The sequence below is a fragment of the Lolium rigidum genome, chromosome 2, assembly GCF_022539505.1.
Source record: "Lolium rigidum isolate FL_2022 chromosome 2, APGP_CSIRO_Lrig_0.1, whole genome shotgun sequence".
Classification (NCBI taxonomy): domain Eukaryota; kingdom Viridiplantae; phylum Streptophyta; class Magnoliopsida; order Poales; family Poaceae; genus Lolium; species Lolium rigidum.
Window position 1 is genome coordinate 143,359,647 of NC_061509.1, and position 72,089 is coordinate 143,431,735.

Here is a 72,089-nt window from a genome sequence, read left to right on the forward strand (position 1 = left end):
TATTTTCCCCATTTCGAAAAAATACAACGAAGGTACTATAAAAAATACCTTATACTACCTCCGATTCAAAGAATAAGGCGCCCTCGTTTTACGTGTTTTCGTTTGACTAAGAATTACTTCAAATATCTAAACATTGTTTGTATCAAATTAACATCATTAGAAAGTGTTTTTCAATACGAATCCAATGATACTAATTACATATAATATAACAAAGATTTTGTTGCTCAATTTTTATGTTTAAAGTTCGCCTTGGAATACGTGTGCGCCTTATTCCTTGGGACGGAGGTAGTATAATTCTTAACTGAGTAGAAATGTACTAACATTATAATTAGCATGGCAATAAAGAAGCTATACAGTTCACAGTTTAACCACAAATACTCAAATTATGAAATTACTTCTTGGACACTGGAAAAGAAATACATATATTAGCAATCCAAAATTTCTGGAAAAAAGGCGAATAAATGAGAGTATAATCATCGAGAACACTATTCACTTATTCTGATTTGAATGCTGAACACAATACATCAAAAGTAACAGGTTTTTAATTTAGTTTCTCAACCTGCATTCCTTGTTTGTATGTTCTATAGATTAGGTACGTAAGAAAAATGCAATCTGCAGAGTAGGTATATTCATTTAATTAGTGAAGACGTAAAAATGGTAAACTTGATTTATTGGCTCAAGTGTTGCAACACATACAGGTTAAGACGGGCAAAATTATTGTATCAGCTTCGTAATACTTTTATGCTGACGAAATTTTGTGCTGGGACTAATCTTCAAAACCCTAAATTTCAATAGTATAACAATGACTTTGATCCCTTAATAAGAAACCATAAGTCCATATGATTAGGTTGAATAGATGTAGAAATTCTATACCTGATCGAAGAAAGGAATAGTAAGTATAATAATGCTTAGAGTAACATCCATAGCTGAAGATTTAGAAAAAACTGAAGCTCACATGAACGTCACCAGAGAAATCAATTTCTTGCATTCCAATATCTGCAGAATAAATCTTACATTACGTAAACTCTAGGCACCAATATATTTGCATGCAATCCAATGAAGGCAAAGAATCATCAACCAAACCAGAACGGCTAGAGGAACATGAAACAGAAGGCAGTATGCAGTCTGATACATCTGCAGCTGGTGGAGTGGTGTCACTTACAGGAATTAAGAGAAGAAACGTCTCAATGGTCAATGGGATAACACATCAGGCCCAAACCTGACAGTCGACGCGGTAAGATGACTATGCATGAAATGCGGAAGACCAGGCACGCTAGAAAACTCAAATCCTTATAAATGGATGCGATAGCTGCTCCATGCCGGACTTTGCTTGCTGGTCGTCGGGGCGGCCTCACCAGTCACCAGGGGCGTTTGAGATTCCAATCAGCAGCTTGGCGCAGGAACACAGCCACTCAGCTGCAGCGGAAACGATGGGAATGGAGCTGCTCCACTGTTGCTTAAAGGCGAGAAAGCTACTATGTAAAGTCTTCAGCGATTAATCATGCTTGCTGAAGACGAACAAATATAACAAAATCATCAATGCAATTGTTATGGTGTGCTAGTGCTAGGAGGAGATGAAAAGAAAGGGCAGGAATGGAGGAGGTGAAGAGTTCCATGGAGAAGAAAATTTGGGACAATACGAACAGAAATCAAGAGACAAACGATCCCTCGCTTCAGTTACCATATGCGACATTAGAATGATAACGTGGCTTCACCAAGAAATGAAGTGATAACATTAAAGATGATGTGGATGACATGGCAAGTTGCAAGTGACGTGGCATGCATGGATTGCTCAAGATACTTGGTGAGGTGTATAGCTTGCATGTTGAGAGAATTACCATTAGTGGGTTGCTCCAATTTAGATATTATAGATTCCTCCTACCTTAGAAGCAAACACTTGTGTCAACTTTGCATTGATTCTTACATACTTGCATATTTGCATTCATCATATTACTTTGTGTTGACAATTATCCATGAGATATACATGTTGAAAGGTGAAAGCAACCGCTGAAACTTATATCTTCCTTTGTGTTGCTTCGATGCCTTTACTTTGAATCTATTGCTTTATGAGTTAACTCTTGTGCAATCTTTTGATGCTTGTCTTGAAAGTACTATTCATGAAAAGTTTTGCTATATGTTATCTATTTGTTAGCAACTATAGATCATTGCCTTGAGTCACTTCATTCATTTCATATGCTTTGTAATATTATGATCAAGGTTATGTAAGTAGCATGTCACTACAGAAATTATTCTTTTTATCGTTTACCTGCTCGGGACGAGCAGGAACTAAGCTTGGGGATGCTGATACGTCCCCGACGTATCCATAATTTCTGTCGTTCCATGCTTGTTTTATGACAATACTTACATGTTTTGCTTGCACTTTATGATGATTTCATGCATTTTTCGGAACTAACCTATTAACAAGATGCCACAGTGCCGCTTCTCGTTTTCTCGCTGTTTTTGGTTCCGTAAAGGCTGTTCGGGCAATATTCTCGGAATTGGACGAAATCAACGCCAAACCTCCTATTTTTCCCGGAAGGCTCCAGAACACCGAAGAAGAGTCGGAGAGGGGCCAGGGGGCCACCACACCACATGGCGGCGCGGGCCAGACCCTGGCCGCGCCGGCCTAGGTGTGGCGCCCCCGAGTGCCCCCCGCGCCGCCTCTTCGCCTATAAAATCCCTTTCGACCTAAAAACGCAGTACCAATTGACGAAACTCCAGTAAAGACTCCGTGGGCGCCGCCACCGTCGCGAAACTCCACTCCGGGGACAGAACTCGTCCCGGCACCTCGCCGGACGGGGAAGTGCCCCCGGAAGCCGTCTCCATCAACGCCATCGCCTCCATCATGCTCCGTGAGTAGTTCCCCCATGGACTACGGGTTCTAGCTGTAGCTATGTCGGTATACTCTCCCCCATGTACTTCAATACAATGGTCTCATGAGCTGCCTTACATGATTGAGATTCATCTGATGTAATCGGTGTTGTGTTTGTTGGGATCCGATGGATGATACATTATGATTAGTCTATCTATAAAGTTTGTGAAGTTATTGTTGCTGCAATCTTGTTATGCTTAATGCTTGTCACTAGGGCCCGAGTGGCATGATCTCAGATTTAAGCTCTATAATTGTTGCTTAGATTGTATCTACAAGTTGTATGCACATGTCACTGTCCAGAACCAATGGCCCCGAAGTGAGAAGAATCGGGACAACCGGAGGGGATGGTAGTGATGTGAGGATCACATGTTTTCACGGTGTGTTAATGCTTTGCTCCGGTACTCTATTAAAAGGAGTACCTTAATATCCAAGTAGTTTCCTTGAGGCCCCGGCTGCCACCGGCTGGTAGGACAAAAGATGTTGTGCAAGTTTCTCATTGCGAGCACGTACGACTATAATTGGAAAACATGCCTACATAATTAATAAGCCTGATGTTCTATCTTAATGCTTTGATTCCTATCAATTGCCCAACTGTAATTTGTTCACCCAACACTTGTCACTTATTGGAGAGTTGCCACTAGTGAAGATCGCTGGGAACCCCGGTCCATCTCTTATCATTATATACTCGTTCTACATGTCATTGGAAGTAGTATCAACTATCTTCTGGTGCTATCGCTCTCATATTGCTATTACTGCTGCTGTGTTACTGTTACTATTGCTTTCATATTACTGCTACTTTCACATCACCCCTGTTGCTAGTGCTTTTCCAGGTGCAGCTGAATTGACAACTCAGTTGTTAAGGCTTATAAGTATTCTTTACCTCCCCTTGTGTCGAATCAATAAATTTGGGTTTTACTTCCCTCGAAGACTGTTGCGATTCCCTATACTTGTGGGTTATCAAGACTATTTTCTGACGCCCTTGTCGGGGAGGCATAGCTCTACTCATAAGTTCACCTGGGGAGTACACTCTACCTCTCTCTCTCTGTTTTATTTTATTTTGTTTTGCTTAGTTTACTTTTATCTAGTTTATTTGTGCTTAGTTTATTTCTCTCTAGTATTAGTTTGCGTAGTTTACTTTTGCTTAGTTTATTTTTGTCTTGTTTTATTTGTCTCATATACCCAAAAATCCATAAAAATTTGAAAAACCGAAAAATTAAAAACTCGTTGTTATGGGAGAACCAACAACCTACTTGGAGCTTATGGAATGTTATAATTGTTATAGAGAATCAAGAACTGGTAAAATAATGAGTGCTATGATAGAAAAATTGAATACAATGGCTAGAATCTTGCTTAGACGCCATGACATAAACTGTTGCTCTCAACAGGATACTAAACATCTTAAATTTCAATGTGGCTTTAGTGAGGAATATTTTATTAAGAGCTATAATCGGAATTGCTATATTCATTATGGGTTCGAAGAGGTAGAACAATTTGTCTTATTTATGGGAGCCTCCGAGATAGAATCCTTCATGGTTGAGAATTATGAAACTTGTGCTATTTGTAAGGACCTTAAAGATTATGTCTCTACTATCCTTAATTCTTGCATAGAATGCTACAGTAGGGAATCCTTATATCCTTGATTATAAAGAGAGACACATTAATGCACAAGAATGCACTCGCAATTTGCAGGAACCGGTGGAAGAAGAAACTCGATGAACCCGAAAGCTCATTGGATGAAAAAGAGGAGGAAATTGATGAACCCGAAAGCTCATTGGATGAAAAAGAAGAGGAGAGCGACGAACAAAAGGAGGAAGAATGGATTAGCTACCCATGCCAACCTTCTAATGAGAGTAACTCTTTATCTCTTACATTATTTGATTGTCCTCCATGCTTACCGAAAGAGGTTGAATGTTATGTTCCCGTGGATTCTCTTGAAATAGTACCTATGAGTAATACTTGTGAGAATAATTATGCTACTGTTATATATGATAATCCATGCTACTTTGATAAATCTTATGATAATGCTTTGTTTGTGCCTCGATGTCGAAATGCATGGTACTAAAGAATTTTGCTTAGCAAATGTTTATGATAAATCTCTAGATGATGGTCCTATGTTACTTGATAATATTAATTGTACTACTAATGAAAATGGGATTAGAGAGTTCTTTACTTTATCTATGAGTCCCATATCTCTTGAGATTGATCAATCATCTTGTCATATTATTGATAAAAGTGAGTTTGAAAGTTTTAATTCCGCTATTCTTGAACTTGATAAAAATTATGTGTTTGGAAATCATGAAATATGCTGCATGTGATAGTTATATTGTTGAGTTTATTCATGAAGCTACTGAAAATTATTATGAGAGAGGAAAATATGGTTGTAGGAATTTTCATGGTACTAATACACCTCTCTATATGCTTAAAATTTTGAAGTTATACTTATTCTATCTTCCTATGCTTGTTACTTTGCTTTTCATGAACTTGTTTATTTACAAGATTCCTTTGCATAGGAAGCATGTTAGGCTTAAATGTGTTTTGAATTTGTCTCTTGATGCTCTCTTTTGCTTCAAATACTATTTCTTGCAAGTGCATCATCGAAACTGCTGAGCCCATCTTAATGGCTATAAAGAAAGCAACTTCTTGGGAGATAACCCATGTGTTATTTTGCTACAGTACTTTATTTTATATTTGTGTCTTGGAAGTTGTTTACTACTGTAGCAACCTCTCCTTATCTTAGTTTTGTGTTTTGTTGTGCCAAGTGAAGCCTCTAATCGAAGGTTGATACTAGATTTGGATTTCTGCACGTAAACAGATTTCTATCTCGTCACGAATCTGGTTCTAATTCTCTCGTAGGAAACTCAGAAAATTATGCCAATTTACGTGCGTGTTCCTCAGATATGTACGCAACTTTCATTAGTTTTGAGTTTTCTTATTTGAGCAACGGAAGTATTTTATTAAAATTCGTCTTTACTCGGCTGTTCTGTTTTGGCAGATTCTGTCTCTGTTTTTTGCATTGTCTCTTGTGGACTTTAAGCGAGCTTTTCTAGACATAGAGAGCTGTAGCTAATATTTTATTGAGTTCTTGCAATGTGCCACTACAGGACCAAGGTGGATTCAAATTTTTTAAGTACTAACCCCTCTAATGAAGTTTATGAGAAGTTTGTTGTGAAGGAAGTTTTCAAGGGTCAAGAGAGGAGGATGATATATGATCAAGAAGAGTGAAAAGTCTAAGCTTGGGGATGCCCCGTGGTTCATCCCTGCATATTTTAAGAAGATTCAAGCTTTAAGCTTGGGGATGCCCAAGGCATCCCCTTCTTCATCAACTTATCAGGTTCCTCCCCTGAAACTATATTTTTATTCGGTCACATCATATGTGCTTTACTTGGAGCGTCTGTGTGTTTATTTTCGTTTTGTTTGTGTTTGAATAAATTCGGATCCTAGCAATCCTTGTTTGGGAGAGAGACACGCTCCGCTTTTTCATATGAACACTTGTTCTTCGTTTTACTTTTAATGTTCAATGATAAAAGTTGGAAGCTACAATACTTATCTTTATTTGGTTGGAAAAGGAAAATGCCTCATATGTCTTGGATAATTTGACACTTGGCAATTGTTTTGAGCTCTCAAGTAGATCATAAGTTCTTTTTCATGTAGTTTAAACCTATTAGTGGAGAACTACCGTAAAGCTTGTTAAAATTGGTTTGCATAATTGATCTCTCTTAAGGTCTAGATATTTTCTGGTAAAGTGTTTGAGCAACAAGGAAGACAGTGTAGAGTATTATAATGCTTGCGATATGTTCTTATGTAAGTTTTGTTGTACCGGTTCATACTTGTGTTTGCTTCAAACAACCTTGCTAGCCTAAGCCTTGTATCGAGAGGGAATACTTCTCATGCATCCAAAATCCTTGAGCCAACCACTATGCCAATTGTGTCCACCATACCTACCTACTATGTGGTATTTCCCGCCATTCCAAAGTAAATTGCTTGAGTGCTACCTTTAAACAATTCAAAATGCTTCTCAATTTGTGTTTATGTTTCATAGCTCATGAGGAAGTATGTGGTGTTTAGCTTTCAACCTTGTCATTTACTTTTGACGGACTCTCACATGGACTAGTGGCACATCCGCTTATCCAATAATTTTGCAAAAAGAGCTGGCAATGGGATTCCCAGTCCCAAATTAATTAACTTAAATAGACGCTCCTCCATGGTTTGTGATTGTTGGACTGGCACCCGAAGGATTCGGTTAGCCATGGCTTGAGAAAGCAAAGGTGGGGAGGAGTGTCATCATAATAAAACTAAAATAAAAAGGCGCTCCTTCATGGTATGAGATTGTCGGCAGGCACCCGAGGATTCGGTTAGCCATGGTTTGTGTAAGAAAGGTTGGAAGGAGTGCCACATAAATATGCAAATAATTCATGGGAGCCGCTCTTGAAAGTCCGGCTGGCGAGGTAGTTAGTGTACCCATTACCATTCGTTGACAACAACAAACACCTCTCAAAACTTTACTTTTATGCTCTCTATATGTTTTCAAAACCAAAGCTCTAGCACAAATATAGCAATCGATGCTTCCCTCTGCGAAGGGCCATTCTTTTACTTTTATGTTGAGTCAGTTACCTAATTCCTCCCACCTTAGAAGCAAACACTTGTGTCAACTTTGCATTGATTCTTACATACTTGTATATTTGCATTCATCATATTACTTTGTGTTGACAATTATCCATGAGATATACATGTTGAAAGGTGAAAGCAACCGCTGAAACTTATATCTTCCTTTGTGTTGCTTCGATGCCTTTACTTTGAATCTATTGCTTTATGAGTTAACTCTTGTGCAATCTTTTGATGCTTGTCTTGAAAGTACTATTCATGAAAAGTTTTGCTATATGTTATCTATTTGTTAGCAACTATAGATCATTGCCTTGAGTCACTTCATTCATTTCATATGCTTTGTAATATTATGATCAAGGTTATGTAAGTAGCATGTCACTACAGTAAATTATTCTTTTTATCGTTTACCTCGCTCGGGACGAGCAGAACTAAGCTTGGGGATGCCGATACGTCCCCGACGTATCCATAATTTCTGTCGTTCCATGCTTGTTTTATGACAATACTTACATGTTTTGCTTGCACTTTATGATGATTTCATGCATTTTCCGGAACTAACCTATTAACAAGATGCCACAGGTGCTGTCCTCGTTTTCTCGCCGTTTTTGGTTCCGTAAAGGCTGTTCGGGCAATATTCTCGAATTGGACGAAATCAACGCCAAACCTCCTATTTTTCCCGGAAGGCTCCGAACACCGAAGAAGAGTCGGAGAGGGGCCGGGGGCCACCACACCACATGGCGGCGCGGGCCGGACCCCGGCCGCGCCGGCCTAGGGTGTGGCGCCCCTGTGTGCCCCCTCGCGCCGCCTCTTCGCCTATAAAATCCCTTTCGACCTAAAAAACGCAGTACCAATTGACGAAACTCGCAGAAAGACTCCGGGGCGCCGCCACCGTCGCGAAACTCCAACTCGGGGGACGAACTTCGTCCCGGCACCTCGCCGGGACGGGGAAGTGCCCCGGAAGCCGTCTCCATCAATGCCATCGCCTCCATCATGCTCCGTGAGTAGTTCCCCCATGGACTACGGGTTCTAGCTGTAGCTATGTCGGTATACTCTCCCCCATGTACTTCAATACAATGGTCTCATGAGCTGCCTTACATGATTGAGATTCATCTGATGTAATCGGTGTTGTGTTTGTTGGGATCCGATGGATGATACATTATGATTAGTCTATCTATAAAGTTTGTGAAGTTATTGTTGCTGCAATCTTGTTATGCTTAATGCTTGTCACTAGGGCCCGAGTGGCATGATCTCAGATTTAAGCTCTATAATTGTTGCTTAGATTGTATCTACAAGTTGTATGCACATGTCACTGTCCAGAACCAATGGCCCCGAAGTGAGAAGAATCGGGACAACCGGAGGGGATGGTAGTGATGTGAGGATCACATGTTTTCACGGTGTGTTAATGCTTTGCTCCGGTACTCTATTAAAAGGAGTACCTTAATATCCAGAGAGTTTCCCTTGAGGCCCGGCTGCCACCGGCTGGTAGGACAAAAGATGTTGTGCAAGTTTCTCATTGCGAGCACGTACGACTATAATTGGAAAACATGCCTACATAATTAATAAGCCTGATGTTCTATCTTAATGCTTTGATTCCTATCAATTGCCCAACTGTAATTTGTTCACCCAACACTTGTCACTTATTGGAGAGTTGCCACTAGTGAAGATCGCTGGGAACCCCGGTCCATCTCTCATCATTATATACTCGTTCTACATGTCATTGGAAGTAGTATCAACTATCTTCTGGTGCCATCGCTCTCATATTGCTATTACTGCTGCTGTGTTACTCGTTACTATTGCTTTCATATTACTCGCTACTTTCACATCACCCCTGTTGCTAGTGCTTTTCCAGGTGCAGCTGAATTGACAACTCAGTTGTTAAGGCTTATAAGTATTCTTTACCTCCCCTTGTGTCGAATCAATAAATTTGGGTTTTACTTCCCTCGAAGACTGTTGCGATTCCCTATACTTGTGGGTCATCAGTAGCCTTCCCAAGAACATCAGCCAGCTTATTCTTCAGAGAATCAGAGGATTTGTTGTCAGTTCTCTTCACAGAATCATCATCTTGACTACTGATGTTAACGACATCAGCTTCAGGGACAAAGGTCTGAGTCTGGGTATCGAAAAGACAGAAATTCTCTTCATCAAGATCAGGAGATTCACCTGCAACAAAAGTCAGTTGTAAACTTTTAAAAAATGTATCTGACACTTATTAAAAATTAACTTTGCATAATGCAAAAAAAGAAGAAAATATAGGAAGTACAGGAAAATACTGTAAAGATAGGAAGTACAAGAAGATTAAACAAGAAGTACAATAGACATATATTAGAAGTACAGAAGGTAGAAAAGGGAAGTATATGCAGGAACCCTACATGAAAAAAGAAACGAACAGGTGAAGAACATGATATGCAAAAAAAGTACTAACCTGGATGATACCCAAACAAACCCACGAGATCCACATCAAAAATTCCACACGTCGACCAGCTAAAAAGCATGGTTTTCTTTACGTTAGGAATGTCCTTGCATGTAAATTCTGTAAGCGACCTACCATTCCAAGACCCAACAGTATGTAACATGAAGAAACCACAGTCCCGACTGCGAAAAAACAAGATACATCATGACAAAAGAAAAGGACAGATAAATGATGTGCAAAAATTATAGATTAAAATAACACATGTCTCACCCATTGTCCTGTTGCGGTGTACACATGTACTCTGTCTTTAAGTCATCAATAGTAAGTGGACTAAGAGGGTCTTGCATATCATGGGAAGCATCTGCCCAAAGCTGTTTTATATTCTTCGTCATCTTGTTAAACATCAACCATCCAGTAGGATCTTTGCATGTAAACAAAGAATCAATATACTGGAAAGATCTATCCCTCAGATTCAGCGTAACCACAGCATAATGTCCAACCTCGTCTCTCGCTTTCGGAGGATCAAAAGTTGGAAAAAACAACCTGTAAAAATGGACAATTGATATATAAGAAAGGCATCAGGCGGTAAAATTTATATATAGAGAGGGCAGAAAAATTTATACAAACAAATTTAAAGTTTTACTCACAATATCATGCCTGTCCATACGCTCAAGTCCAGTTTCAGTAAACCAAGACCTCACATTTTTTTCAAAGGATCCATTCCATATCTTACGCTGAAATGTAAGTAACAAACTTCAAATACTAGGGGAAAAAAGATAGGTAAGTAACAAAACTACATCATAAATGTCTGCAACTTACACAAACCCAGAAAGGAACAATAAGCTTGGTGGTGCCCTTGTATTTCTCCCTCATTAGGTGAATACCAATTTTGGCTACAGTACTTGATAGCATCCCACGCAGGTTAAAGGATTCTGAAACATCCTTAACAGTAGCTTCGCAAAATTTATTATGAAACATCACCTTATTCTTGAAAAAATAATAATAAAATAATATTTAATTAAAAATGTCAATATGAGAAAGAGTTGCCATAAGAATTGTTGCATAAAAAAATAATAGCAACTTACGCTACTTCATCTCTGCTTTTTTACTTTTGTAACAGTATAGAAAAACTTGTCAATACTTTCTCAAAGTTTTGCAGAATAATTGCGGTACTGAGAGGCTGCAGAAACAAAAGAAATTAAAACATCACGACCTTAAAAGAATAAACATAAAAAATGATATGATTCAAAGATTATAAAAAAAATACAGGTTGAAGTGCACAGACTAGAGAAGTACAGGACTACACAGCAAAGAAGTGCAGGTCCATGTGCAAAGAAGTACATGCTGAAAAAATCAGAACTAAGTGTACTCAACTACCTAAGTTGTGGGAAGTACAAACACAATTGCCGGGGAAGTACAAGAGCAGAAAATTCATGACTATATAGCTGCAAAGCTGCACTCTTCTTCGTGCAAAAGGATGTACATGTAAGGAAGTACAAGCAAGGTAAACAAAAAAGTACATGTAACGTCAAGGTAAAAACAGAAGGTGAAACAGGAAGTACAAGCAAATCTGCACACTTCTTTTCTATGTTTCCAGAACACAAACTTAATAGAAAAAGAAACTGAATTTTTTTTTACAACCCAGGTCCGAGAACAAGAACATACATAATCTAACGATATTTTGTTCAAGGCAGTTTACATTTCCCACATCCCCAACACTTCCAAAGCACACCACACAAAAGCAACAAACAAGCAAATCAAACTACCAAAGCATGAACTTTACGAGGTCTTGCCTAAATCTTGAGATGTCGGAGCTGGCTCCTCAGTTTGTTCAGCAACATTATCCTCCTGCCTAGAAGGGGCAAGAAGAAATAAAGTACTTGCTGGCACAAGTTGCGAAACCAAAGGTGAAGGCTCTCGGTCAGGAGCAACAGCAGAAGGGGGCGCGTCAACTTTATAAATATTTGCTTCAGCATTCAGAGTAGCAGTGACAACATCACTCTTGGTAACTTCAGGAATAACAGGAGCAATGGTAACATCAGCTGTAGCAGGAACATGGACAGAACCACTCTTAAGACCTTCACCAGTATGAGGAGACTTAACACCATCAGGAGCTTCCTGCTCATCAAAAGTTTCAGCACCGTCCTTGCCAGACCAGAGATCATCCATGGCATCCACAAAATTGTCCTTGTCATCCTGACGTACATCCGTAACAGTATTCTCAGTCTCCAAATCATCACATGGAGAAGTATCAGCAGCAGGCAAATCTTCATTAGTAGTAGCCTGCATAAAAATAAAATAGAATAAAGTCATTACAAAAAAATTGAAAAAAGAAAGCATAAGACAAACATAAAGAAAAGAAGTTCAGCTTTGCATCTAAAAAGAAGATCAAAATAAAAATACAGAAAATCTCACATCTCCAAGAGATGAACCGGAAGCATCGGCAACAGTAGGAGTACGGGGATGCACAGCAGCACAATTAGGCACAGGGGCAAAACCAGCTGCAGCTACAGCGGAAGAAGCAGCTGTAGCAGCTGAATCAGCATCATTCATGGCCTTCAAATATGCCTCAGCTTTTTCCTCATATGGTTTGCAACGAGCATCCTGGGATGCCTTGAACGAGCACAAACTCTGGCGCATGTGAACAATGCTAGTCTGAAAGTGCACAATATTTGCAGCCTCCAAATCAAGGGTATCCTTTGCTGCAACTTCATTAAAACAAAGTTCAGGAGGCAAGAAGCCAGCGGCGTAGCTCAGTCGCTTAGCAGTTGTAGGTATTTGAAGAGACATATCATATGCCTTTGAAAGGAAAGCTTCGATATCCCCACAAACATTAACAGTCAAAGACTCAGCTGGAGCACATTGCGCATCCAGAGCAGATCCACTGCTACTACCTGCCAAAAAAGGTCTAGACAACTGAAAAGCTGCAAGAGAAGAGCTACTCCTCTTCGAAGGAGTCAAACGCCCACCAATCATTCTAGATACATCATCAAAGAACACAATATCACCACGTTATTTCCACTGCAAACACACATGAAGATAAAAACAATGTTAAAATCAAAAGTTACATGAACAAAAATAAAAAAAACACGAATAAAGAAGAAAGTGGACTCACCGGTAACTTGCCATAAATCCAGGAAGAAGGCTTCCAGTCACCTTCCTGAATACAGTCAAGATCATAAAGCTTCAAAAGATTCGAAGGATTCATGAAAAGTGCAAGAGGTGTGCGTTTATCCCTAGGATTTAGCTTCCTGTGGTCAATGCAGTCAAGATACATGAGAAGAGGAGCAATGGCACAGCCAGGAATAGCATCCAATCTGATTTTGATGCCTGCCAGTCCAAAACAGCTTTCCTAAGCTCATCAACTACAAGCTGGCACAAGTTAAAATCCTTAAGCTTGAGGATATCAAAATCTTCAACCATTGCGGCTTCCCTTGAAACACGAGTAGCATAGCCAGGGCAGATAAATTTGTTACAAAGAACTAGACCGAAAACCTTCAAAGCCAAAGCATCATTAGCTGGGTCTTTCACAAGATTAGCAAGCAACCTCCTAAGATCCTTCGTCTCAATTTGCTTATTCCTGGCATAACCTAACTCAGCCTTTAACTTCACCAAAGCATCATCATGGATACTATCTGAAGGCCTAGGAGGTGAATTCTCGCCAAAAGGAAGCGCAAACAACTTGTGAATTGCATCAGCATTGATCTGAATAATCTTGGTACCATCTCCAAGATCCAAATTCATCGTGACAGGATCGATATTGTACATCAGAAAGGACATAAGACATCGATTGATGTTTGTTCTTATCTTGAAATCCTCAATATGTCCCAATCCAGCTTCACGAACCAACAGCTTGTGTCTTTCCTCAAGCAAACCAAAGCACAAAGTTAATTCCTTCAAAGAGCACCTGGCAACAGTATTAAAGCGCTCCTTTTCATCATCAACCACAGCCGAAGGTTCTGCCTGCCCTCTCCTCCTCTTAACAACCTTATACAAAAATTAAAAGAACATTACATATTAACACAGCAAAAAAAATCATATATGTAAGCATGGAACTAATAAATTTTCGTACAGGATAAGTACAAAAAAAAATGACAATAAACAAATGCAAGCAAATACATGCATGAGATAGAAGCACAAACAGATAATTACAAACAGTACACTAAAAAAGGGAAGTACAAGATAAGGAACACTTGAAGTACAAGTAATATAAATGAGGAAGTACTAGAACAAAAAAAAGAAACAACATACATATAAACTACTAGAGAAGGCATATAATAAAAATGAAAAGAAAGGGAAGTACAAGAGAAGGAACACTTGAAGTACAAGTAATATAAATGAGGAAGTACTAGAACAAAAAAAAGAAACAACATACATATAAACTACTAGAGAAGGCATAAAATAAAAATGAAAAAAAGGGAAGTACAAAAGAAGGAACACTTGAAGTACAAGTAATATAAATGAGGAAGTACTAGAACAAAAAAAAACAACTAGAGAAGGCATATAATAAATATGAAAAGAACAGGAGATAACCTTAGGAATGTCATCATCAGAAACCTGATGATCCTCAGCCACAAAATCCGCATCTTCTTTTAAAAAAACAGTCTTCTTTCTCTTAGGAGTAGATTTTTTCACCGTCTTAGGATTCACCTTCGGCTTATCGACAACACTCTTACCACCAGTCACAGCAGCAGGCTTTTTCTTCTTAGAAGCAGAAAGCTACAGATACAAAATTATCAATTAATTAGAAAGATAAAGAGATATCAGGTAAGTTGATAAAACTTAAAATGAAGTGAGATGAGCCTGCTTCCACCTTAGATTTAGCTTGCTTTCCCTTAGCAATAACACCAAGAGGGCTAGCTTTCTGCATATTTAGAATACGTGGGCTTTGCCGTGGGCTACCATCAACACTAGACACAGCAGAGACACGTGGACTTCTGCGGGGGCTACCAGGTTTACCAGCATCAGTCATCCTCTTCTTTCGGACAACAACCCTTTCCCTGTGCGTGATAACAGGACTGCTAGAAACAGCAATGGACAAATTAATATCAGACGCAGGAACAACATCTGCATTATCATCATGAGACGCCCCATCAGCATCTACATCAGACGCAGGAACAACATCTGCATTATCATCATGAGACGCCCCATCAGCATCTGCATCAGACGCAGGAGCAGCCTCGGTACCAACGTGAGCCGCCACACTATCATCAAGAGTCGCATCGCTATCATCAGGAGTAACCTCGCTATCATCATGAGCCACCTTGCTCCTCCGTTTCGTACGACTTGCTTTGGGAACAACAGCATATGCTTATGCGTCATTAGCCGCCTTGCTCCTCCGTTCCCTACGATGGTAAGCTATGGGACCAACATTAGATGCTCCTGCATCATGAATCTCCTTGCTCTTTCGTTCCCTAACAGGCAGAATTTTATGTGCAACCCTTTCATCCTCAGCAGCAAGCTGGGCTGGAACATCTTCTATCTGAGTCACTGGCTCAGTGCCGTCAACATCCTGAGTAGGAGTTAACGACAACTCCAAAGAACCTATATCACCTTCACCTTGCTCAGAACCTTCATGAGCAGACATTCGATCTCCATCTCCATAAGTCTCTTCTACAGAAGCAAGTACATCAGTGATATCCTTGTCAGTAGTTTCAGTTTGCAAATCTACATTAAAGAAAAAGAAACTAATTAATTACAACAGCAATGAAAAAAAATATTTAATTTCCTTAAATGGTAAAATAAAAGGTAAGGAAGTCCAACAATACATATCAGATAAGTGCAATGCTATTAACTGCATTATTTGCAACTAAAAACAAGGGAAGTACAACTGCTACAAAAAAAGACAATAAGCACAAAAACAGGGATCATATTAAAAATGATTACCAGATGTAGAAGAGCTTTTCTTAGCCTCAGCCTTAGTTCTAATCGACACAGTAACATCAGGGAAAACAATAGGAATACCGGCAACGAGACTTAGTTTGCCATCGGCGGCAAACAATTTCGCTCTCTTAACAACTGTAACTTCACCTAAAAAATGAAATGGTTTCATACATAGTAAAATGAACAATGAAAGATGATAAGTAGAATACAAACAATCATAACAAGAAAAATGCAAACAAAAGTAGGAGAGAGCAGTACTAAAAATAAAGAAGTACAAAGAAGAACATACACATGAATCTGGAAAGAAGTACATGTACCAACATCAGATGAGTACATGTACATGTAGAAATAAAAACAAAAAAAATAGGAGAATTTCCATTGTCAAAATAACACAAAACAAAAGAAAGTAAAAATAAACTGCAGTATTTGCAACTAAACAAGGGAAGTGCAACTGGTACAAATAAATAAGTACATGTAACAACAGCACATGACCGAATCTACATGTAGAAAACAAAACCAAAACAATTAGAATAATTTATGTTGTCAAATAACACACATCCATGAGCAAAAAAATAACTGCAGTATATGAAATTAAACAAGGGAAGTACAACTTGTAACAACGAGTAAGTACATATATGAATACCAGATAAGTATATTTCTATGGAGAAACAACAACAATTAGGAGAATTTTTTTGTTAGATTAGAAGTCAAATTCGAGCAAAAAACATGAACCTACTATAAACAAACAATGAACAGAGTAAAGAACACATATATTGTATCTTCAAGCAGTTGAAAAAAAATAACTGCACAAGCAACGCAAGAATTAACATTGTATAAACTAGTTCGAGATCTAATGGAAGCACAACAAGCATGAGGAACCCAAAAAATAAGCATGCAAACAATTTCGCCAGAATTAAGTAACACAAAACAAAAACGAAAACATAAAATTACCTTGGGTTTCCTGAGGCAGTGGGGATTTCGGGGCAGGCTCCATGACTAAAGAAATAAAATCGACCTCTCCCAGTCAACGCGCAGATCAGAAGCACATTAACACGAACCCTACAACCAATCACACATCAAAAAGCAAAAATCAAAACGAATTAGTCCGAGGAGAATGCAGCAGACAAACAAGAAGCCTCGCTGCGCGATACAAAAAGAAAGAACAAACAAGATCTACAAGCAGGAAACCCTAAGCTATGAACAATAACACCTAATCCGGAACACAACCTCACGAGAGCATTCGCGGGAGAAGATTTGAGGGGCCGGAGAAGGATAGAGAGAATAGAAGTACCGCGCGAGATAGGGAGGGGCGCGGAGAAGTAGATCCTATCGGAAGAAGCAGCGGCTCCGTCGCCGCAACCGCGCAGCAGTTCCTCTCTGCGATGAGAGACGGGGAAGCGAAGAGAGAGTGGGGAAGGTGGAGTTACGCCGTCCGGACCATGCGGAACGGCTACGCAACTTGCAAGTTATGGTGTAAGAGACGCATACAGACGCCACCGGGCCAGAATTAAATGGGCCGAAAATTATGGACTGGGCCAAAAAACAATTTCCATAGTTTTGTAATTACCACTAAAAATAAAAGGGAAGTAAATACCAATTCGTAACAACTCGGGCCCAGAAAAGCCCGACTGGGCCGTTACCTGGCCTGTCAGTCAAAGAAGTACAGCCTTAACAAAAACAAAGGGCAGCAAAGGAAATACAAACACACACGATAAGGAAGTACAGGATACAAGTACAAGTAAGTACAACCTTAATTTACAGGAATACAATTAAAAAATATATATCATAGATGAATCTACAGCAATAGAAGTACATGCTTGAAAAAAAAGTACAAAACGATAAAAAAGCAAAGTACAAACTCATAATATTAAATTATAAAATAAATACATCAAATAGAATATCCCATGTAGGATAAAGTAAAGAAGCGGCAAGTACCGAATAAAACTAATAGAAGTACGAGCTCACAACAAAGAAAAGTACAAACTATGAATCTTGAATTCCAATAACAAAATTACAAAGGAAGTACAAGAAGTACAAGAGTAGAGGCACAAAATTACAAAGGAAGTACAAGAAGTACAAGAGTAGAGGCACAAGAAGTACATAAGTGAAGTACACCTTATAAATCTTGATCTGCAGTAACAAAATATATAATAGATTTTATGTATGGGGGGAACCCCCCCCCCCCCCCCCCCTCCCCCACCAGGAAGTACAAGAGTAGAGGCACAATAAGTACATAAGTAAGAGCTACGAAGTACACCTTACAAAAAAAGGGCAGGAGGACGAACTACGAAGTACAAACATATGAATCTTGATCTTCAGTAACAATCTAGATGAACAACCGGAAGTACAGTTATTGATCAAGGGGAAGTACTGCAGTATAAACAAAAGAAGTACAAGCTCTGAAATCTTGAGTTCCATAAGAATAATAAACCTTTAGTTGCGTGAAAAATGGCAACAAACATGATATACTGTAACGAAAATAAAAAAAGAAGTACATATTTGTTCACAAAAAATAAAATGAAATTTATTAAGGATAAACTCGGATACCGGATTACATTATAAAACTATATAAAACTAAAGGAATACATTTTGGATAAATTCATAAGGAAAACTAATCAAACTACTTTAAGGTATTCACCAATCTCTGCCACGTTTCTTCTCGGAACGTTTGTAAAGAGAAAAAAATCCTCTCTCGAAAACATCCAAACGCTTATACACCTCGTAGGTCACATATGCATCCCTAGCAGCATATAAAATATGTTCAGGTGGGAGAGGAGGCGCATTAGCCCACATGCTATGCTCCATCGTACCAAATCCATCTTTCATCTTCATGTAAAATGGATCTATAATGGCTGCAGCAACATCTTTCAGACCTTGAGTCCTCTTCTTGTTGTCCGGGTCTCTCCAAATCATCCGGATGTCCTTGATATTATGGATATAAAATTGAGAACGACCAAGAACATTACGATCTTCAGCAGTGCAGAATCCAGCGAATATGTACCGGTACCCATATAGGAAATTATACAACTTCTCACTCCTTTCATCAGCATGGCAAATGTGGTACATCAAAACTTCAGTGCCCACACAAAGTTGGATGACAACGGCCTTCTTCGGATTAATGTTGGATCCTCTAAGCCTGTCATACTCAACATCTATCCCCACAATCTTCCTTTCAGAGGCATCAAGGGTAGATTCAATTGAAGTAAGCCATGCCTCTACTCTGGATGCCGTGTTGGTGTACAACACATTCATCTCGGTTGTGCCATGGCAAGGAAGTTTGTATTTGTGGGAGAAGGGAGTTTTGGCCATTGGGAGACGATAGAAAAGAAGAAAGATCTGATCAAGTTTATGGTTGCGCTCAATGAGAAAGGAACACTTATATAGGCGTGAACAGAATAGAGAAAAACGTGCATAGAAGATAAACATTATCTAATAGAAGTATAGCTAGACCACCCGAGAAGTACGGTCGCGGATACGAAAAAGATCACTATACAAACCACCAGCAAAAATTATCCATCCGCACATCTAACAATAAAAACACTCAAAAAAGCAATGGATAAGATAAACCTTATCTAGAAAAACATGAAAATCGCAACGGAAAACAAAGAAAGAACAAACTACAGAGAGCAGAAGTACAACCTCGGTACACTGAAAAGTTCAGTTTGCAACATAGATGATCGGTCGATTTGACGAACAGGTCGGAATCAAAATCGAAACTAACAAACTATATATGAGTATATCTGGGATTAATAACGATATAACGCCCACTATAACTCTATCAAAACAATAATTCACGAAAAAAATGATGAACTCATACACACCCGCATGATCCGACGCCGCACGGAACGCAAACCTACCAACAGATTCGATCGTGAATTCCAGTTCGACTTTTAGTAATTCAATGAGTATTCTAGTATGAATTTGACGGCTAAAAACAAATCAATTTAACAGAAACACAAACAAAAAAGCGAAATCGACTAGAAATCGATGAACTGACAACGGCGGAACTGCTCTCCACGGGCAACTACGAATCAGTGATTCTAGCAAAATTGCAACCAGATTAAACATTTGATTCACTAATATATGCATACTGGTGCGAATGGAACTCGAATTCCATGTTAAAAACGACGATCTAGACGCCAATTTGGATTCGCGGAATAAGTACGCCACTGACATGACGGCGGATCAATCCGATTCAAAAACTTGTTAAATCTTGCAAAAGTTGTAATGCGTGCGTGCGGATTGGTGTATACTAGCTAGAAAACATCATTACGATACTAGAAAACAACAAACAGATCGATTTCGGGACAGAAACATCGATTTCATGAAGAACACGGAGAAGTATGAACGCACACTGCAAAAAAGTTCCGAGGCAGTACAAGCTCGTGTCCAGAGAAGTACGAATCGGTGCTCAGAATATTATTCTGCAATTGGGGCACCATGGTGCCCGGGCACCAAACGTGTATTCCGTACATACCTGGAGTGTACGTGTCTAAATTACACATACCTAAGGTTTACATACCTAGCATATACACATACAAGTTACACATACCTAACATTTGCATACTTAACATACACACATGCAAGTTACACATACCTAACATATATATACACGTATCAGTGTACGTACACCTTAGGTATGCAATACCTTAGGTATGTATCACTTGAGTATACATATCTTAGGTATGTATACCTTAGGTATGTGTAACTTAGCTATGTATACCCTCATGTATGTGTACTACAAAGCAAAAATATGCGTATCTACGTATGGTGCCCGGGCACCACCGCACCATGGAGCACCAGTGTATAAACATGATTACAATACGTATTCTGTATGGTATAGGTATAATTCTAACATCATCATGTTTCCTTGAAACATATTGCCTTCAAGACAACACCATAATAATAAAGTATCATTTGTTATAGACTAAAATTAAGATAATTTTTTTAGCGTACCAGATTAATTCTTGGCACCTTGGCAAATCACGCCAAGAAAAAAACAATTCCCAATAATAATTTTCGGCCGAGATGTTCTTGATTTGGTTGCTCTGTAAAGAAGATAAGAAAAACACATTACTAAATCTCATAAATGAAGGACAATTATGAATACTAGTAGTATATTCAAATCCTAAGGGGACGCTGGGCTTGCTCGGTGAATTGCACTGAAGTGCTAACATCAGCTAAACAACCGTGCCAGCCGAGAGACAGCAACGCGGCAAAACATTTCTTGTTGCAGCCTGGCCAAAGCCTCACATCGGGATGACTGTAAAAAAAAAAGTGACAAGATGGCAAGTGAGCTGGCAAAATGCAATTGCTTTTTGCTATGAAAAGCTTGTGGTCGGAGACCGATCGCAGAGCTTTCAGCCTCACAATCTTCTGCGCGCTAGCGAGTGGTGACTGGTGAGTAGTGGTGACCGTTGAGTGACGTGAACTCTGAACCACTTTTTTCTCCCGCGTCTTGCCAACCTAGGCCTAGAAGCTTCTTTGACATCGTCAAGGCCTCATGTCAAATTCTCGCAGAGGTTAGCGCAAAACCACGACTTGGATATATCACAGCTGGAGAAGCTTGTAGGTTATACTCCAATATTCACTGACTCTTTTATTCATATGAGGAAAAATACTATGCCTTCTTCTACTGTACCTCCGAAAAAATATATACTTACTCCATCGTATGTTGCCCCTTTTATCCATGGTTCTACACCAACACTTTTGTAGTACTTCAACAACCCATGTATCATAATACTTCTACAACAGTTTAACCAAGAATCTAACAGCCATGGACGCATTGTGTTGTTGTGCCAAGCTTCCTTGTATGCATATATGGGATGCATCCATGTGGCTATGGTGAACTCACCTGACCTTCCTATCTTCCCCTATCTACCAAACTTGATGAATCCTTAATATTCATGAGAGTGACTTTCTTAGTCGACTGAAAACTAACTTAATTCTCAATCATTCGATGTTATAAAATTCCAGTTGCAATGCATTTTGCAACTCATAACTAACACAAATCTTAAAAGAAATTAAATGGTCTAAATTATTTTTCTCGTTGCAAACCATGCTGCAAAGAGTTAAATATCCTTTACAACCTCATGTGTAACTGAAAAAATCTCAGCTGCAACTCATATTGCAACACAGCTAGCAAAATCATGATGTGTATTCCAATGGTGTGGGAGTCAACCGAGAATTAAGCCTCAGTTGACTAAAAATTATTGTTGTATTGCCTGAACTCTCATGGGATATATATATATAGAGGTGCAATGGGGAGACCGGCTTTTGTGAACATGGGGGCATGTGAACCCACTTTTTGAAAAGTTCCGTTTGTGATGTCAAAACATGTTTCAAAAATCGAAACACAAAATGATTTCCCAGATGATCTCAAATATGTGCCCTGGGCATGAGTTTTGTGACGAAAAAACATTTTATTTTGTCTCAGCAAAAAAGTGAAATTTTACAGGGCTATATAGCATTATATATGTGACGTATTTTGTCTTTTTTATATTTCGAAATAAAAAAGTGGTTTCTCCGCGAAAACTTTCTACGCACACATGAAACATGCGTACGTACCGGATATTTTTATTTCAGAATTTTTTCACATTTCGAAAATGCATTTCCAACCTGGGTTCACGTGCACCCAGGTTCAAACCGGACTTTTCCTGCAATGGGAGGTAATCAAAGTATAAGGCAAGTCATACTAATAAGGTTTAAACGAGTCTATCTCTAATTCTAGGGTCTGCATGTAATCTCCAAATTACCTCTACAAACTATACTCTAACATCTCCTCTTTATAGCGGGAGTAAAGTGAAATATTGCGAATGGATTTGAAGTATAGTGTTTCTATCTTGTTCCTTGCTTGTCCATAATAAACTACGTCTATGGTGGGTGGCACATAAGGCGGTGACTATGTTCCTTTCTGGTGTCTTCCTTCTCTTGTCTCTTCCCTCCAATTCATAGCGACAAATGCACGACGACACAGACACTATTAGTGAAGTTGTTACCGATGACTTATTTTAGACGTTGTAATTTAAGTCGATGATATTCTTTGGCATTCAAACTAGAAACTTGTATGAAGATATCTTTAGCATTCAGTTTAGATATTTCTACCAATAGAGTGAGGATACAAAAACGTCTATATGTACCATATTCATGTAACTCACACAAACTAACCCAAAAATTAAAAAAATGTGATTTTTATTTTATTTTTGGGTATTTGAGAGCATTTCATTTAAATATCTCCCTAAGGCGCTATCTTTTAAAAAAACGTAAATTTATTGCATACCATGGTTTAAATTTAGCGCAACATGTTGACTGTCTTTGAATTGACAAAAATGATTTTAAACGTGTTAATAGTTTAAGTATAAATAATTATATTTATTTTCGCATGTCCCATAAGCGTATCTAGAGAAGGAGGTGCAAACAAAGATACTTCAAATCAAATTAGAAGATATCATACCGAAGCTCTCCAAGCAGCAGTGGCGGACCTGGAAAAATTAGCAGTGGAGGAAAATAAAGTGGTTGGGGATCTTTCTTGTATAAATTGGTAAATCTCAAGAAATTTCATTTAAATTTTAACAAATAATATAGGGATTCAAAAAAAATAGTGGGGGCCTATGTCCCCACGTAGCTACACTTGGGTCCACCCCTGCCAAGCAGCAAGCGACAAATGGGTCTACCATTGCGAAGATCAACAAAGTTGAGTCCACCTAGTAAATTGGGAAAATGGTGTGGGGCGGCGATGGCTACGTTACATGCCAATGTGTATGCACTGCTGTAATACGTAATTATCTGCTAGGGCTATTACTCACATGAAACGGCCGGTGTGATGCTGGAAACCAATGTATCACGACTTAAGAAAGAACTGAGACAAATAAGGTTGTGATCTCAAAGCATAGGGACAAGGATGCCGCTGGTTCGCTTGGACGGAAGATGGTTCTTTTTCTTTACAAGAAGGAGGCTAACCTCGATGTGGAAGAGTAAGTAGTTGTGGCCAAAGAAGCAGCGACCAAGGATCCGCCAATAGATTGTACTTCTACAAAGGAATCAATTGGAAATAAATCATTGTAGGGGCTATGTATTATCTACAGTATCTATGCACGCTGAAAACATTTTCTATGTGGCTTATCTATGTGAGCGGAACACTTGACAAAGTGGAAATGGAACAATGTAGGAGTTATCTCATGGCATGTTAATCATGTTCTCTTTGTGTCTTGATATATTAACAGCAGAGAATTGTTGCTAAAAAAACAGCAGAGAATTGCTCGTGTCTTCTTCTTTGTTGATTGATATGTTAACTCTTGCGCTACTATTTCATTATTACCTGTAGTTGATATGCACTATTATTTTCTTTTTCTTTTTGGGCTGACCAAAATCACTAGAGGTGTAGAGAAGAAACTATGTCTATGCGTCGAGGTGGAGTTGGAGAGATTAATGAGTAACGAGAGAACATCCTCCCGCTAGACTCGCTTGACACACATTTCATTTCGAATCTAAAAAAGCATGTGATTTGCAAGGGCATTTTTTATCACCAGGTAAGGACATGTGCAATGGTTGATAAGACTGTCTTATCTTAATCCTGCAACGTAATATAGATATAACAATAAAATATGATGTACAATGGGTTGTTTTTTAGTCTTATCTTTAGTAACGAGACATTCTAAATTTATGGTGAGAGAGATTATACTAAGAGATGATCTCTTAGCTAAGAGAAAAGTATTTTTTTATCTTTCTCTTTCCTCCACCTCAGCGTTTATCCTACGTGACACTGCTAAGATATCACCATTGTACATGCCCTAAGGTCAACCAAAACATGTCAAATCTTTAAAAAAAATCAGGTGCCGTTGGGGCCATTACCAAGTACTAATTAGAGACAGGGGCGGTTCTATCACCTTGCGGTGTCAATTTTTTCAAAAAAATAAGATGGCACCAACTTTTTTTTTTTTTTTTTTTTGAACAAAGTGAGGCGCTAGGGGCGCCAATTTCATTCAGCTCAATCACAGATTACAGAGTGCAGTACATAGCCTGTCATGTTCAGAGATTGTAAAGAAGTGTAAATAGGACATAGCTTGTTCGAATGAGCTGAAGAAGTACATCTAAAGATAGGCTCTGAAACAGTAGTTTGTAGAGCCTTATGTGCACAGTCATCCGCCTCTTTGTTGAGCTTCCTGTTGATATGGTAAATGGCTGCTCGGAGATAAGTAGAAACCTGCCTGAATGAGTTGATGGCGTTTCTGATTTGCCACGGAACCATTTGGTCGACTAAAGAATCTGTTGTTGCCGCTTTCGCCAGAGTGAGGTTATCTGTGAGAAATTGTACTCCATGGAGCTGCAGAGAATGTGCCAGATTCGCTGCAAAGACAAGGGCCAAAGCTTCCGCTTGCAGTGGCGAGGAAACATGATCTCTTGACGATGCCTGGATCCTAACTTTGCAGTCTTTTTGCGTTGTGTGAAGCTGAAGAAGGATTCCAATTCCCACCCGTGACCCAATATGTGTTGTAGTTTCGTTGTTCTTCCAAGATGCATCTAAGAAAATCTTGTCTCCTTTAAGATGTAGCACCGTTGTAATTGTGGAACCCTGCAAAGGAGAATTAACAGTAAAATCTTGGTCTTGAGGATCCTGATGGATCAGTTGATTCTCAGGATGTTGCTTGTTCAAATAGCCTGCATTTTGGTTTTTCTTTTTACCAGGTTGATCCCTGTCCCTGTTTCCCTGCATAACATCAGCCATCTCGAGATTTTGCATAATAGAATGCGCCCTAATATGGATATGTGTTGGGAAAGTTTTTCCCCTGTTAAATAAGTTGTCATTTCTAGCTTTCCATAAGCACCACATGAAAGTTAAAATATTTGAAAGACTTGCATGTGGATGATTAATGTTAGTCAACGTAAGAATGACATCAGTAATGGTGGAAGCATTGTGAATCAAGCAGTCTGTTCTGATATACCAAGGATGAGTAAACCAAGCAGCTCTAGCAAAGTTGCAAGTAAAAAAGAGATGCAAATCAGATTCTTCTAAGCCACATCTCGAGCATAGTTTGCTAATGTGTTTAGAATACTTGCCTGCTCTCAAACCAGTGGGAATAGCTTTGCTCAGTAGTCGCCAACCAAAAGTTTGCACCCTCGGCGTTACCTTTTTATTGCTCCATATTTTATTCAGCAATTGCAGTGTTGGTTGATCAACCTGTCTTGGAGCTGGTTCACCATTTTCCTGCAAGTTAGCAAGACAAGCTCTATAGGCACTTTTAGTGTTACAAGTACCAGAAGGAGTTAATTTCCAACAAAGCATATCTTCTTCCGTCGCCTGAATAATAACTGTATTTTTTATTTCACTTGCAATTGGTTCCTGGAAAAGAGTGTCAATTAGCAGCTCATTCCAAGTATTCTGATTTTGCTTCCAAAGGTCCTTCACTTGAGCAGGATAATTGAAGTTCTCCGGTTGAATAATTAAGGCATCATAAATGTGGTTCCAACCAGGAAACCAAGGTGTACTCCAAACTGAAATATTTCCTTTGGTAATTTGATAGAAAGAGTGGGTTTTGAGGATGGGGAGCACTTTTAGAATGGAAGCCCAAAACGCTGATTTTGGGGAGTTTGAGTTTGGGCGCCAAATAGATGAATCAGGGAAGTATTTGGATTTAAGAACCGAGTGTAGGAAGCAGTTCGGTTGATCAGCAATTCTCCATGCAGCCATAAGAATGAGAGCTTGGTTCATGGCCTGAAGGTTTCTGATGCCAAGACCACCTTCGTTTTTTGGAGTGCAAATGTCTTTCCAAGCTCTAAGGCATAGAGATTTGGCATTTGATTCTTCTCTCACTCCAGTCCACCAGAAGGTTCTAATAATAGCTGTGAGCTTAGTAATGAATTTTTTGGAGAAGAGAATATTTGACATGTAGTAAACTGGGATGGAAGCAAAAACTGATTTAATGAGTTCAAGTCTGGCTGCATGTGAAAGTTTGTCTGCTTTATAAGTACTGAGTTTGGACCTGAATTTGTCTAAAACAAAGTTGTAAGCAGAAGCTCTATCTTTAGCTGGCAAAATAAGAGGGTGTCCAAGGTGAATGAAAGCTTTATCCATTGTTGGAACTGGAAAAATATTGATAATGGATTGAGCTGTGGTTTGATCGACATGCTTGCTAAAAATTATACCTGATTTGCTCCAATTGGGGGTTTGTCCCGATTTCCTACAAAAATCCTGCAAGATGCTCTTCATTCGTGTTGCTTCTTGAATTGTTGCTTCCCCACAAATGAGTAAATCATCTGCAAAGAGTAGCGAGTGTATGGCGGGGCAATTTGGTCCAAGCATCACACCTGTAAGGTTAGTTTGAGACATAGCTAGCTGCAAAGCAATCGAGAGATCATTTATGGCAAGAACAAATAAGTACGGGGATAAAGGACATCCTTGTCGAATGCCCCTATTCCCTCTGAACTTCGTGTACGGTTGACCATTAATGACCACAGAGAAGGTAGGCGACGAAACACATGCGTGAATTAAATTAATGAAATGACCATGGAGCCCTTTACGTGCAAGAGCAGCGACAATGAAATCCCATTCTAATCTATCAAACACTTTAGCCAAGTCAATTTTGAGCATGAAGGATTTGTTTTTCCAAGATTTTAAAGAAAATGAGTGGGTTATTTCTTGAGCAATAATAATATTGTTGCTAATCCTTCTGCCTTCAATAAAAGCTTGCTGTGATGGATGAATATAATCCGGAAGATGCGGTTTAAGTCTATTAGCAAGGCATTTGGCAATAATTTTGTAGATGACATTACACAAACTGATTGGTCTATAATCAGCCGGAACTAAAGGAACTAGTTTTTTTGGGATAAGAGCAATATGAGTTTCATTTATGTGAGAAGGCATGATACCTGATTGGAAGAAATTTCTTACCAGTTGAACCACATCTTGTCCAATCCAATCCCAAGTTGCTATGTAGAATTCGACATTAAATCCATCTGGGCCTGGTGATGCATTTCTTTTCATTTCCTTTATTGTTTCCCAAACTTCTTGTTCATCTGGTACGCTGTAAGTGTAGTCTTGGGTGTCTTGAGGGAGTTTTGTCCCCATGTAAGGCCTACCATTGTTAGTATTTGTAGATGCAAATATTGATCTGAAATAATTCACAAAGGTGTTGCTTATTTTGTCAGGCATGAAATGAACGACATCATTCTCATCTTTGACTGAGACAATTGTGTTTCTCCTTTTTCTTTTAATGACTGCCCTATGAAAAAAGGAGGTATTTCTATCTCCATCGTTTACCCATTGCTTCTTAGCCCTCTGCATATAAAAATCTGTGAGTTTGGTTAAAGCTTGCTCATACCTGTTTGCCAAGCTCATTTGTATAGCTTGATCCTGCTGATGAATCGGCTTCATCTGAATTTGCCTCATCTGCTCCTCAAGGCCAACAATCTCTTGATGAAGCGGCTTCTTTTTCTTACACCATATCTTTAGAGCCCCTGCAAGGTGTTTTGTTCTAACAGAAAATGGTTTGTTAGCAGTTGAGAGCCAGTGTCCTTTGACATAACCTTGGAAGTCGCTTTCTTTAATCCACCAGTTCTCAAATTTAAATGAGCGTTTGATTTTTCGAACAGGACCATCCGTAGAGAGAAGAATAGCCGCATGATCACTAAGAGTGTGAATTATAGGCATGTTATAAACATTGGATATAGGAAAAGCATCACACCATTCTGCATTGACCAAACAACGATCTAATCTTTCGAAAACAGGTTTGGAAGCAAATCTTCTGTTTGTCCAAGTGTAAGCAGGTCCACTATAGCCCAAATCAAAGAAACCACAATTTTTAACAAGAGCACGAAAGGCATACATACGGCTTCGATTTATATTAGCAGAGCTCTTGTCCATATCATACAAAAGATCATTTAAGTCTCCCATGCATAATATTGGAAGGTTATGATTATCATACACAAAAGCAGCAACTTCTTCCCATATAGCACTAGTTTTACTGTGGTAAGGATCACCATAAACACATACTAAACCAAACCTAACATTACTAGTAGTATGCATAGCCGTGGCTAGGATTACATGGAAACTAGAGGTATGTACATCCAGTTGAAGATCATCACTCCACATCAACCAAAGCCCACCCGACCGTCTTCGAGAGGGCACTACAAAGCTATTGTTCATATTAAACCTAGCATTAAGATCAGAAGATTTGACTTTAGAGGATTTAATTTCAGAGATGAAAATTACCTGAGGTTTTGCAGAATGTATCATCCTGGCAAGATGCATCATTTTCTCACTGCTGAGGCTCTTGCCCATGCCTCCGCAGTTCCATCCTAAAGCCTTCATGGCGCCTGTGGCGCCTCAGGGCCTGGCGCCAAATGCCCATCATCAAGTTCCATTGCTCGTGCTCCCTGATTCTGCTGAACACTGTTCGACTGACGCTGAAAATAAGCTTCAATAGGGGTATGAGATTGAATGTCATCACCACATTCCTTCTGGTATCTAGAGTCCTGTGTGCCCACTGACGAAGCTGGTGAAATCGGTCGCACTGGCCATGGATCATGTTCTGGTGGTGATGGAGTAGCTGAATATGATCTTGCAGGCGATCTGCGATGTGAGTGAGGGTAGGGGTATCCCAGGTGATCCAGATTGGTACGCCTACCTCTGCGATGAGGCCCGCCTTGATCCATCTGATTGGTGCCTGCATAACGTGTCCAAGTTGCAGCTCCATACTGATACCTAGTAATCCCATGTGCAGATGTGAGTTGATTTCCATCCTGGGATGGATCTGGAATGTCCCATCCAGTAGGCCGACGGCGAGGCCTGCTCCCTGCTGCAGTGTAGTTGGCTCCAGGAGTTGATCCGACAGGATTTGCTGCCACACTCCCATCGCCAGTTGCTGGCGATGATGTCCTTCTCTGGTCCAGATACCCTCTTCCTCCATCTCCAATCTCTTGTCCTCCCGGGAAAGCAGCTCGAGCGGCGGCATTCAGTTCATAAGATGCGCCGGCATTGACCCGCGTCTGGCCGGGTGGGATTGGGATGGTGTCGAGTGGCGGCATGTTGCTGGATTGTGGCTGGGAGTGGGCCTCTGAGGTTGTGGAAGGGATCTGCTGCGACTGTTGCTGCTGGCTTTCGTCATGGGCTGCCGCTGCCGGAGGTGTCGCCCTCTTTGCAAGTGGCGGCGAATTTGGAGATGGGAATTGAGCAGGGCGTTTTGGAGAGGGTTTCTGCATAGGCGGAGAAGATTCCGTGTTGTCTGGCATAGGAATTGCGGCGGAAGGGACTTGAGGAGTATTGTTTGCATTGTGATCCATGGAGAATTGTAGGGGAGGCATGGTAGTAGGCTGGGGGATTTGACTGGAGTTATGCTGCAATAGAGCTAGGCTATCTTGTTGACCCAAAAGTAGACCATGTCTACCCTGAACTATATCTCCTGGAGTGGCTTCTCCTGTTTTGATTTGTGTGTTCTCACTTGCCAAATCATTCATCATAGTGATATTTTGTTTTGGAGCTGTAAATTCTTCCACTGTAGTAGATGGTACTTCAATAGTTCTGACATGAGTAGGCAAATCCTGACTTTTTTGGTGCGGTAGAAATTGAGATCTGTCTAGATGTCCCGCATGCATTGCATTTGCCATCAATTTCTCTTGCTGCCTGCCTGCGTAAACAGTATGCGGAATGTTGGCGAGTGTCAAGTCGGTTTGACCTGTATTGACTGTCTCTTTCCTTGGACCAAAATGCACTTCCCCTGCAACATTTATTCTGTTCATCCTATTTGGTGTTGATTCTGAAACTTTGCTTTTTCCCTTTGGATCTTCAGCAAACATACGCTGCAATCTGCTAAGAATAGCATTTCCTCTTTGATTGGTTCCTGCATTGACCATTCTAGCATCCATTATAACTTGAGCAGGGACAAGATTTTCATCAATTACCCAAGATCCAAATCTCTGAACTGGAATATCTGAAGTTGTTTGCCTGTTCTTGTCTCTATCAGAAATGAGATTGTTCCGAATGGTACAATTCTGCATATTATGGAACATGATTCCACAGAAGAGGCAAATTCTTCCAATCTTTTCATAATGCCAAGCCTTCAAGAAGTTTTTATGTCCGTCACAATCATAATGGTATAACATTTTGCTTAAGCAAAGCAAACACCAACAAAAGACACTCTTCAGATGCATAATAAACAAGGTGGACACATAGCTAATTAGCTCCAACCCTCCTTGGGAGTTCGAGCACTCATAAGAGTCATAACCCAGCATGCATGCATGCCCCATCTACTAGAAGATGAGGCTTTCTGCTTCTTCTCATTGCATGCATGCATTTCACCAGCAAAAAAAAAAGGCAAGCATCTATTAGCACGTACATTACCAGAAAGTTCAGAGAAGGAAAAAAATGGAGAGGGAATAAAAGGGCATTTCTAACAAGTGATGTATAATTGGCTTGATGATGTAAAAAATAACTTATATTGTTATACATCACATTGCCCTAAAAATGCCTCTCCAATTGGTGATGTTGATGTACCGGGTGATGTAAATTTTTGGGAGTTGTTGTAGTATAATTTTGGGCCAAGTGGTTTAAATATACATCACCAATGGTGGTGGTGTATCCCAAAATAGGTCACGGTTCGAGAGCTAACCGCCACGCTAAAGTTTCATCCGCAAACTCGCCATCCGGCCTTCTGTTGCAATTTGATAATTGTCGTCCGATTTTGCCAAGTCCGACACCTCCAAACGCTGCAACTCACCCACATCTATCGATCCCCCTTCACTACTGCCCACTGGCCATCCCTGCCGCTAGCCTCTACCGAATCATCTCTGCTATCGGCCCCTACAATCGCCGAGAAAAGCATGCACGCCGAGCCGGTGCGGCGAAGGAAGAGAAGAGGGCCTCGAGCGCAGCCTCTAGGAGGGGAGAAGCGTGGGGTTCTTCTCCAGCAGGAAAACTGCGGCGGGAGATTCTTTCGCCCCCTTCCCACCAACAACTGAAGCACACACATCCTTGGTGGCGAGCCGGTGAAACCGCGCTTGGCGCCGCCCTGGGTTGTAGCAGGACCAGATCCTAGCGTGGGCGCTACGCCTACGGCCTTCATCGCGCGGCCCAGTAACTCAAACCCCGGCAGCCCGAGGCGGAGCGCGAGGTGCATTCCGCCTCACCCACTCCTGAAGATTGTGATGTATTTCATATGAATGATGTGATGACTTTGCAAAGTTAAAAATTCATTTCTTGTTGATATGTTTGTGGTTACTTGCAATGTTATTAAAATATGATATGTTAATATGTGTGTGGTGATTTATTTTCCATCACCATATTGCGGCAGCCGTGCCCTAATTTTATATTTTTGGTGATGTCGAACTTTTAACATCGCCTATTGTGGGTGTACTATTATACAACATCTTGTGGAGATGCTCTAAGCAAACACTAACAAAGACAATCCTCACATGCATAATAATTAATAAACTTGCAGATACATAGCTTATTAGCTCCAACACTCCTTGGGAGGTGGAACAATCGTAACTCCGGCATGCATTCAGATGCCCCATCTACTAATCTTAAGATGAGGGTTTCTGCTTCTTCTGATCGCAGTTGATCAGAGAGCAAATTAACATCTATTCGTACTACGTACGTTACCAGAAAGTTGAGAGAAAGGAAATGAAAGGAAAGGGCAACCATGCAGTACACTTGTCTTAGTAGTACTGGATTGCTATAGTATAAAGCTGCACAGGCATTAGATGAGGTTCTTGGCACGAGCCACATAGAGCATATATAGTTCAAACGCGCGCATGCATGCAGTCAGTAGCTCCACAGGCTGACCTCGCCGTCGTCGTCGCCGTCCGCGGCGAAACTGGCGGACGAGCCTGCCATCATGGGAGGAGGCGCAATGAGCATCCCTTGCGCCATGTCGAGGTAGCCCTGCATCCCGAAGTCCATCATCCCGTCGTCCATCGCGTAGTACGGGTCGCCTGTGGCGAACTGCGTGTCCGGTGCAGCGACGGCTGCTTCCTCGGCGGCGGAGGCGGCATTGCTCAGAACCTGATCGGGCGGCGGCAGGAACGCCTCGGCGGCCTCGGCCGCGGCGCGCCGTATCTCGTCGTGGCCCGCGCCGGCGGGCGGGACCCTGAGCAGGCGGGGCGAGTCGGCGAAGTTGAGGCAGGCGGCGCGGCCGCGCAGCGCGAGGGCGGCGACGTCGTGGGCCCGCGCAGCCATCTCGGCGGTCTCGAAGGTGCCGAGCCAGATGCGGCTCTTGCTGTGCGGCTCGCGCACCTCGCAGATCCACCTGCCGGGGTTCCTCCGGCGCACGCCCTTGTACACCGGGTGGCGCGTCTCCTTGAACTTGGTCCGCCCCGCGCGGCGCTTCGGCGGCGCGGAGGAGACCGTCATGTAGGTCGGCGCCGGGAAGCCTGCCGGATCGTCCGCCGCCACTGGGGACGGCGTGCCCGACGAGGAGTAGTCGCTGCTGAGCGCGCCGAAGTCCATGTCTATACGTGGTAGCTGCTCGAGTGTGAGAGAGAAGGAAGAAGCGGAGGAAGGCGGGCGGTTTGGGTTTTGGAGGGAAAGAGTGGAGAGTTATATAGTTTAGCGCGTGGAGGGCGACGTGTCCGCGTAACGCGGTGCGGCACGGGAGGCGCCAGCCAGGTAGAGCGACTTGGTGGGTCGGGGCGGTGTTGGGCTCGATCGCTCTGGGCGTTTAAGTGGGTCCGAACCAGCTGGAGCTCGCGAGAGTGCGGATGGGGACCCACGCAACGCGCAGGCATGGCACGGATGTGGGCCGGACGGCTGGGCCACTCTGCGATAATCCTTGGCAGCGGGGCTGTCTTGTTTGTACTCTGACAGCAACGTCTCTTGACAGTGAAGCTCGCCTTCTCGAAGTAGCTATAGTTTCTTTCATCTGTGTGCACGGCCGTTGCCCGTTGGACTTGGATAGTGTGGATTTTCTTTCCATCCAGGGAAGGTCTGCTCTAGCCTCTAGGAGAAATACAGGCAATTAGCATGAGCATTGAGAAGTTTTGTCAAAAAGGACCACTTGCTCCACTGAATTACCAGGCAATTAGCATGAGCATTGAGAAGTTTTGCCAAAAAGGATCACTTGCCCCACACTTGCCCCACTGAATTACTATATTTCAAAGTTTCATGAAGATGCCAATTGGATAGTGTGGATTCCCTTTTTGGCTTTCACTCCGGAAATTTGTGTGATTTAAATCGAGCAGGTTTCTATGAAGATCTTGTTCAACATGTTCTATTCCGATATTGGTACGAGAAGAAGACTACCCAATATTCTTTAAAAAAAAGACGATACTTAAATGCTTGGCCTCCACGACTGCCTCGGGCAAACTCCCCTGGAGTGCAAGATTTTCTGTTAGCTTGCTAAGCGTCGTCGTCTCCCCACAAACGAGAGACGCTTCCGGCACCGGCTTACAACCCCCACCTCCTGTCCCTTCTGTGATCAAGTTGAAGACAACGACCACCTGCTCCTCCAATGCCCCCGGGCACGCGAAGTTTGGAACGTGTTCTTCCCTCATTTTGGCTCCACCCTGTCGAGCTTCGATGAGTTATGGTCTCGTTGCTACCGCTCTTCCGAGGACTCTACCATCTTCACCGTCATCACTTGGAATATTTGGAAGAGAAGGAATGCCCTTATCTTCAACTCTCTTGATGAGAGCCTCGCTGTGGTAGTTCGCAGATGCATTGAGGATGTTCACCTTTTGGTTTTCCGCTGTAATAACCCATCCTCCGCCTCCTCACTTCTAAATTCATGGTGTAATGGTAATGATCCCCCCTGATTCTCCCCCTCCAACCTCTTCTCTCATTCTTCTAAAAACTTTGTAATGGATCCTGTTCACGCCTTGGGCGTTCGTTTTATGTGATGTTCAGGCTGGCGTAAGAGCATCTCTAACAGAGCCCGTAAATCCCGTCGGAACCGAACTTTTCCGGTGGATTTACGGGTTCGGGCCAAAACGCGCGCCGATCAGTGACCGAAAACATGGGCCGGCCCGAATACGGAGTTCAGGGGCCCGAAAATTTCCCCGCACGGCCCCTATTAAAAGGGATCGTGGAGGGGAGTTCGGTTCGCAAACCCTACTCCCCTCCGCCGTCTCCTCTCCCTCCGCCGCTGCCAGTAGCGCGCTCCGACGAGCGGCCCGCGCAAGCCGACACCTATCCTCCGCTCGCCGCCGCGCGATGGCCTCCCGTGGAGGTTCGGAGGGCCGTGCCGCCGGATTGGGGGGCGGCGATTCGCCGCCGCGTCCGCTCTTCTTCCGCACCGAAGCGGAACGGCGGAAGTGGAAGCGGAGCGAGGGGGTGCGCAAGAGGAGCGCACGCCGGTGGACCAACTGGGGGCTCACGCCCCCAGGGAAGCTCGCCCGCTACGGCAACCAGGCCGAGGGCTCCTCGTCCGGGCAGTCGAGCCGCGCACCGCCCGTGCCCGTGGCTGCGACCATCGAGGAGGATGACCTCGTCCCCGCTCGATCGCCAACATTCTCCGTCGGGGACTACGTCCATGGAAGCGACGAGGAGGAGGCGGTGATGGCGCAGACCTTCGCCATCAGCGAGGCGGAGGCGAGGGCGCGCTTCCGCCGGGAGGAGGCCGACGCTGTCCGCCAGGTACGGGAGTACGAGGCAGCCCGCCTGGAGGCCCGCGTCCGCAAGGTCAAGCTCGAAATAGTCGAGCTTGACAACGAGGACGCGTGAAGACTTCACGGCGCCGACGATCTCCGCCGGCACCGGCACCACCGCGCGCGCCATAGCTCTAGTAGGCCGCATTTTGCTCATTTTAGCTAGGTTAGGTTGCCGGTGTGCCAGTAGTATTGTCAATTCCCCGCGCTATGTAAGTATCGATGCTCAGTCGGAGCATCTATTTCATCTAAACTATGATCATCGATTAAAATTATCCGCGCCAATTCGAATTCCTGTTTTCGGTTCCATTTTACGGGTTCCATTCCGCGCCACTGCCAATTTCGTCAGAACTCGCGTTTTCGGTGAACTGAACTCCCGCTTTTCGGTTTTCGTTTTTTCGGTCTCCCGCCGTAGTCCTCGTAAAAAAATTGCTTGGCCTGATTTCTGGGGCATATTGGACTAGGAATCAAGCAAGTTATTTGATCTAGGAGAGAGTAAGAATGTCAATTAGCTCATTTCTAGATTTAAGCATCTGGAGTTCAGACAAAGGTACACTCTGCACCTAGGAGCTTTTTTTTATTATTTCTGCCGGATCTTGCGAGCGACGAGTGTATATGGATGAGCTGGCCAATTCCTTTTGGTCCGAGAACGTACGCTGCAATCGTGATCACGCCGCAAAGGATCCCCACAACGCGGTTGTATGGCAGTTATAATGGACTGAGTCTTAGCTAGGGCTGCGATCGTGATCGCAGACAGTGACCTTGGTTCGTTGCTGCTGCCTGTCTCCGTTCTCCAGAGTCGAGCTGGATTTGCAACTAGACTAGATAAATGGCGACAGTTGGTTTGCAGTTAGGTGTCTAGTTGTAAGATCCATCTATTGATTGATTCTGTGTAGATTTTCTGCAGCCCTCGTACTACTCCTGCTTGACTCTTTCCTGATGTAGACATCACTAAAGATCAAGAAAATAGTCTTGTTTCTCTGTTGTAGCTGTAAAAAGGCCATGCCACTAGAAGGAAGCAGGCGGAAGGTCTGCTTATTCAATTATCAACGGCCCGAAACTGTGTCCCGAGCAGTAGAGTCGGTTTTCAGAATCCAAGTCGTGGCGATTCTCAAAACTTCCAGCCGACGACCATTTATTATGACTCGGGGACAGAGTCTTGCGATGTACATCAAGCTTACTTCAGACTCACATCACACGGTGACACGGGAACCAAGTTTCGAAAACATAAAAAATTTAGATTTTTCACGGAAATACTTTTGTACACACGCATGCGGGTGGGTGGGTGTTTCCGTCACCGTCCTTTACTTCTTTTCGTTTTTGGAAAACATAGTATTATTTGAAGAAAAATATTGCATGGACAAATTTCAACATTATATCTACGTGCGCGGTTTTCTTAAACATTTTACAAGACTTGCGCACATGTTTTTGCCAAGATCTAAAAAGAATAAGCATCTAGATCCTATGTTTATTTTAAGAGATGTCCAGTTTCGTGTCTCTCATTCGTTAGTTGTACCACTTTTTCCTAGCTTTTAAACGTTTCCTCACTTTTTTTTTTTTTTTGCGGGGAAAGAGCTGATATATTAAGCCACAGATCTTACAGATAGACCCAGAACAGAAAGCGAAATTACAATAAGGTCCTTCTGGATCTCGTCTTCATCAACGCCAAGCGAGACGTTCCGGCGGCGCGCCGCCGCCCCACCTCCCTTCAGCCTTGGATCAGAGGTGCCCCCTAGCAGACGGGAAGTCGCCGGTCCTCGAACTCCGAAGAGCCTCCACCGCGCTCCATCGACTCGGACGCCATGGCCAACCACACCAACTCCTTCAAGCAGAGCAACTAGACCGGAACCACCGCTACTCGGCCTCCGGCGAGGGGAAGCTCGCACAGCAGCTCCACGGACCTGCAGGCGAGAAGAAGACGGACGATCTGCGGCGAAACTCCACCGGAGCATCACCACCGAAGAGGATGACCGCCGCCCCAAAACGCCACTCCGGCCGCGCCGCCACCTCCTCGACGCCGCCGGCTGGCACCAGCACAACCCTACGCTATATACAGACGAGAACCGTGGCTCCCCCACCCTCCCGCCGCCGGAGCGGCCGACGGAGAGCGAGGGACCCGGCGGAGCTCCGACGGTGAGGTGGATCGGCCGACGATTTCACAAATCGCCTCTCTCGTTACTGTAGCGGGAGAGGATAAGGTCCAAGGGCCTGGACGTTTCCTCACTTTTACCCAAGCTCTTATCTCAAACTCTCACAACAACGTCAGACGGTCATTATTGTCAGGCCAAAGGCATTGACCGTTATGCTGATGTGTGGGTCCGTGTAGGGTCCGTGCCGTGTGGTTCCGTGTAAGGTCAGACGGTTCTTGCTCAACTTTTAAGTTCCTATATCGGAGATTCATAGGTTCTTGATGAAATAAAACGGTTAGTGCATAGAATAGTAAACTTAACCACAAAAAACCGTGCACCAAGTTCAGTGTGTGGCGCCGTGTGTAAAATATTAGCACAAAATGGCAATGGAAAAGTGCATTGATGCCATTTTGGACGTGAAGTACTTTTTTCTTGGGACAAAGATACATTTTTTCGTGATCACCTCAACATGCTTTTCATGATTTCTTTGTTTTAAGTTGATGTGAAAATCAATCAATTTAAAAAAAAATTATTGAAACAAATCTTTTGATTCTTGTAGTGGGTTATTCTTTCATTATATTACCAATGATCTTGATGAGGTGATCAAAGATTTGATCTTCCATGATTTTATGAAAATGTTATTGATGAACTTGATTAATAGATTTATTTTTCCATTAAATATATGAAATGTAAAGTTTTTTGTGATGTCTTTGATGCCATTTTGGAGCTACCGATAAAGAAATTCAACATGAATTTCACAAAAATGTAACATATTGCTCGCCTAAACTAATTTGAATGTGAGTAGTAAGCAAATTTTGAGGGTACATTGGAGAATGAAATGAGAGATCATTAAGTGTTTGTTGTGGAAAAAAAAGGCTACACAATGAGAAAGCGATTGGAGCCAAGTGGTGTACTCAAAACTTTTATGACTTGTACTAGGAGGCATTGGCGCGGCGGCACGCCGCGCCCGGTGGCGTAACATAAGAAGTGCTGGGTCTGAAGTAAAGACAGAACAGAAGTACTTGTTGCTTGTGCTTGCTGGAACGGTAGACAGGTTTGTGCTATTGTACATGCAAACATAGCACTGAAGTAATATGGGATCAGGTACTTCTACAGCTAGGTACCAGGTACTTCAAAGCACATATTGTCTAGAGCAGCTGTTAGTTACATAATATTTCACAACTGATCCCGGTAGTCTAGGGAATCTGCACTTCACCGATCTTCCTCTTCTGCTGGTGGTTTTCAGTCTGAATTGACCTGTTCTTGGACCTGAGGTAAAGTTGGTATTTTCTTACAACTGCATTGGTTCTGGGTAACTTGTGTTTGAGTTTTATGCTTACTGGCAAGTGGTGAGCGCCTTTTTGAACTATTTCTTAGCTGATGTTGAGCTGACATCTTCAGTAGGAAAAACTGCTGTTCTTTGATCTAGATTATGGCATAATACTGTGTCCCTTTTAAGCTGTGGCTGCCCTGGAATTGAGAGCATGGATAAAGTCCAGTTTGTACTAACATTGTCTACACTGGATTCAGCCTTTTCTGAGATGGATTTGCTTGGAGTGGTGGCTGAAGCTATGCTATCTTCTTATGCATTTGCCACTTCGTCAGATGGAGAAGGCACCGAAGCTTTTTCTGTAGACGGTGGAGTTTTTGTTGCTTCCCGATGGCAACGCTGGGCTAGCAGTATTACCTGCGAACAAAGACATCTTTATTTATATGGTTTATATGAGTAGCGGCAGTTGCTTACCTGTGCCTCCCTTCTTTGCAGGGGCAGTTTCCCGGTGCATCTATAAGCATTTCCATTAGGTAATCCCTTTTTCCAGCATACCTTGCAGGACATGAACCACCAGCCATCAGAATCATCGACCTCTGTGACAATAATTGCCAGCTTATAGTACTTTCCCTGCATGTTATCAATGGTATTGATATGTTTAGGGATAAGCGAACAACAATGCATAGTTATTTTATCAATAGTTCTAAACGTAATCACAATGAAATCTCTTTCTTCTTTGGACAAAGTATACAATGTTGTCTGAACAGGGTTAGGCCTTCCATTTTCTGATCCGTGCCATTCTATTTCATCTGGTTGATTCTCATATCTGCAATAAGTGGCCATTTATTTCATGAGCATGTATATAGTAAAAGTAGAGATCAGTTTGATGAGTTGAGTGATATAAGTTGCCTGTATAGCAAATACCTCCCGAGTGGGAATGTTTATCTAACAACGGGTTAGAGATGTGATTTGGAAGCACAATTTCCCTGCAGCGGAGCAAACATGCAGAGTTTGTCAGTGAATGGTAAGTGGAGTTGCATCGTGCTCGTGTTTGTAAGACGCTCAAGGGTTGTGCTTGTGTAGCCATGAAGCTTTCTAAAGTATAGATCGAGCCCTCTTTTATATCATTCTTGAACTGGTCTACGCGGATGGCTGGTATATTTCCCTCCATCATGGTTAACTATAGTAGGAACAGAATTCAAATATTAAGTGCGGAAGATAGAAGAAAGAACAATCACGGCATGTGAAACATTCAACATGTGGTAGGTGCAGACACGATTTGAGGGTTTTGTACATAGTATATTTCAAGGGGTACATTATATTTTTAATCTGTAGAAATGATTTTTGATGTATTTGTGGAATAAAATTAGCTATACAGTGTGACAAACATGAGTTTGAAGGCACTGTCATGAGAAATATTCTTCTGGTTCTAAAAGGAGCTTAAATGTAGATCATGTCTTGGGAGTTCCTTATTACGTACTGAAACTGGAGCTTAATTGAAAATCTTGGAAGTATGTATATATAATTTAAGACAGCGTAACATGATATAGGTTACTATAATTAACGATACATCGTCTATTTTGATTTATCTAGTGTGCAGGCAGTGCTCAGATACAAAAATATCTTAAATGCAGAACAGTATTATGAGAATCCCTTGTTATCGAAAGTATGACATAATCCGAGAAGCTGGACAACGTGTACATTGGAAAGTAGTGTAACATGTTTAATGTAGATAGAATCTTATCTATTTTTATATATTTAAAGTGCATCTAAGGCAGTGCCAAAAACAATAAAGAATCTTTGCTTAAGAGCATTCGGTTCTAAAAAAAGGATTATGATGTAGCACCTCATGGTCTACAACAATGAAGCTAATGCCTGGTCACTTAGGCATCCAAAACCACCACCACTGGGATCTGAGACCTATCAAACTTGAATAGATCGAACACAATGTTGAGATGAAAAATTACCTACAAATTCTTGAGAGAAAGATGAGTGATCTTTATGCACACCAGGAGTCCGCACAGCAGTCGCGGTACTGCAATCTACATGGCATACCGACATCACCTCAGTTGTATATATAAGCAGATTCCGGCTTCCGGAGAACACATGTTGGCTTGGGACCATGGAGTTGCGAAACCATGAGAGTTCAACTCGGTGGCTGAACCCTGCATAAATTTGGTTGCATGAAAAGCATTTCCATCCATGGTAATGAGTAATGACAACACTACCAATCAATAACTTAACTATACAACATAAGACACACTCTGTTCTTTGATACCTTCAGGACAGAACGATAGAAAGAAGATCAAATGTTAGTATTCAGTTTCTACACATTTTTTCCAAATAAACTTATTTAAAAATGCAACAGGAGACTAACTTTTTTTTCTTTTAGATCTTCAACATAGAATGCCGTAAGGAAGATGAAATCTTCGTATGCAGTTTATACACTTTTTTCCGAAAGATCATTTCAGAGCTTCAAATTAATTTTGTACATATATTGCTGAAGAATGAATTTATCATATTGTTTATTACATATCCGGTATTACTAAAACACATTAATTGTAATTACCAACGGAAACTGAAGAGAAAAATGAATTGTCTAAAGTGAAAAAAATCACCTTCATGCAGCCTGACAGTCAGGAAACAAAAAGAATGACAACTGCGTCTTGTTGCACCTACTGCTGCAGAGCCTCCACTAAAAATTGGTGTGCATGCGCACTCCACAAAACAGCAACAATTGTAACTCTTAATTTGAAACCATAATCAGAATTATATCGTAGTCACTTGGCAGAGACATAAGCATGTAAAGCACCACGAAAGGTAGGCTCGTGAAGCATTTTGCCATAATGACCAACAATAAAGCTCTACCAACATACATGTTGCTTACTTACGCAATTCAAAATTCAGATTGCCGTAGGTGTACCTTTGACAGGAACATTTGTCATGTGTGAAACTCCAATCATAACAGAGCCAATGGTATCTGTATCAGGCATCAAAAGAAATCCTAAATTAGAAAAAGAAAGAGCAGGGGCTGCACAGAAATTATAGATCCATTATGATTCTGACAAAACAACTGATTATATATCAAGACATTGGTACCATGATGTTTTCAGGTGACTGTAAGACTTCATTAGATGATAGCTTGTAGACGTGTAGTCCCCATCGCTGCTGCTTCTTTCATCTAATTTGCATATAGAGGAGAGGGGGACATGGAGTTGAGCCAGCATACTGGCTCGTTGCCGAGAGAGGAAGAGGTTTGCCAATCTAGCCGGAGAGGAGTCAACATCGTTCTTCCGAATCCCTAGCAGACATGGCGAACCAGCCGGCAGGTCGAGGGCATCCCGGCTAGGAAGTATGTCGTGGCACCTCGGCGGCGGTCGCAATGCCGGAGGAGGGCCCAATCCTTGCTATGGCTGCAGGCCATTGAGCAGCTCGGCCATGGGGAGCTTGTGGCAGGGGAGAGGTCGGGCGTCGACCGGCCACACGGCGAACCAGCCGGCAGGTCAAGGAGATACGTTGGGGAAGCCGTGGTGCCTCGGCGGCGGCCGCAACGCCGGAAGAGAACCCAATCCATGCTATGGCTGCAGGCCATGGAGCAGCTAGGGGGCAGAGGGCGGTCGATGGAGGCGGTGGAGTTCTAGATTGGATTTGATAATCGTGGAATAGGTCACCGTCACGTTTCCACTAGAAACATCGTGAAGTGCTGTCCTCTTGAGAAACTGCCACGATCACGATGGAAAAAATATCTCACCGACATGGACGGCATACATGGTAAACAAAAGAAGGAAATCCACCTTGTCTGTAGGTAACCGGAAACCGGAAGATCACCGGAAGAAAAGGAGTAGGAAAAAAAAGGAAATAACCGAGTTAATCGTTAGCTGATCAGAAGATGGGACAGATGGCATGAAAAGATTAGCAAAAAAAATACAGATCTACAGTAGCCAAACGTTAAAAATGGCGTGAAATTGTACATCTTTTATATAGTGTATAATTATATACAAGTTGATGTATATTTTCACCATTGGCTTAGTCACAATGAGATATTCAAAACTAGATCTAATGTTTAAAAATATCCAACTATTTATGTGTCGGTAATTGCTAGATTACAGTCTTTTAGTTACTAGATTATTATAAGTTGGCTGTCGGGATCTTGTATCTCATCCTATACCAAATGTAAGAATTGCATGATACTACTTATGTGGAATGATACAATCTGGTAACACACTTAAATACGCCCCTCTCTAGCTTCGCAAAACATTGCAATGTCTTAAGACATGTAAAATGTTATATGATAATTGTGCACTAGCATCATCCTAATTGTTCGTTATTACTCAGGCAAAATCACTGTAACATGCTTAGCAAATTAGATTAAGTATATGCTGACTTCGAATTTATCAAAGGTGTATTTTACATGGAGTGGGGCTTTTACGGTAGGGACTGGAAATAATTAACCGTCCAATTAACAGATCCGACGGTCCAGTTTGATCAATACTAGATGTTTCCGTCTAGGCGTGTATAAAAGTTGTGATTTTCAAAATCGTCCTTTAGGACGTAAGCTTCTGGTGGAAAAGTTTTATGTTGCAAACTTATGGATTCCTGGTAGCGACTTCCGGCACCTTGGTTGGGGGCTTATTTCCGCGGTTATTGACGGATTTCCATTGGGCTTCGTCGCCGCTGGCGAGCGTTTTCGGCTAAAGGTCTTTCGGCTCGCGGACGGTCAAATAAGCAAGCCGGAAAATTTAGATACTAGCACTTTCTTTTCCGACAAACGAAACATGCATATACTGATAAACGGATAGCAGAATAAGTTTTTCCGCCCATTCAATTGTTTCGTTCTAGCTACTTAAGAATATGTAAGTTATATATTACAAACCCTCGATGGGGCCAAAATGATGCATTATTTTTTTCCGCAGGAATAAGTCTTCTACTTCTCCTTAGCCAAAGAAGAGCGAGATTCATCTTCAGTTTGTGCTTGTTTACCCTCCGTTCCTTTGGCCGGAGAAGAAACAACACCTTCATCATCTTCATCCTCAACTTCTTCTGTCGGAGAAGTGCCGCCTCCCTTGGATTTGTCCTTGGAATTGGTCTAGGTAAAATGGTCTTCATCGCCGGATCCAACAGGACATGCCTCCTCTTCTCGCTCCTTGACGTATTCTGCTTCAAGGGCTTCGTCAGCAGGAAGCACCACCTTGTCATAAAATTCGTCGTGGCGAGTGCGGCGCGCAATCTGGGTATCGTAACCACTGCATGCATTTAATAATGCGTCTACATTTGCATCCGGAGGAACTCCGGTAGTGGTAAGATCGATGTCCAGATGCGGAGCGCGCGCTAAGCACATAGCCAAAGACATTTGGGCAGCGCCCCTAGTAGATGAGTCTTGAAGATCCACAACCAATTTCGGCGGAGCGTCCATTCTTTTGATAAGATCCCGGACATTGTAGGTCCTGCTCTCCTTAATTGCCAAATTATAGCAGATTTTCTGACATGCGGAGATCAGATCGTTGCAATCTTCTCCGGCGAGCCGGATCAGATCATCACGCGGGAACTGGTTGCGGCGCTCTTCGTCATACCCAAGCGGCTCTGCACAAAATGGTCGGAGCTGAGAGTCAGTTTGAGTTCAAGCGATAAGTTTGACTTGGGAGTTCCGGATACTTACCCATGACATATGTGTTGAGAAGGTCCCAGCCTTTCTCCGTAGTATTCATGTAGTTCCGGAGTCCATGGACTTCTTTTTGCAGTTTCTGCAGTGTGTCGCTGTCAACCTTTCGCTTGATCAAAAAATCAGCCTCTTTTTTGTGGAGCTCAGAATTCTTTTCCGCCAGCTGCTTCTCTGCAGATTCTCGCTTCTGATCCGCCTCCATGAGATTTGCCTCTAAATCTTTATGAGAGGAGCGCAGGCTCTCAAGCTCGGGGGATGCAGTGGCAAGGAAGGAAGATGCACCTGTTAAAATTTATGTTAAAATCAAATCAATAGTCGGAAAATTGGACTAAATGGTAAGCTTGGTCGGAAACATACCTTGGGCTTCCGCCAGCTGCTTTTCCAGATCCGCAATTTGTTCTTTTTGTACGGCGATATCATCCGCCTGGCCCAAGGTGACGCGACGCTGTAGGGAAATGTTCTTGTACAGTTCATAATGCAGTGCTTGTTGTTCCTGTAAGAGATAGAGCTTGGATAAGTTTCCGGATGCATATAAGTTTTTACGTGTAGACTCTTTCGAAGCACCATTGCCGAAAAAATTCCGCCTTTGACGCTTGGGGGCTACCACGACACTTTAAAAAAATTCAGTTTGGTTTACTCGAAGTATTAAGGTGCTAACTATTGCTAGTTTACGCCTAGATGCTTGGGGGCTACTGGGAATATGGTTTACCTTGCGCTTTACAAGCAGCTGGTCGAAAAAGTCACTGATTTCCTTCTTGTGGAGTTGAATCTCGGAAGAATAAACATCAGCTTTGCCCCATGCATTGCTCAGCATGGAGTTCAACAAGTCTTGCTCAAGCTCCCACTTTTCCGCCTCCATCAGCTTGTGGAAGAACTTATGTGAATAAGCCTTCGGAGTGGAGTACAGGTTCGATGGATCACCGAAGTTGTCTGGAAATACGATGGCATCCTTAGCCGGAGCTTCAACCTTATCGTTGGAGGTCACTTCCGCTTCTTCCGGGATCTTATTTGGAGGCTCCTCCGGAGCAGCTCGCTTCGTAGCGGAGTAGCTTCTGCCTCCCTTCTCGCTGCTCACGGGAATAATTTCCGGTTGACCTTGGGAAGCTAGGTCGGGGGAAGGCTGTACCTCATGCAGAGTTGAGTGGGGAGCTGGGTTCGAGGTACTTGGTGGCGTCGGGGTAATTGGGCCTATGGCCGGAGACGTCTTCAGATACTTCGTGATCGACTTCTGGGTGTTAACCCGTGAAGCCGGATTTTTTTGGCTCATGTGACAAGCAAAGGAAAGATATAAGTAGCAAAGTTACACAGTTAAAAGTGAAATGTGTTCCACTGGATCCTCCTTAGTTGATTCCCGATCTTTCACAGCGAGAACCTGGGGTAGAGAATCCTCCCAACAACGCGATGAACGCAGCCTGGAGAAGAGGGAACGAATCCAGCAAGCAACGGATAGATGAACGATACGCCTCAAACCAAGAGCTAGACAATCTTTGATGAACACAAGAACCTTCACAGCGGATATAATAGATAACGGCAACGCCGTACCCCCGGAGGGATGATACACGTGATCACACGCAATAGGGAAACCCTGATCTTTTAGACTAAACTTGAACTGTCCTAAACCCTAGCCGTGTCATCTCCTTATATGATAGGGAGAGGTGGCCGGCCGACCCCCTTATTGGGCCTAACCTAGTTTGACTTGGATAGGCCCAAGTCAAACAGAATCTATTAAAAACCCTAGATGGCCCACAGCATGACCTGGCTACATTATTATCTCCTAATAACAAGATTATAATAAACTACTGGTACAACCTTAGACCCAAATATCATATCAATGGATGTCCTAGAGTACCAGGCCCGAATATCCATATCATCCCTCCCCTTCTTCAAGAAGCGTTGTCTCCAACGCGTGAGGGTCTTCTGGAAAAAGGTGACGTGATATGAACATGACACAACCTCGCCGTCCTCAAGTCTTGCTTGCCTTCCACACCACATCCTCCCTCGCAACATGCTTGACTTGATACAGCACTTGGCGCCTCCTTTCTTCTCCATATGAGCTTGGAATTTGGCGCCAACACCTTCTTCTTCAGAGGTCTTGATGGAATCCTGTGTCGCTGAACATGACCCTGCATAAGATGTGTAATGCCTGGACCACATAAATGTCTCACACATCCATCCTTGCCTCGATGCATCCGCGGTATCGCGGAAAACTGGACTGCAGTACTCCTAGCACGGTAGTGCCACTGCCCACTGTCTCCACTGACGTGCTGCGCCACAGCCGGTCTAGGCGCCGGTTGACCGGATATATGACCGGTCGGTTCGGTTGTGACCGGGTCTGGGACCGGATCCTGACCGGGACGTCGCGACGTCTCACAGAACATGCTCCGGTTGGCATCAGCGCATAAGCCGGTCTGAACCGGGCTCACCCGGCGCCTGGTCCGGTTGGACCGGGCCTGTGGCCGGGCTGAAACACCATCAGCACTGGCTTCTCTAACCTTCTCGCCTCCCACTCCTCCCACGCGCATCTGCGCCATATGTAGAACATCATCAGCACAAACATCATCAGTCTGTGTACTAGCATCAACACAAACTGGAACTGTAGCACATGCTGCAACATCCACATCAACAATAAGTGTAGCTTCATCCGCTTGTCACCAACAAGAACTGGCTTGTCATCTACAAGCATGGCTGAAACATCACCAACATCAATGCTCGGAACATCATGCACCTCTAGCTGCACTTTAGGCCTGTGCAACTTCTCTTTACGCACCACTAACTCCACATCGAACTTGATATGATCATCACCCATAGGCTTCAAAGTCCGCTATTTGCCACCATGCATAAAAGAATAGCTATTTGCTCGCCCAGCATGTGTCACATTGCGATCATACTGCCAAGGACGCCCAACTAGCAATCCACACACCTCCAATGGCAACACATCGCAATTGATCTCATCAACATAATCATCAACTGTAAATGGCACACGCACCTTGTGAGTAATCTTCAGCATACCACAGCTATTCAACCACTCAAGACTCTTAGGTTCAGGAAGACGTCATATAGACAACCCCAACGCTGCCACCATCGCCTTGCTAATGCCATTAGTACAGCTACCACCATCAATCATCAACTTGCAAGCCTTGCCCTTGATAAAGCACTAAGTCGGAAACAAACTCCATCGCTGAACCTTGTCAACTGTCTTGCAAGCATCACCTTGTACCTTCTTGAGCTGTATATTCAACCCCCTCAATGGTACATCCGCCTCAACAGTCACAGTAGCGCTCTTGGTATCAGATCCAGGTTTCCTCTCCTCTGAAGATTTCACCTCGACCGTAGTGACTATTGGTAGTGGAACAACCTCCTGAATAGGAACTATGCACTTGTCCACTTCCTCAATTGCATGTACAACTCGGGAAAACTGCTCACTATCCTCCATATATGGTAACACAAAACCATTACGAAGAATAGTTTTGTAATCCTCCCAAGTTTCAGCAAATTCACCTCTGTCAATCGCATCCCACCAATAAGCATACAACTCTTCGTCCACACGCCGGTGAGCAAGAATATATGCATCATAACCAGTGAACTTTCCTCCATATCGGCGACAACGAGTGAAACCCAATTCCATGTTCCTTTCCCAATGTTCATATTCCTCAACAGTCGCATCATGGTGTAAATACCACTTTAGTTTGAACAAATGACGTTGTACGCCCTTCCGTATGTCAAGGTAATCCTTGAACACATAACCGGCCTTCGTGCCACGCAAACACCGTATGCCACGCACATCATCTGCAAATGAATCAAGAACATCATCAACAGCATGAACTAGCATCACCGGAGAAACCACCGGAGCAACAGGAGAAACCGCCGGGGAAAGAACCGCAGCAGCTTGCGCCAGCCCGACCCAGGGCCCGGTTGGACCGGCCTGTGGACCGGCCTGGCCGGTCTGTGGCCCGGTCTGACCGGCCTGGGGACCGGCTTGGCCACCGGGAATCTGGCGAAACGGCGCAGTAATGAGCCCGGTTGGCATGAGCATAAAATCCGGTTTGGACCGGCCCGGCCGGCCCAGAGCCCGGTCAACCGGGCGGTAGACCGGGGCGGGTCGCGAAAATTTGTCTTCTTCCCGATTCCAGTCGCGATTTTCGGCGATTTGGACCTCCGAAACAGCCATGGATGACCTCCAAACTGCACCAAACAACACCAAACTTCCTCCAACCAACCTCCTTCGATCGAGAGCCAAACTCCTCCGATCTAGAGCCAATCTTCTCCGATGCAAACCGATCCAAAGAGATCGATCAACAACACCTCGCCGTAAGCAACCCAGAAAGCTGATACCACATGATAAGGGAGCGACCCACTGGATCCTCCTTAGTTTATGCCCGATCTTTCACAGCGAGAACCTGGGGTAGAGAATCCTCCCAACAACGCGATGAACGCAGCCTGGAGAAGAGGGAACGAATCCAGCAAGCAACGGATCGATGAACGATACGCCTCAAACCAAGAGCTAGACAATCCTTGATGAACACAAGAACCTTCGCAGCGGATATAATAGATAACGGCAGCGCCGTACCCCCGGAGGGATGATACACGTGATCACACGCAATAGGGAAACCCTAATCTTTTAGACTAAACTTGAACTATCCTAAACCCTAGCCGTGCCATCTCCTTATATGACAGGGAGAGGTGGCCGGCCGGCCCCCTTATTGGGCCTAACCTAGTTTGACTTGGACAGGCCCAAGTCAAACAGACTCTATTAAAAACCCTAGATGGCCCACAGCATGACCTGGCTACATTATTATCTCCTAATAACAAGATTATAATAAACTATTGGTACAACCTTAGACCCAAATATCATATCAATGGTTGTCCTAGAGTACCAGGCCTGGATATCCATATCACGTGGTGTCGGGGATCAGTGGGCGCGACCCTTTCCCTGCTGTGGATAGTAGTTTGAGGCGATCGCGCTCCGCCTTTTTGGAGTCGAGGCATCGGGGTGGCTTGGTTTTGGCCTTTTTGGTGGAGGCCTCGCCGCTGGCTCCGGCTTCGGAGCCGAAAACCTTGGCGTGGGGACGCTTGGCGGTTCGGGAAGCAACTTTCTTGGGAGCTTGCTCCTCCTCCTCCTCATCGTCGTCCTCTGGATCCTCCTCAGCCCCTTCGGCGCTGGTAGGTACTCACATTACATTCCTAAAATCCTCATCCACCAAAGTATTGAGCTGGAGAGGGAAATATGAAGAAGTTAAAACACTTCAAGAATGAGAAGTTAAAATTTTGAAGTATGAATACGTACCGGAGGACACTGGTTGTTGGTCTTGATGTCTTTTCCAATCTCCGGGACCGGTTGGCCCCGGGTAATCTTCATAAGTGTTCGGATCCTCTTGATCAGAGAATCCGCCGGCAGATTGTCGCGGGTCACTCGCAATTGGTCCTCGACACCAGAATATTCACAGATCAACCGCTTGTTATATTTGAGCGGCTGGATCCGGCGAGTGAACCAGCTGAGAGTCAGGTCTGTTCCGGTTAGCCCATCATGGACTAACCAGGAAATCCTTCACGTTGCCTTATCCAATTCCGGGTACTGGGCTAACTCTTCTGGGGGCTTGTTGATGAACTTTGGAAGCCCCTCGTGGACGTTCGGAACCTTGATGTTCTTCACATAGAACCATCTGGCATTCCAGTACCGGACGGACTCGTGCGACGAATGAGGCGGATACATCCTTTGAGGGCGGAGCATGAATGTCATACTTCCGCAGTTTACCATCATCTTGTATTTGGTCTCCTTCTTGATGCGGAAGAAAAACTGCCAAAGACGTATGTCCGGGCGGATTCCGAGATGCCCTTCGCAGAGCATCACGAAGTTAGAGAGAAGAAGATAGGAGTTGGGGCATATGTTGTGTGGCTGGAAGCCGTATGTGTTGAGGACGGAGAGGAAGAACTCGGAACAAGGAAGCGACATGTCGCGCTCCACCCAAGCCTTGGTAAGGATGCGTTCGTCCGGATCCGGCTTAGGGGTGATGGAATCCTTCATGAAACTCCAGTCCGGAGCAATCATGCCCTCGTTCTACAAATCTCTGAGCTCCGAGTCCTTTACTTCACATGGCCACCACTGACCCTTTTCTCCTTCGCGGTTCCGGCCCTTTGATACGTCTCCAACGTATCTATAATTTCTGATGTTCCATGCTTGTTTTATGACAATATCTACATGTTTTGTTCACACTTTATATCATTTTGATGCGTTTTTCGGAACTAACCTATTGACGAGATGCCGAAGTGCCGGCTCTCGTTTCTGCTGTTTTTGGTTTCGAAATCCTAGTAAGGAAATATTCTCGGAATTGGACGAAATCAACGCCCAGCATCTTATATTTCAAGGAAGCTTCCAGAGCACCGAAGAGGGGCCAGAGGAGAGGCCCAGGGCCACCACACGTGGTGGCGGCGCGGCCAAGAGGGGGGCCGCGCCCCCCTGGTGTGTGTGGAGCCACCAGACCCCTTCCGACTCTGACTCTTCGCCTATAAAAGCCTCCCTGATCTAAATCTTCGAGACGAATAAGCCACGATACGAGAAAAGTTCCAGAGCCGCCGCCATCGCGAAGCCAAGATTCGGCACACCGCCGGGACGGGGAAGTGCCCCCGGAAGGCATCTCCATCGACACCACCGCCATCTTCATCGCCGCTGCTGTCTCCCATGAGGAGGGAGTAGTTCTCCATCGAGGCTAAGGGCTGTACCGGTAGCTATGTGGTTAATCTCTCTCCCATGTACTTCAATACAATGATCTCATGAGCTGCCTTACATGATTGAGATTCATATGATGAGCTTTGTATCACTATTAATCTATGTGTTACTCTAGTGATGTTATTAAAGTACTCTATTCCTCATCCATGATGTAATGGTGATAGTGTGTGCATCATGTAGTACTTGGCGTAGTTTATGATTGTAATCTGTTGTAGATTATGGAGTTAACTATTACTATGATAGTATTGATGTGATCTATTCCCCCTTTCATAGTATGATGGTGACAGTGTGCATGCTATGTTAGTACTTGGTATAATTGCGTTGGTCTATCATGCACTCTAAGGTTATTTAAATATGAACATCGAATGTTGTGGAGCTTGTTAACTCCGCATTGAGGTGCTCTTGTAGCCCTACACAATTAATGGTGTTCATCATCCAACAAGAGAGTGTAGAGTGGTTTTATTATGTGATCAATGTTGAGAGTGTCCACTAGTGAAAGTATGATCCCTAGGCCTTGTTTCCAAATGCTGCAATCATCGCTTATTTACTGTTCTACTGCATCTTTACTTCCTGCAATATTACTACCATCAACTGCACGCTAGCAAGCTATTTTCTGGCGCCGTTACTACTGCTCATATTCATTCATACCACTTGTATTTCACTATCTCTTCGCCGAACTAGTGCACCTATACATCTGACAAGTGTATTTGGTGTGTTGGGGTGATGGCGTGTACAGCACACGTCCGTTGGGAACCCCAAGAGGAAGGTGTGATGCGTACAGCGGCAAGTTTTCCCTCAGTATGAAACCAAGGTTTATCGAACCAGTAGGAGCCAAGAAGCACGTTGAAGGTTGATGGCGGCGAGATGTAGTGCGGCGCAACACCAGGGATTCCGGCGCCAACGTGGAACCCGCACAACACAAACCAAGTACTTTGCCCCAACGAAACAACGAGGTTGTCAATCTCACCGGCTTGCTCGTAACAAAGGATTAGATGTATAGTATGAAAGATGATTGTTTGCGGAAAACAATAGAACAAGTATTGCGAGTAGATTGTATTTCAAGTATAGAGAATTGGACCGGGGTCCACAGTTCACTAGAGGTGTCCCTCCCATAAGATAAACAACATGTTGGGTGAACAAATTACCGTTGGGCAATTGACAAATAAAGAGGGCATGACCATGCACATACATATCATGATGAGTATAGTGAGATTTAATTGGGCATTACGACAAAGTACATAGACCGCTATCCAAGCATGCATCTATGCCTAAAAAGTCCACCTTCGAAGTTATCATCCGAACCCCCTCCGGTATTAAGTTGCTAACAACGGACAATTGCATTAAGTATTGCGTGTAATGTAATCCAGTAACTACATCCTCGAACATAGCACCAATGTTTTATCCCTAGTGGCAACAGCACATCCATAATCTTAGAGGTTTCTGTCACTCCCCCAGATTCACGGAGACATGAACCCACTATCGAGCATAAATACTCCCTCTTGGAGTTACAAGCATCTACTTGGCCGGAGCATCTACTAGTAACGGAGAGCATGCAAGATCATAAATAACACATAGATATAAATTGATAATCAACATAACAAGTATTCTCTATTCATCGGATCCCAACAAACACAACATATAGAATTACAGATAGATGATCTTGATCATGTTCGGCAGCTCACAAGACCAGACAATTAAGCACAATGGGGAGAATACAACCATCTAGCTACTGCTATGGACCCATAGTCCAGGGGTAGACTACTCACACATCACTCCGGAGGCGACCATGGCGGCGTAGAGTCCTCCGGGAGATGATTCCCCTCTCCGGCAGGGTGCCGGAGGTGATCTCCTGAATCCCCCGAGATGGGATTGGCGGCGGTGGCGTCTCTGGAAGGTTTTCCGTATCGTGGCTCTCGGTATTGGGGGTTTCGCGACGAAGGCTATTTGTAGGCGGAAGGGCAGGTCGAGGGGCATCACGAGGGGCCCAGATGACAGGGCCGCGCGGCCAAGACCTAGGCCGCGCCGCCCTATGCTCTGGCCGCCTCGTGGCCCCACTTCGTTGACTCTTCGGTCTTCTGGAAGCTTTGTGGCAAAATAGGACCCTGGGCGTTGATTTCGTCCAATTCCGAGAATATTTCCTTACTAGGATTTCTGAAACCAAAAACAGCGTAGAAACAAAGCAATCGGCACTTCGGCATCTTGTTAATAGGTTAGTTCCAGAAAATGCACGAATATGACATAAAGTGTGCATAAAACATGTAGATATCATCAATAATGTGGCATGGAACATAAGAAATTATCGATACGTCGGAGACGTATCAGCATCCCTAAGCTTAGTTTCTGCTCGTCCCGAGCGAGTAAACGATAAACAAAGATAATTTCGGAGTGACATGCCATCATAACCTTGATCATACTATTTGTAAAGCATATGTAGTGAATGCAGCGATCAAAACAATGTAAATGACATGAGTAAACAAATGAATCATATAGCAAAGACTTTTCATGAATAGTACTTCAAGACAAGCATCAATAAGTATTGCATAAGAGTTAACTCATAAAGCAATAATTCAAAGTAAAGGCATTGAAGCAACACAAAGGAAGATTAAGTTTCAGCGGTTGCTTTCAACTTGTAACATGTATATCTCATGGATAATTGTCAACATAGAGTAATATAACAAGTGCAATATGCAAGTATGTAAGAATCAATGCACAGTTCACACAAGTGTTTGCTTCTTAAGATAGAGAGAAATAGGTGAACTGACTCAACATAAAAGTAGAAGAATGGTCCTTCAAAGAGGAAAGCATCGATTGCTATATTTGTGCTAGAGCTTTGATTCTGAAAACAAGAAACAATTTTGTCAACGGTAGTAATAAAGCATATGTATCATGTAAATTATATCTTACAAGTTGCAAGCCTCATGCATAGTATACTAATAGTGCCCGCACCTTGTCCTAATTAGCTTGGACTACCGGGATCATCGCAATGCACATGTTTTAACCAAGTGTCACAAAGGGGTACCTCTATGCCGCTCTGTACAAAGGTCTAAGGAGAAAGCTCGCATCGGATTTCTCGCTATTGATTATTCTCAACTTAGATATCCATACCGGGACAACATAGACAACGAGATAATGGACTCCTCTTTTATGCATAAGCATGTAGCAACAATTATTTTTCTCATATGAGATTGAGGATATATGTCCAAAACTGAAACTTCCACCATGGATCATGGCTTTAGTTAGCGGCCCAATGTTCTTCTCTAACAATATGCATGCTCTAACCATAAGGTGGTAGATCACCCTTACTTTAGACAAGACGAACATGCATAGCAACTCACATGATATTCAACAAAGAGTAGTTGATGGCGTCCCCAGGAACATGGTTATCGCACAACGAGCAACTTAATAAGAGATAAAGTGCATAAGTACATATTCAATACCACAATAGTTTTTAAGTTATTTGTCCCATGAGCTTTATATTGTAAAGGTGAAGAATGGAAATTTAAAGGTAGCACTCAAGCAATTTACTTTGGAATGGCGGAGAAATACCATGTAGTAGGTAGGTATGGTGGACACAAATGGCATAGTGGTTGGCTCAAGTATTTTGGATGCATGAGAAGTATTCCCTCTCGATACAAGGTTTAGGCTAGCAAGGCTTATTTGAAACAAACACAAGGATGAACTGGTGCAGCAAAACTCACATAAAAGACATATTGAAAACATTATAAGACCCTACACTGTCTTCCTTGTTGTTCAAACTCAATACTAGAAATTATCTAGACCTTAGAGAGACCAAATATGCAAACCAAATTTTAGCATGCTCTATGTATTTCTTCATTAATGGGTGCAAAGTATATGATGCCAGAGCTTAAACATGAGCACAACAATTGCCAAGTATCACATTACCCAAGACATTATAGCAATTTACTACATGTATCATTTTCCAATTCCAACCATATAACAATTTAACGAAGAAGAAACTTCGCCATGAATACTATGAGTAAAACCTAAGGACATACTTGTCCATATGCAACAGCGGAGCGTGTCTCTCTCCCACACAAGGAATGCTAGGATCCATTTTATTCAAACAAGACAAAAACAAAAACAAACCGACGCTCCAAGCAAAGCACATAAGCTGTGATGGAATAAAAATATAGTTTCAGGGGAGGAACCTGATAATGTTGTCGATGAAGAAGGGGATGCCTTGGGCATCCCCAAGCTTAGACGCTTGAGTCTTCTTGATATATGCAGGGGTGAACCACCGGGGCATCCCCAAGCTTAGAGCTTTCACTCTCCTTGATCATGTTGTATCATCTCCCTCTCTTGATCCTTGAAAACTTCCTCCACACCAAACTTAGAACAACTCATTAGAGGGTTAGTGCACAATCAAAATATACATGTTCAGAGGTGACATAATCATTCTTAACACTTCTGGACATTGCACAAAGCTACTGAAGGTCAATGGAATCGAAATATCCATCGAACATAACAAAACAGGCAATGCGAAATAAAAGGCAGAATCTGTCAAAACAGAACAGTTCGTATTGACGAATTTTATTGAGGCACCAGACTTGCTCAAATGAAAATGCTCAAATTGAATGAAAGTTGCGTACATATCTGAGGATCACTCACGTAAATTGGCATAATTTTCTGAGTTACCTACAGAAAATTTTGCCCAGATTCGTGACAGCAAAGAAATCTGTTTCTGTGCAGTAATCCAAATCTAGTATGAACTTTACTATCAACGACTTTACTTGGCACAACAAAACACTAAACTAAGATAAGGAGAGGTTGCTACAGTAGTAAACAACTTCCAAGACACAAAATAAAAACAAAGTACTGTATTAAAAACATGGGTTGTCTCCCATAAGCGCTTTTCTTTAACGCCTTTCAGCTAGGCGCAGAAAGTGTGTATCAAGTATTATCAAGAGACGAAGTGTCAACATCATAATTTGTTCTAATAATAGAATCAAAAGGTAACTTCATTCTCTTTCTAGGGAAGTGTTCCATACCTTTCTTGAGAGGAAATTGATATTTAATATTACCTTCCTTCATATCAATGATAGCACCAACAGTTCGAAGAAAAGGTCTTCCCAATATAATGGGACAAGATGCATTGCATTCAATATCCAAGACAACAAAATCAACGGGGACAAGGTTATTGTTAACGGTAATGCGAACATTATCAACTTTCCCCAAAGGTTTCTTTGTAGAATGATCAGCAAGATTAATGTTGTGGATATACTTCATAGGTATACCATCGACATGGTCCGATTCTGGCAAGCCCGGGTGGCCCACAGATGGTGGTGATAGCATACGGCCCACCGGGCAGCCCAGTTAATGTTGATCAACATGGAAGATGTCCAACCCAGGAACAAGGAGCCGGATCTGAACCGCCCTACGAAGGTAGCCGGATCCGAACCGCCTTACAGAGGTACCCGGATCCGAACCGACCTACAGAGGTACCCGGATCCGAAGAGGCCCATGAAGGAAGCCGGATCCGTGGAGGCCCATAAGGAACCCGGATCCAGTACGACGTAGATGGAAGGCGGATCCTTGACGTACACGGCAAGACATTGTACCGTAGTTAGGCAACCTGTAATCCGGCTAGGAATCTCCATGTAAACCCTAGATCCGTGCGCCTATATAAGCCGGATCCCGGGAGCTCTAGAGCGAGAAGCGAGACAACCACAACTCATTGTAACAACGCGAAAGCGCCCAGATAATTCCAGACAAGCAGCAGTAGGCCCTGTCATCGTGCAGGTGTTCCGAAGCTGGGTAAATCGCGTACCACCGTCCCGAGAGCACTCCGCCCTATGGCCCCTACTTCTTCTCCCCCTCGTGAGGATCCCTCCTCCGAGGTACTGTCGAATAGGCAACGACAATTAACATCCAAATAACAATTTTTTAGCGGTGGCAAGTCAAGCATATTATAAATTTTCTTAGGCATAATAGAAATACTTGCACCAAGATCACATAAAGCATTACAATCAAAGTCATTGACCTTCATCTTAATGATGGGCTCCCAACCATCCTCTAGCTTTCTAGGAATAGAAGCTTCACGCTCTAGTTTCTCTTCTCTAGCTTTTATGAGAGCATTTGTAATATGTTGCGTGAAAGCCAAATTTATAGCACTAGCATTAGGACTTTTAGCAAGTTTTTGTAAGAACTTTATAACTTCAGAGATGTTACAATCATCAAAATTCAAACCATTATAATCTAAAGCAATGGGATCATCATCCCCAATGTTGGAAAAAATTTCAGCAGCTTTATCACAGAGCGTTTCAGCAGCTTTAGCAGTTTCGAGCAGTTTTTCGCGCTTTGCATTAGAAGTGGAAACATTGCTAACACCAATTCTTTTATTATTAATAGTAGGAGGTGCAGCAACTTGTGTAGCATTAGCATTACTAGTGGTGGTAATAGTCCAAACTTTAGCTATATTCTCTTCTTTTTCATTTTCTTCTCTTTCCCACCTAGCACGCAATTCGGCCATCAATCTTATATTCTCATTAATTCTAACTTGGATGGCATTTGCTGTAGTAGTAATTTTATTATGATGATTTTCATTAGGCATAACTTTCGATTTCAAAAGATCAACATCAGCAACAAGACTATCGACTTTAGAAGCAAGTATATCAATTCTCCCAAGCTTTTCTTCAACAGATTTGTTAAAAGCAGTTTGTGTACTAATAAATTCTTTAAGCATGGCTTCAAGTCCAGGGGGTGAATTCCTATTATTTTTGTAAGAATTCCCATAAGAATTACCATAACCGTTGCCATTATTATAAGGATATGGCCTATAGTTGTTACTAGAATTGTTCCGGTAAGCATTGTTGTTGAAATTATTATTTTTAATGAAGTTCACATCAACATGTTCTTCTTGGGCAACCAATGAAGCTAACGGAACATTATTAGGATCAACATTTGTCCTATCATTCACAAGCATAGACACAATAGCATCAATCTTATCACTCAAGGAAGAGGTTTCTTCGACAGAATTTACCTTCTTACCTTGTGGAGCTCTTTCCGTGTGCCATTCAGAGTAGTTGATCATCATATTATCAAGAAGCTTTGTTGCTTCACCAAGAGTGATGGACATAAAGGTGCCTCCAGCAGCTGAATCCAATAGGTTCCGCGAAGAAAAATTCAGTCCTGCATAAAAGGTTTGGATGATCATCCAAGTAGTTAGTCCATGGGTTGGGCAATTTTTAACCAAAGATTTCATTCTTTCCCATGCTTGTGCAACATGTTCAGTATCTAATTGTTTAAAATTCATTATGCTACTCCTCAAAGATATAATTTTAGCAGGGGGATAATATCTACCAATAAAAGCATCCTTGCATTTAGTCCATGAATCAATACTATTCTTAGGCAGAGATAGCAACCAATCTTTAGCTCTTCCTCTTAATGAGAAAGGGAACAATTTTAATTTTATAATGTCACCATCTAAATCTTTATATTTTTGCATTTCACACAATTCAACAAAATTATTGAGATGGGCAGCAAGCATCATCGTAACTAACACCACAAAATTGCTCTTGCATAACAAGATTCAAGAAAGCGGGTTTAATTTCAAAGAATTCTGCTGTAGTAGCAGGTGGAGCAATGGGTGTGCATAAGAAATCATTATTATTTGTGGTTGTGAAGTCACACAACTTAGTATTTTCAGGAGTACCCATTTTAGCAACAGTAAATAAAGCAAACTAGATAAAGTAAATGCAAGTAACTAATTTTTTTGTGTTTTTGATATAGCAAACAAGATAGCAAATAAAGTAAAACTAGCAACTAATTTTTTTGTATTTTGATTTAGTGCAGCAAACAAAGTAGTAAATAAAATAAAGCAAGACAAAAACAAAGTAAAGAGATTGGGATGTGGAGACTCCCTTGCAGCGTGTCTTGATCTCCCCGGCAACGGCGCCGTAAAAATTGCTTGATGGCGTGTACAACGACACGTCCGTTGGGAACCCCAAGAGGAAGGTGTGATGCGTACAGCGGCAAGTTTTCCTCGGTATGAAACCAAGGTTTATCGAACCAGTAGGAGCCAAGAAGCACGTTGAAGGTTGATGGCGGCGAGATGTAGTGCGGCGCAACACCAGGGATTCCGGCGCCAACGTGGAACCTGCACAACACAAACCAAGTACTTTGCCCCAACGAAACATCGAGGTTGTCAATCTCACCGGCTTGCTGTAACAAAGGATTAGATGTATAGTATGGAAGATGATTGTTTGCGAGAAAACGAGTAGAACAATATTGCAAGTAGATTGTATTTCAGTATAGAGAATTGGACCGGGGTCCACAGTTCACTAGAGGTGTCTCTCCCATAAGATAAACAGCATGTTGGGTGAACAAATTACAGTTGGGCAATTGACAAATAAAGAGGGCATGACCATGCACATAAATATTATGATGAGTATAGTGAGATTTAATTGGGCATTACGACAAAGTACATAGACCGCTATCCAGCATGCATCTATGCCTAAAAAGTCCACCTTTAGTGTTATCATCCGAACCCCCTCCAGTATTAAGTTGCTAACAACAGACAATTGCATTAAGTATTGCGCGTAATGTAATCGGTAACTACATCCTCGAACATAGCACCAATGTTTTATCCCTAGTGGCAACAACACATCCATAATCTTAGAGGTTTCGTCACTCCCCGGATTCACGGAGACATGAACCCACTATCGAGCATAAATACTCCCTCTTGGAGTTACAAGCATCTACTTGGCCAGAGCATCTACTAGTAACGGAGAGCATGCAAGATCATAAACAACACATAGATATAAATTGATAATCAACATAACAAGTATTCTCTATTCATCGGATCCCAACAAACACAACATATAGAATTACAGATAGATGATCTTGATCATGTTCGGCAGCTCACAAGACCAGACAATTAAGCACAATGGGGAGAATACAACCATCTAGCTACTGCTATGGACCCATAGTCCAGGGGTAGACTACTCACACATCACTCCGGAGGCGACCATGGCGGCGTAGAGTCCTCCGGGAGATGATTTCCCTCTCCGGCAGGGTGCCGGAGGCGATCTCCTGAATCCCCCGAGATGGGATTGGCGGCGGCGGCGTCTCTGGAAGGTTTTCCGTATCGTAGCTCTCGGTACTGGGGGTTTCGCGACGAAGGCTATTTGTAGGCGGAAGGGCAGGTCGAGGGGCGTCACGAGGGGCCCAGATGACAGGGCCGCGCGGCCAAGACCTAGGCCGCGCAGCCCTGTGCTCTGGCCGCCTCGTGGACCCACTTCGTTGACTCTTCGGTCTTCTGGAAGCTTCGTGGCAAAATAGGACCCTGGGCGTTGATTTCGTCCAATTCCGAGAATATTTCCTTACTAGGATTTACTGAAACCAAAAACAGCAGAAAACAACAGCCGGCACTTCGGCATCTTGTTAATAGGTTAGTTCCGAGAAAATGCACGAATATGACATAAAGTGTGCATAAAACATGTAGATATCATCAATAATGTGGCATGGAACATAAGAAATTATCGATACGTCGGAGACGTATCAGCATCCCCAAGCATAGTTTCTGCTCGTCCCGAGCAGGTAAACGATAAACAAAGATAATTTACGGAGTGACATGCCATCATAACCTTGATCATACTATTTGTAAAGCATATGTAGTGAATGCAGCGATCAAAACAATGTAAATGACATGAGTAAACAAATGAATCATATAGCAAAGACTTTTCATGAATAGTACTTCAAGACAAGCATCAATAAGTCTTGCATAAGAGTTAACTCATAAAGCAATAATTCAAAGTAAAGGCATTGAAGCAACACAAAGGAAGATTAAGTTTCAGCGGTTGCTTTCAACTTGTAACATGTATATCTCATGGATAATTGTCAACATAGAGTAATATAACAAGTGCAATATGCAAGTATGTAAGAATCAATGCACAGTTCACACAAGTGTTTGCTTCTTAAGATAGAGAGAAATAGGTGAACTGACTCAACATAAAAGTAGAAGAATGGTCCTTCAAAGAGGAAAGCATCGATTGCTATATTTGTGCTAGAGCTTTGATTTTGAAAACAAGAAACAATTTTGTCAATGGTAGTAATAAAGCATATGTATCATGTAAATTATATCTTACAAGTTGCAAGCCTCATGCATAGTATACTAATAGTGCCCGCACCTTGTCCTAATTAGCTTGGACTACCGGGATCATCGCAATGCACATGTTTTAACCAAGTGTCACAAAGGGGTACCTCTATGCCGCTTGTACAAAGGTCTAAGGAGAAAGCTCGCATCGGATTTCTCGCTATTGATTATTCTCAACTTAGACATCCATACCGGGACAACATAGACAACAGATAATGGACTCCTCTTTTATGCATAAGCATGTAGCAACAATTATTTTTCTCATATGAGATTGAGGATATACGTCCAAAACTGAAACTTCCACCATGGATCATGGCTTTAGTTAGCGGCCCAATGTTCTTCTCTAACAATATGCATGCTCTAACCATAAGGTGGTAGATCGCCCTTACTTCAGACAAGGCGAACATGCATAGCAACTCACATGATATTCAACAAAGAGTAGTTGATGGCGTCCCCAGGAACATGGTTATCGCACAACGAGCAACTTAATAAGAGATAAAGTGCATAAGTACATATTCAATACCACAATAGTTTATAAGCTATTTGTCCCATGAGCTATATATTGTAAAGGTGAAGAATGGAAATTTAAAGGTAGCACTCAAGCAATTTACTTTGGAATGGCGGAGAAATACCATGTAGTAGGTAGGTATGGTGGACACAAATGGCATAGTGGTTGGCTCAAGTATTTTGGATGCATGAGAAGTATTCCCTCTCGATGCAAGGTTTAGGCTAGCAAGGATTATTTGAAACAAACACAAGGATGAACCGGTGCAGAAAAACTCACATAAAAGACATATTGAAAACATTATAAGACCCTATACCGTCTTCCTTGTTGTTCAAACTCAATACTAGAAATTATCTAGACCTTAGAGAGACCAAATATGCAAACCAAATTTTAGCATGCTCTATGTATTTCTTCATTAATGGGTGCAAAGTATATGATGCCAGAGCTTAAACATGAGCACAACAATTGCCAAGTATCACATTACCCAAGACATTATAGCAATTTACTACATGTATCATTTTCCAATTCCAACCATATAACAATTTAACGAAGAAGAAACTTCGCCATGAATACTATGAGTAAAACCTAAGGACATACTTGTCCATATGCAACAGCGGAGCGTGTCTCTCTCCCACACAAGGAATGCTAGGATCCATTTTATTCAAACAAGACAAAAACAAAAACAAACCGACGCTCCAAGCAAAGCACATAAGCTGTGATGGAATAAAAATATAGTTTCAGGGGAGGAACTCGATAATGTTGTCGATGAAGAAGGGGATGCCTTGGGCATCCCCAAGCTTAGACGCTTGAGTCTTCTTGATATATGCAGGGGTGAACCACCGGGGCATCCCCAAGCTTAGAGCTTTCACTCTCCTTGATCATGTTGTATCATCTCCCTCTCTTGATCCTTGAAAACTTCCTCCACACCAAACTTAGAACAACTCATTAGAGGGTTAGTGCACAATCAAAATATACATGTTCAGAGGTGACATAATCATTCTTAACACTTCTGGACATTGCACAAAGCTACTGAAGGTCAATGGAATCGAAATATCCATCGAACATAACAAAACAGGCAATGCGAAATAAAAGGCAGAATCTGTCAAAACAGAACAGTTCGTATTGACGAATTTTATTGAGGCACCAGACTTGCTCAAATGAAAATTCTCAAATTGAATGAAAGTTGCGTACATATCTGAGGATCACTCACGTAAATTGGCATAATTTTCTGAGTTACCTACAGAGAATTTTTCCCAGATTCGTGACAGCAAAGAAATCTGTTTCTGCGCAGTAATCCAAATCTAGTATGAACTTTACTATCAACGACTTTACTTGGCACAACAAAACACTAAACTAAGATAAGGAGAGGTTGCTACAGTAGTAAACAACTTCCAAGACACAAAATAAAAACAAAGTACTGTATTAAAAACATGGGTTGTCTCCCATAAGCGCTTTTCTTTAACGCCTTTCGGCTAGGCGCAGAAAGTGTGTATCAAGTATTATCAAGAGACGAAGTGTCAACATCATAATTTGTTCTAATAATAGAATCAAAAGGTAACTTCATTCTCTTTCTAGGGAAGTGGTCCATACCTTTCTTGAGAGGAAATTGATATTTAATATTACCTTCCTTCATATCAATGATAGCACCAACGAGTTCGAAGAAAAGGTCTTCCCAATATAATGGGACAAGATGCATTGCATTCAATATCCAAGACAACAAAATCAACGGGGACAAGGTTATTGTTAATGGTAATGCGAACATTATCAACTTTCCCCAAAGGTTTCTTTGTAGAATGATCGGCAAGATTAACATCCAAATAACAATTTTTCAGCGGTGGCAAGTCAAGCATATTATAAATTTTCTTAGGCATAACGAAATACTTGCACCAAGATCACATAAAGCATTACAATCAAAGTCATTGACCTTCATCTTAATGATGGGCTCCCAACCATCCTCTAGCTTTCTAGGAATAGAAGCTTCACGCTCTAGTTTCTCTTCTCTAGCTTTTATGAGAGCATTTGTAATATGTTGCGTGAAAGCCAAATTTATAGCACTAGCATTAGGACTTTTAGCAAGTTTTTGTAAGAACTTTATAACTTCAGAGATGTTACAATCATCAAAATTCAAACCATTATAATCTAAAGCAATGGGATCATCATCCCCAATGTTGGAAAAAATTTCAGCAGTTTTATCACAGGCAGTTTCAGCAATTTTAGCAATTTCGGGCAGTTTTCGCGCTTTGCATTAGAAGTGGAAACATTGCTAACACCAATTCTTTTATTATTAATAGTAGGAGGTGCAGCAACTTGTGTAGCATTAGCATTACTAGTGGTGGTAATAGTCCAAACTTTAGCTATATTCTCTTCTTTTTCATTTTCTTCTCTTTCCCACCTAGCACGCAATTCGGCCATCAATCTTATATTCTCATTAATTCTAACTTGGATGGCATTTGCTGTAGTAGTAATTTTATTATGATGATTTTCATTAGGCATAACTTTCGATTTCAAAAGATCAACATCAGCAACAAGACTATCGACTTTAGAAGCAAGTATATCAATTCTCCCAAGCTTTTCTTCAACAGATTTGTTAAAAGCAGTTTGTGTACTAATAAATTCTTTAAGCATGGCTTCAAGTCCAGGGGGTGAATTCCTATTATTTTTGTAAGAATTCCCATAAGAATTACCATAACCGTTGCCATTATTATAAGGATATGGCCTATAGTTGTTACTAGAATTGTTCCGGTAAGCATTGTTGTTGAAATTATTATTTTTAATGAAGTTCACATCAACATGTTCTTCTTGGGCAACCAATGAAGCTAACGGAACATTATTAGGATTAACATTTGTCCTATCATTCACAAGCATAGACACAATAGCATCAATCTTATCACTCAAGGAAGAGGTTTCTTCGACAGAATTTACCTTCTTACCTTGTGGAGCTCTTTCCGTGTGCCATTCAGAGTAGTTGATCATCATATTATCAAGAAGCTTTGTTGCTTCACCAAGAGTGATGGACATAAAGGTACCTCCAGCAGCTGAATCCAATAGGTTCCGCGAAGAAAAATTCAGTCCTGCATAAAAGGTTTGGATGATCATCCAAGTAGTTAGTCCATGGGTTGGGCAATTTTTAACCAAAGATTTCATTCTTTCCCATGCTTGTGCAACATGTTCAGTATCTAATTGTTTAAAATTCATTATGCTACTCCTCAAAGATATAATTTTAGCGAGGGGATAATATCTACCAATAAAAGCATCCTTGCATTTAGTCCATGAATCAATACTATTCTTAGGCGAGAGATAGCAACCAATCTTTAGCTCTTCCTCTTAATGAGAAAGGGAACAATTTTAATTTTATAATGTCACCATCTAAATCTTTATATTTTTGCATTTCACACAATTCAACAAAATTATTGAGATGGGCAGCAGCATCATCAGAACTAACACCACAAAATTGCTCTTGCATAACAAGATTCAGTAAAGCAGGTTTAATTTCAAAGAATTCTGCTGTAGTAGCAGGTGGAGCAATGGGTGTGCATAAGAAATCATTATTATTTGTGGTTGTGAAGTCACACAACTTAGTATTTTCAGGAGTACCCATTTTAGCAACAGTAAATAAAGCAAACTAGATAAAGTAAATGCAAGTAACTAATTTTTTTGTGTTTTTGATATAGCAAACAAGATAGCAAATAAAGTAAAACTAGCAACTAATTTTTTTGTATTTTGATTTAGTGCAGCAAACAAAGTAGTAAATAAAATAAAGCAAGACAAAAACAAAGTAAAGAGATTGGGATGTGGAGACTCCCCTTGCAGCGTGTCTTGATCTCCCCGGCAACGGCGCCAGAAAAATTGCTTGATGGCGTGTACAGCACACGTCCGTTGGGAACCCCAAGAGGAAGGTGTGATGCGTACAGCGGCAAGTTTTCCCTCGGTATGAAACCAAGGTTTATCGAACCGGTAGGAGCCAAGAAGCACGTTGAAGGTTGATGGCGGCGAGATGTAGTGCGGCGCAACACCAGGGATTCCGGCGCCAACGTGGAACCTGCACAACACAAACCAAGTACTTTGCCCCAACGAAACATCGAGGTTGTCAATCTCACCGGCTTGCTGTAACAAAGGATTAGATGTATAGTATGGAAGATGATTGTTTGCGAGAAAACGGTAGAACAATATTGCGGTAGATTGTATTTCGAGTATAGAGAATTGGACCGGGGTCCACAGTTCACTAGAGGTGTCTCTCCCATAAGATAAACGAGCATGTTGGGTGAACAAATTACAGTTGGGCAATTGACAAATAAAGAGGGCATGACCATGCACATACATATTATGATGAGTATAGTGAGATTTAATTGGGCATTACGACAAAGTACATAGACCGCTATCCAGACATGCATCTATGCCTAAAAAGTCCACCTTCGAGTTATCATCCGAACCCCCTCCAGTATTAAGTTGCTAACAACAGACAATTGCATTAAGTATTGCTTGTAATGTAATCAGTAACTACATCCTCGAACATAGCACCAATGTTTTATCCCTAGTGGCAACAACACATCCATAATCTTAGAGGTTTCTGTCACTCCCCCAGATTCACGGAGACATGAACCCACTATCGAGCATAAATACTCCCTCTTGGAGTTACAAGCATCTACTTGGCCAGAGCATCTACTAGTAACGGAGAGCATGCAAGATCATAAACAACACATAGATATAAATTGATAATCAACATAACAAGTATTCTCTATTCATCGGATCCCAACAAACACAACATATAGAATTACGGATAGATGATCTTGATCATGTTCGGCAGCTCACAAGACCGGACAATTAAGAACAATGGGGAGAAGACAACCATCTAGCTACTGCTATGGACCCATAGTCCAGGGGTAGACTACTCACACATCACTCCGGAGGCGACCATGGCGGCGTAGAGTCCTCCGGGAGATGATTCCCCTCTCCGGCAGGGTGCCGGAGGCGATCTCCTGAATCCCCCGAGATGGGATTGGCGGCGGCGGCGTCTCTGGAAGGTTTTCCGTATCGTGGCTCTCGGTACTGGGGGTTTCGCGACGAAGGCTATTTGTAGGCGGAAGGGCGGGTCGAGGGGCGTCACGAGGGGCCCAGATGACAGGGCCACGCGGCCAAGACCTAGGCCGCGCCGCCCTGTGCTCTGGCCGCCTCGTGGCCCCACTTCATTGACTCTTCGGTCTTCTGGAAGCTTCGTGGCAAAATATTACCCTGGGCGTTGATTTCGTCCAATTCCGAGAATATTTCCTTACTAGGATTTCTGAAACCAAAAACAGCGAGAAACATGACAAGCGGCACTTCGGCATCTTGTTAATAGGTTAGTTCCGAGAAAATGCACGAATATGACATAAAGTGTGCATAAAACATGTAGATATCATCAATAATGTGGCATGGAACATAAGAAATTATCGATACGTCGGAGACGTATCGGCATCCCCAAGCTTAGTTTACGCTCGTCCCGAGCGAGTAAACGATAAACAAAGATAATTTACGGAGTGACATGCCATCATAACCTTGATCATACTATTTGTAAAGCATATGTAGTGAATGCAGCGATCAAAACAATGTAAATGACATGAGTAAACAAATGAATCATATAGCAAAGACTTTTCATGAATAGTACTTCAAGACAAGCATCAATAAGTTTTGCATAAGAGTTAACTCATAAAGAAATAATTCAAAGTAAAGGCATTGAAGCAACACAAAGGAAGATTAAGTTTCAGCGGTTGCTTTCAACTTGTAACATGTATATCTCATGGATAATTGTCAACATAGAGTAATATAACAAGTGCAATATGCAAGTATGTAAGAATCAATGCACAGTTCACACAAGTGTTTGCTTCTTAAGATAGAGAGAAATAGGTGAACTGACTCAACATAAAAGTAGAAGAATGGTCCTTCAAAGAGGAAAGCATCGATTGCTATATTTGTGCTAGAGCTTTGATTTTGAAAACAAGAAACAATTTTGTCAACGGTAGTAATAAAGCATATGTATCATGTAAATTATATCTTACAAGTTGCAAGCCTCATGCATAGTATACTAATAGTGCCCGCACCTTGTCCTAATTAGCTTGGACTACCGGGATCATCGCAATGCACATGTTTTAACCAAGTGTCACAAAGGGGTACCTCTATGCCGCTTCGTACAAAGGTCTAAGGAGAAAGCTCGCATCGGATTTCTCGCTATTGATTATTCTCAACTTAGACATCCATACCGGGACAACATAGACAACAGATAATGGACTCCTCTTTTATGCATAAGCATGTAGCAACAATTATTTTTCTCATATGAGATTGAGGATATATGTCCAAAACTGAAACTTCCACCATGGATCATGGCTTTAGTTAGCGTCCCAATGTTCTTGTCTAACAATATGCATGCTCTAACCATAAGGTGGTAGATCGCCCTTACTTCAGACAAGACGAACATGCATAGCAACTCACATGATATTCAACAAAGAGTAGTTGATGGCGTCCCCAGGAACATGGTTGTCGCACAACGAGCAACTTAATAAGAGATAAAGTGCATAAGTACATATTCAATACCACAATAGTTTTTAAGCTATTTGTCCCATGAGCTATATATTGTAAAGGTGAAGAATGGAAATTTAAAGGTAGCACTCAAGCAATTTACTTTGGAATGGCGGAGAAATACCATGTAGTAGGTAGGTATGGTGGACACAAATGGCATAGTGGTTGGCTCAAGTATTTTGGATGCATGAGAAGTATTCCCTCTCGATACAAGGTTTAGGCTAGCAAGGCTTATTTGAAACAAACACAAGGATGAACCGGTGCAGCAAAACTCACATAAAAGACATATTGAAAACATTATAAGACCCTACACCGTCTTCCTTGTTGTTCAAACTCAATACTAGAAATTATCTAGACCTTAGAGAGACCAAATATGCAAACCAAATTTTAGCATGCTCTATGTATTTCTTCATTAATGGGTGCAAAGTATATGATGCCAGAGCTTAAACATGAGCACAACAATTGCCAAGTATCACATTACCCAAGACATTATAGCAATTTACTACATGTATCATTTTCCAATTCCAACCATATAACAATTTAACGAAGAAGAAACTTCGCCATGAATACTATGAGTAAAACCTAAGGACATACTTGTCCATATGCAACAGCGGAGCGTGTCTCTCTCCCACACAAGGAATGCTAGGATCCATTTTATTCAAACAAGACAAAAACAAAAACAAACAGACGCTCCAAGCAAAGCACATAAGCTGTGATGGAATAAAAATATAGTTTCAGGGGAGGAACCTGATAATGTTGTCGATGAAGAAGGGGATGCCCTGGGCATCCCCAAGCTTAGACGCTTGAGTCTTCTTTATATATGCAGGGGTGAACCACCGGGGCATCCCCAAGCTTAGAGCTTTCACTCTCCTTGATCATGTTGTATCATCTCCCTCTCTTGATCCTTGAAAACTTCCTCCACACCAAACTTAGAACAACTCATTAGAGGGTTAGTGCACAATCAAAATATACATGTTCAGAGGTGACATAATCATTCTTAACACTTCTGGACATTGCTCAAAGCTACTGAAGGTCAATGGAATCGAAATATCCATCGAACATAACAAAACAGGCAATGCGAAATAAAAGGCAGAATCTGTCAAAACAGAACAGTTCGTATTGACGAATTTTATTGAGGCACCAGACTTGCTCAAATGAAAATTATCAAATTTAATGAAAGTTGCGTACATATCTGAGGATCACTCACGTAAATTGGCATAAATTTCTGAGTTACCTACAGAGAATTTTGCCCAGATTCGTGACAGCAAAGAAATATGTTTCTGCGCAGTAATCCAAATCTAGTATGAACTTTACTATCAACGACTTTACTTGGCACAACAAAACACTAAACTAAGATAAGGAGAGGTTGCTACAGTAGTAAACAACTTCCAAGACACAAAATAAAAACAAAGTACTGTATTAAAAACATGGGTTGTCTCCCATAAGCGCTTTTCTTTAACGCCTTTCAGCTAGGCGCGGAAAGTGTGTATCAAGTATTATCAAGAGACGAAGTGTCAACATCATAATTTGTTCTAATAATAGAATCAAAAGGTAACTTCATTATCTTTCTAGGGAAGTGTTCCATACCTTTCTTGAGAGGAAATTGATATTTAATATTACCTTCCTTCATATCAATGATAGCACCAACGGTTCGAAGAAAAGGTCTTCCCAATATAATGGGACAAGATGCATTGCATTCAATATCCAAGACAACAAAATCAACGGAGACAAGGTTATTGTTAACGGTAATGCGAACATTATCAACTTTCCCCAAAGGTTTCTTTGTAGAATGATCAGCAAGATTAACATCCAAATAACAATTTTTCAGCGGTGGCAAGTCAAGCATATTATAAATTTTCTTAGGCATAACGAAATACTTGCACCAAGATCACATAAAGCATTACAATCAAAGTCATTGACCTTCATCTTAATGATGGGCTCCCAACCATCCTCTAGCTTTCTAGGAATAGAAGCTTCACGCTCTAGTTTCTCTTCTCTAGCTTTTATGAGAGCATTTGTAATATGTTGCGTGAAAGCCAAATTTATAGCACTAGCATTAGGACTTTTAGCAATTTTTTGTAAGAACTTTATAACTTCAGAGATGTTACAATCATCAAAATTCAAACCATTATAATCTAAAGCAATGGGATCATCATCCCCAATGTTGGAAAAAATTTCAGCAGTTTTATCACAGGCAGTTTCAGCAGTTTTAGCAGTTTCGGGCAGTTTTTCGCGCTTTGCATTAGAAGTGGAAACATTGCTAACACCAATTCTTTTATTATTAATAGTAGGAGGTGCAGCAACTTGTGTAGCATTAGCATTACTAGTGGTGGTAATAGTCCAAACTTTAGCTATATTCTCTTCTTTTTCATTTTCTTCTCTTTCCCACCTAGCACGCAATTCGGCCATCAATCTTATATTCTCATTAATTCTAACTTGGATGGCATTTGCTGTAGTAGTAATTTTATTATGATGATTTTCATTAGGCATAACTTTCGATTTCAAAAGATCAACATCGGCAACAAGACTATCGACTTTAGAAGCAAGTATATCAATTCTCCCAAGCTTTTCTTCAACAGATTTGTTAAAAGCAGTTTGTGTACTAATAAATTCTTTAAGCATGGCTTCAAGTCCAGGGGGTGAATTCCTATAATTGTTGTAAGAATTCCCATAAGAATTACCATAACCGTTGCCATTATTATAAGGATATGGCCTATAGTTGTTACTAGAATTGTTCCGGTAAGCATTGTTGTTGAAATTATTATTTTTAATGAAGTTCACATCAACATGTTCTTCTTGGGCAACCAATGAAGCTAACGGAACATTATTAGGATCAACATTTGTCCTATCATTCACAAGCATAGACATAATAGCATCAATCTTATCACTCAAGGAAGAGGTTTCTTCGACAGAATTTACCTTCTTACCTTGTGGAGCTCTTTCCGTGTGCCATTCAGAGTAGTTGATCATCATATTATCAAGAAGCTTTGTTGCTTCACCAAGAGTGATGGACATAAAGGTACCTCCAGCAGCTGAATCCAATAGGTTCCGCGAAGAAAAATTCAGTCCTGCATAAAAGGTTTGGATGATCATCCAAGTAGTTAGTCCATGGGTTGGGCAATTTTTAACCAAAGATTTCATTCTTTCCCATGCTTGTGCAACATGTTCAGTATCTAATTGTTTAAAATTCATTATGCTACTCCTCAAAGATATAATTTTAGCAGGGGGATAATATCTACCAATAAAAGCATCCTTGCATTTAGTCCATGAATCAATACTATTCTTAGGCGAGAGATAGCAACCAATCTTTAGCTCTTCCTCTTAATGAGAAAGGGAACAATTTTAATTTTATAATGTCACCATCTACATCTTTATATTTTTGCATTTCACACAATTCAACAAAATTATTGAGATGGGCAGCAGCATCATCGGAACTAACACCGGAAAATTGCTCTTGCATAACAAGATTCGAGTAAAGCGAGGTTTAATTTCAAAGAATTCTGCTGTAGTAGCAGGTGGAGCAATGGGTGTGCATAAGAAATCATTATTATTTGTGGTTGCGAAGTCACACAACTTAGTATTTTCAGGAGTACCCATTTTAGCAACAGTAAATAAAGCAAACTAGATAAAATAAATGCAAGTAACTAATTTTTGTGTGTTTTTGATATAGCAAACAAGATAGCAAATAAAGTAAAACTAGCAACTAATTTTTTTGTATTTTGATTTAGTGCAGCAAACAAAGTAGTAAATAAAATAAAGCAAGACAAAAACAAAGTAAAGAGATTGGGATGTGGAGACTC

General features: G+C 41.9%; 1 protein-coding gene and 1 long non-coding RNA gene across 4 annotated transcripts; both read right to left on the reverse strand.

Moving 5' to 3' along the window:
- Positions 1-32,419: 32,419 nt before the first annotated feature.
- LOC124687386 (dehydration-responsive element-binding protein 1G-like) lies at positions 32,420-33,204 on the reverse strand. The gene has a single exon (XM_047221175.1). The coding sequence runs from the start codon at positions 33,202-33,204 to the stop codon at positions 32,521-32,523; it is 684 nt and encodes a 227-aa protein (XP_047077131.1). The 3' UTR covers positions 32,420-32,520.
- Positions 33,205-38,470: 5,266 nt separating this feature from the next.
- On the reverse strand, positions 38,471-41,697 carry LOC124687387. Of its 3 annotated transcripts, none has more exons than XR_006998195.1 (3): positions 41,357-41,697; positions 40,706-40,903; positions 38,471-39,724 (listed from the first exon to the last, which is right to left on the reverse strand). It is a non-coding gene; the product is annotated as an uncharacterized LOC124687387 (long non-coding RNA). The 3 variants fall into 3 exon arrangements; XR_006998196.1 differs by lacking the exon at positions 41,357-41,697 and having other exon boundaries at positions 38,471-39,564; positions 39,663-39,724; positions 40,706-41,290; XR_006998194.1 differs by lacking the exon at positions 41,357-41,697 and having other exon boundaries at positions 40,706-41,290.
- Positions 41,698-72,089: the final 30,392 nt, after the last annotated feature.

What these genes read in the sequence shown, in the direction of transcription:
- LOC124687386 (XM_047221175.1), bottom strand. Translation starts at nt 33,204, where the DNA reads ATGGACTTCGGCGCGCTCAGCAGCGACTACTCCTCGTCGGGCACGCCG.